At 44.6% G+C, this 72,089-nt stretch overlaps 1 protein-coding gene across 1 annotated transcript; it reads right to left on the bottom strand.

Moving 5' to 3' along the window:
• Window positions 1-23,883: 23,883 nt before the first annotated feature.
• DCLK3 (doublecortin like kinase 3) lies at window positions 23,884-42,254 on the bottom strand. Its single transcript, XM_063925186.1, has 5 exons — window positions 42,077-42,254; window positions 37,079-38,868; window positions 32,297-32,429; window positions 27,210-27,377; window positions 23,884-24,203 (listed from the first exon to the last, which is right to left on the bottom strand). Exons 1-5 carry the CDS (start codon window positions 42,252-42,254, stop codon window positions 24,007-24,009), a joined length of 2,466 nt encoding a protein of 821 aa, XP_063781256.1. The 3' UTR covers window positions 23,884-24,006.
• Window positions 42,255-72,089: the final 29,835 nt, after the last annotated feature.

Below are 72,089 nucleotides of genomic sequence, written 5' to 3'. Positions count from 1 at the left end.
AGTAGGGACCCTGCACTCACAGTAGCTGTCCGTGCTGTGCTGGACCTCCCCTGTGCCTGTGGCTCCCGCCCTCCCCGCCACTGGTGCACCCGTGGGACTCCTGTGTGCTGCTGCCAGGCTCCCGCGGTTAGCGGGCTGGGTGTGATTGTATAGGGGCTGCAGCTGCCACTGCTGTGAGGATGGGTGGGATCTGCACTCCCAGTACTTATAACTATCTCTGCTCACTGGCCTCTGATTGACTCACTCCTGTTCCTTCCATTCTCATTAGGACTGTTCTGGGAGCAGGGAACCCTGGCTCTCTGTGGATTTTACAGCCTCTGGTAATAGCCTTTACTTGTTTCCTACCTGCCTGTGGGAACACACAGGTTGTGCTGCACTGTACTCCCCATTGACTGCTTTTAGGCATCATTGGCCTTGGGACTTTCCCCTCGGATCATCTAACTGTGTAATATCAGCTGCTCTAAGTTATATTTACTGCTTGTGCCCGTCCGACGGTCCTATATATGGGGTACATCATGGTGCAGGGTGGTAGTGCTGCTGCGGCATCAAAACTTGAAAAAATTGCTAGAGGCTCCCAGTCCTCCTCCTAGTCCTCGCAGGGTGCTGGTCCCCAATCACCCCCTTCACCCTCGGGAGGCCCTCCCCAGCCTGACACAACAAATCCTGCTTGCCATATCGGCATCTGACAAAATAGGTCAGGTGCAGGTTGACATCACCCTGATTCGGCATGATATGTAGAAGATTCGTGAACGGGTGTGGGAAGCAGAGCATCGTATCTCTGATCTGGAAGATCTGACTAACCCTCTTAAAGATAGGGTCGCTGATTTAACCACTCAGGGGTCAAAGCCAAATTGTCCGATATTGAAGGTATACTTCGCCGGAATAATGTTAGCTTTGTTGGCCTTCCGGAGATGGCGGAGGGCTCTGCCCCCAAAAAAATTCTGGAACAATGGCTCCTTCAATTATTCCAATGTGATGACTTTAGTCTTCAATTTTCTGTGGAAAAGGCGTATCATCTATCTACCAGGGCTCCTCCCCTGGGTTCACCTGCACGTACTTTCATAGCTCGCTTTCTGCACTACAAAGACCATGACCATGACTATGGCTGGCTCGCACTCAGGTCCCTTTGAAATTTGACAACCAAATTATTGCAGTCTACCCGGATATTGCTGTGGATGTCCAGATATCCCGTGCACAGTTTCTCCAAGTTAAGAGGAGGCTCCGGGACCGCCAAATGCAGTACTCCATGCTTTTCCCGGCTCGTTTGCGGATTGTACATGATGGCTCCACACATTTCTTCAATACTCCTCAGAAAGCGGAGGCTTGACTGGATCATAGACCTCGGGACCCTAATTGAGGACGGTTGATTAAGTACTGTTTTTTCTTCTTCCAGGCAATGTACAGCCCTAATGGGGTTAATACTATTGATGTCTTATATTTCTTACTGTTCATCATTCAGGGTTGTTGTTTTTTTGTCCTAGGAGCTGAATGCTAGGATATAGTTCTTTATAGAGGTATTAGTTGCTGCTGTACCCCGGGGTTACTATTGGGTTCTTAGTTTCATTTTGTTAAGCCATTATAGGGATCCAAGTATATCTAGGTTGTAGTGGCTATACAGGGTGGTTGGGATGTTTTCTGTTTGTTTTTTTCTCGATTTTGTGTTCATGTCACTGTGTATTTTTGCCCTCTTTTTTTGCTGTGTGCTCATATTCTCTGATATGCTTTTCTTGTGGTCTTTATGTGATTTCTTGTTTGCTGGAGATCTGCGGTGGCAGTTTTTTCTTTTTACCTCTCCTATATTGCAGGCTTCTCTATAATACATGTCTCTATTGTACTTTATGCCTAGCTTATTCCGCCTCTGCATTGCTTTGCTCCTTCTCTCCTTCTGTCCCTTCTTTATCTCCTTTATGGCTACGGGACTTTCATACTTGGCTGGAATGTGAATGGCTTAAATGACCGCATTAAGCATGCCCTTGTTCTGTCGCAGGCGATAAAATATAGAGCTGACATCATATGTCTCTCCGAAACCCATCTGATCTGGTGTATCATTCTACTTTTTCTACTAATTCTAGAGGTGTTTCAATATTGATCCGGAGGTCAGTTAATTTCCATTTAGTCCACAGCCACATTGACCAATGCGGTAGATATGTTTTTCTTAGAGCATATGTTAACCGTATACTTCTTCATATACTTGCTGTCTATAGGGGTCATGCCAAGTTGATCGCTTGCTGCCGTTTTTCGCAACGCAGCGATCAGGGCAAAAAACTGCATTTCTGCGCATGCGCATGCCCTGCAATGTGCACGCGCAACGTACGGGTACAACGAACGATGTGATTTTGCATAGGCTCTAGCGAAGATTTAGGTCGCACTGATGGCCGCAGAGTGATTGACAGGAAGGGGGCGTTTCTGGGTGTCAACTGACCGCTTTCAGGGAGTGTTAGCAAAAATTTAGGCGTGCCAGGGAAAACGCAGGCTTGGCTGGGCGAACGCTGGGTGGGTGTGTGACGTCAAAAGCCAACCCTCCAACGTTAGAAGCAACGCACACGAAGAGTAAATACAGGGCTGGTCTTGTTTTGCACAAAAATATTTTGCAGGCGCTCTGCTGCACAAGCGTTCGCACTTCTGCTAAGTTAAAATACACTCCCCAGTGGGCGGCGGCATAGTGTTTGCACAGCTGCTAAAAACTGCTAGCAAGTGAACAGCTCGGAATGAGGGCCTATATTCCCCCTACCCACAATAACGAGGTGCTTCGACAAGCTTTGTCCTTTATTCAGGGGCGTAAGTTTAAACCAGACACCCAGAGGCGAATTAGACAATGGTGTGCCCCCCCCCCCCCCCCCCACTCACACAGCCTCATATGTGCACACACACAGCCACACAAAGAGACACATATACACATGCAAAGCTGCATACAAAGACAGCCACATATGCAGAGAGCCACATATACACACACACAGCCCCATATACATACATACGCACAGACATTGCCCCATATACATACATACGCACACACAGCCCCATATATGCACACTGCCCAAATACGCGCATGCACATAGCACATAGCACCATAGTATAAACACACAGCCCTATATACAGTATATAGATAGATAGAGTCTATACACACAGCCCCATATATATATATACACACACAAACAGTCCCATACGTACATATATTATAAATATATATATATATATATATATATACATACACACACACACGCATACACACACAGACCCATATATCTATATATATATATACACACAAACACACACAGACCCATATATCACACAGCCCATATATATATATATATATATATACACACATATACACCCCCCCCAAAGCCCCATATATACACATACACTACCCCATGTATATACACACACAGACCCATATAGACACACACACACAGCCCCAAATACTCTATATACACACACAAAGCCTCATATATACACACAAAGCCCCATATAGACACACACACAACCCCATGTATATACACATACAGCCTCCTGTATATACACACACAAAGCTCCATATAGGACACACATAACCTCATGTATATACACACACAGCCCCATACATACACATAGCTCCATATAGGACACACACAACCCTATGTATATACACACACAGTCCCATGTAGACACACATACAGCCTCTGTATATACTGTACACACACACAGCTCCATATAGGATACACACACACAACCCTATGTATATACACACACACACAGCACATGTCCCTAACACTACAGCCACTGCTGCTGCTCCTCTCCAATAGAAGATGCATCTTCTGGCAGCAGCTCATGATTCCCATCTTCAAGCTGACCCTCTGAGCCGAGGGTGGGGAAAGAGCGAGTGAGACGAGTGAGCAGGGCTGTGAGGAGGCGGGAGCATTGCCTGACACACTGCCGGCAAACCCCTCCTGCCCCTGCTGAAAGTATGGCGTGCGCCGCGCTGCTATGCACGGCAGCGCTGATCGGAGCGCTCTCCCGCTGCGCACGGAGGCTGGAGCTCAGCAGAGGCAATGGAGACGGTCGGGGCCGGGCCAGGTGCCCTCTTCAGAGCTGGAGCCCGGCGGCGACCGACTCCGTTGCCTCCGGAACTTCCGCCACTGCCTTTATTGCTACTTCCCCCAATTCTATGCATAGGTGATTTTAATAATGTTTTAGACAGAGTTTTGGACAGGTGGAATGAGCTTCCAACTCCTGTACCCTCTTCCGTTCCTTCCCCTACGCCATTTGCAAAGTAACTTAATGAAATTGGGCTTATAGATATTTGGAGATTGAGACACCCCCTGCAGATGCAATACACCTGTCACTCGGACAGCTTTCATACATTTTCAAGAATAGATTTGGCCTTGGTTTCCCCTGATCTAACCCCTAATATAATCGATGTCCAATATTTGCATGGGGGGATTTCGGACCACTCACCGTTATTAGTGGCTCTGGCAGTGTCGGACTAGGGCATGTAGGGCCCACCGGGGGAATACAGTAGTAGAGGCCCATGTTTATGGGTGTGGTCAGTCTCTAGAGGGGGTGTGCCCAGCCGCCACATTGATTTACCTAACCATTTTGCAAGTGTTGGTCCCCTAGATAAATATATACAGTAAATACTGTATTGCATGCATGATAATGTACTAGATTAGTAACAGCACAGCCTGGATCCTGATGCCTAGAGGAGGGGGTGGGCCCCCAGGCAGTATGGCCTACCGGTGGTTTCCCCTGTACCCCTGTGGGCTAGTCCAATCCTGGGCTCTGGATATTATACCTAAACAGAGGGCCAAAATGTGGAAGTTAAATCCCTTTTGGTTGACATTGATGAGTGATCCTGATGCCTTGGTCCATGAATGGAATGACTTTGAATTACATAATGCCACCTGTTTAGATCCATCACTTAAAGATGATACGTTTAAGGCTTTGTTACGGGGTTCTTCCATACAACGCATTGCCACTGTTAAAACATCTAGCAGAGAGGAGGAATTACGGCTTGAACTTGCTTGTTCTCAATGTGAATCTACCTATTTTTCTACCAAGACCATTAGTGATTGTTGTAAGTGGGACTTGGCGAGGAAGGCCTGGTCTGATCAATTACTTGATCAGTCCAAACTTAAATTACTTTTTTCTCAGCACTCTATTCACAGTCAGACTCGGGAGGCATTTATTTAGCTTGTCTTGCACGGGAAGAAGATTTGTGATCCTCACGGCACACAGTTTTATACTACTCCTGAGATAGCCCGCGTTTTCCAGTCCTTCTACTCCTCGTTGTATGCCTCTAAAACCACTTACACCACAAATCAATTGGAGAAGTATCTTTTTTACATTAATTTGCCCCAGTTGTCACAACCATCTACCGATTATTTAGACGTTAATATATCCACAGAAGGGGTTGAGGCAGCTATTGCCTCCTTCCCCAATAAGAAAGCCCCGGTTAGTGATGGAATACTAGTCGAAGTCTATATACATATAATGCTTATTTTGTGCCTTATCTTTGGAAATTATTTAACGCCTTGCTCGAAAGTGGTAGTTTGCCCCCCTCTATGTACGAGGCAGTCGTTGTAGTGATTTTTAAGCTGTGCAAGGACCCTACGATCCCAGACTCTTAGCGTCCAATCTCATTATTATCCACTGATTTACAAATGTTGGCTAAATTCTTGGCTTTCAGCCTTAATAATGTCATTACATCCATCATCCATGAGGATCAGACAGGGTTTATGCTGGACAAGTCTACTCTCAAAAACCTGAGATGGCCATTTACAGAGGGAGGAGCGCTTGAAGTCAGGGGCCGAGGTGGTTTCCTTGGATGCTGCCATGGCCTTTGACTCTTGGTTTTTGGCTCTAAATGGCCTTCAATTCGCTTTTGGCTCTACATTTATAAGTTGGTTACAATTGCGTTATTCCTCCCCTATGGCTCGAATATCTAGTAATGGCTTTGTTACGTCCCCCTTTGCTCTGTATTGTGGTATTAGGCAAGGCTGCCCGTTATCTCCAGCTATTTTTGCCCTGGCTATTGAGCCTTTGGCAAGTTTTTTTCGGGAGTGCCCCAATGTTAAGGGCATTACTATAGACGGACATGAGGATGTTGTCGCCTTATATGCTGATGACATGCTCCTGTTTCCCAATGATGGGGACACTTCACTGACCTCCCTTCTTAGTATCACTAACACCTTTGGCTTCTATTCAGGGCTGTCCATTAATTGGAATAAATCTCACGTACTTACCATATCTGGTGTTATCCCTGACCCGTTGCCTATTGCATGCCCATTACAGTGGACTCTTCGCTTCCGGTATCTTGGTGTCTTGGTCACTCCTAACGTTACCACTTTTGTACAACAAAATATAGACCAGGTCACAGAGGGCCTCAAACATCGGGTCCACGTATGGAAAAAGCTTCCCCTTACTGTCACAGGTCACATCAATCTTATCAAAATGGTGACGCAACCAAAATACCTCTATACCCCTGTTTATATCTCTAAAAAGGTTTTCAATAGGATTGATAGTGTACTCTCTTCATTTGTTTAGGGTAATAAGGCACCTAGGGTTGCCCTGAGAGCTCTGGTTAAGTGTGGTTAAGTCTAAAACTGATGGAGGATTGGGTTTTCCTAATCTGTGTGTCTGTGACCTGGCTGCTCAGCTAGTACATTTGTCCAATTGGATTCTGAAAAGGGATGCTCCCATGTTTGAGAGATTCTTTGCTAAGTGTGTGAGGTCCCACTTCTCCCCTGTCCAATTTCTTCTCTCTACTACCTCTGCTGTTGGTCTTCTTCCTATATTACGTCAATCACCACTTGTGTGGCGACAGACTCACTCTTACGGATATTGATATGCCACTTTGGTTCAACGCATAGTATGGAGAACTGGTTCATCTCTCACAGGACAATATATGGATTGGGGCGTGCCTTACAACAATTTCACAATTATTCATTAATGGTACTTTTAAACCTTTCACGTAGCAAGCGGCGTTTGACATATCCAATAGTTGCAGGTGCAATTTGGAGTCTCACCCCGTCTTTTTCCAGTTCTCCAGTAAAGGAACTGATCTTGGCACTGGCTACGAGACATCAAATATCTACTGTATATGCCAACCTAAATAAACATGTCTGCCCGAATCTTTTTGACCCGCTTAAACTTAAATGGGAATTAGATATTGGTCAATTTGATGATGACCAATGGCTCCAAGTGTCGGGCTCTATCAAATATACCACCCCATGTATCAAGTATCAACAGATAGTTACATAGTTACATAGTTGTTGAGGTTGAAAAAAGACAAATGTCCGTTGAATTCAACCTGTATTATAAAATTTGATATCATTTAAATATTGTATGCCTGGATATTTCTTTCAATTAGGAATTTATCTACAGTAGACAATTTTTTAATTTATTGATTGAGTCCACCATTACTATCTTCTCTGGCAGAGAATTCCAAATCCTTACTGCTCTAACTGTGAAGAACCCTTTTCTCCGTTATGTATTAAAAAAAAAATTCTAACCTCAGGGGGTGTCCCCGTGTCCTGTCTAGCCTTTTTTTGATAAACAGATCATCTGATAAATCCTTCTATTGTCCCTTTATGTATTTATAGATATTAATTATGTCTCCTCTCGGGCGCCTCTTTTCCAGTGTAAACAAATATAACTATTTACGTCTTTCCTCATAATTCAGTGCCTCTAACCCCTTAACCAGTTTGGTGGCTCGCCTCTGAACCCTTTCGAGTTCCAAGATATCTTTTTTATAGTGAGGTGCCCAGAGCTGTACACAATATTCCAGGTGTGGCCGCACCAATGATTTATACAGTGGTAAGATTATACTCTCATCCCTAGTCTCCATTCCCCGTTTTATGCATGCTAACACCTTATTAGCATTTGTTGCTGCATTTTGACATTGCATACTGCTACTAAGTCTATTATCGATGAGCACCCCCAAATCTTTTTCAACTACCGTTATCCCTACATTTTCCGCATTTAGTTTATAGGCTGGCCTATGGTTCTTAGCCCCAAAGTTCATAACTTTCCATTTGTCTTATTTGAACCTCATTCTCCATTTATCTGCCCAGATCTCCAGTCTAGATAAATAATTCCGTAGAGACTCAACATCTTTGTCTGAATTAATTACTCTACATAATTTAGTGTTGTGTGTGAAAATTAATACTGTGCTTTCTAGGCCCACAACTAGGTCATTAATGAATATGTTAAACAGCAATGGCCCTAGTACTGAACCCTGTGGTATTCCACTGAGCACTTAGGCCCATTCAGAGAAAATCCTATTAATCACCACTCGCTGTTACCTGTTGAATTGCCAATTATTCAACCAAATACAAATAGTGTCTCCTACCCCAAGCTCCCTTAATTTGAGAATTAGTCTCTTATGTGGAACTTTGTCAAAGGCCTTAGCAAAGTCCAAAAAGACCACATCCACTGCTTTACTCTGATCAATATTATCGCCCACCGTCTTGTAGAAGCTTATTAAGTTAGTTTTTACATGACCTGTCCTTCATAAAACCATACTGATTCCTAGTAATAACCTTGGAGGTATCCAAGTACTCTAGCATGCTATCCCTTAATATACCTTCCAGTATTTTCCCCACTATAGATGTCAAACTTTCCGATCTATAGTTACCGGGATGAGTTTTAATTCCCTTTTTAAATATTGGGACTACCTCTGCTATACGCCAGTCCTTTGGTATCATTCCTGATGTAATTGACTCACTGAAAATCAAATATAGGGGTCTCGATAGCTCTGAGTTAAATTCCATAAGAACCCTGGGGTGAAGTCTATCCAGCCCAGGAGATTTATTTATCTTAATTTTACTTAGTCTCTCCCAGACTACTTCCTCATTTAACCAGGTACTTAGCAGTGGGTTGTTATTATAGCTTATGTTGTGCTCTACTCTCGTCAACCGATCCTCTTTTCGTGAATACTGATGAAAAGAATTTATTCAATAACTGCTTTTTCCCTATCATCATTAATCAAGACATCCAACTCACCCTTTAATGGTCCAATATTTTCCTTTTTCAACCTTTTACCGTTTATTTACTTAAATAACTTTTTGGGGTTTGTTTTACTCTCCTTTGCAATTTGTTTTTCATTTTCTATTTTAGCTGCTCTGATTACATTTTTGCATTTTTTGTTACATTCCTCGTAGAACTGGAATTATTCCTCCTACCTGCCAGACTTAGATGCTTTGAAAGCATGCATTTTTTTTATCCATTTATTCCTTGATCTTCTTATTAAGCCACATTGGTTTGGGTTTACTACTCCTGTTTTTATATCCTCCATAGGTCATATAAAACCCCAGTTTCTCTATGTAAAGTGGGGTTGAGACCTGATGCAAATTGTCCATGCTATGGTGCCCCTGAAGCTAACTTCTGACACTTATTGTGGCTATGTCCAACTGTGTATGTTTTTGGGAGGCAGTATGGGCGGATATACAGTATTACTTAATGAATTATCATTGCCCCCTTCCTTCCTAAACTGTGTATTTTTGCTTTGGACTTAAAGGAAAGGTACTCCCTGGCAATTTATAAATATGTTCTATATTTGACCACCTTGGCAAAGGTGATTATAGCACGGAACGGGTTCGCAGCTTCCTCTCCTAACCTGTATAACTGGAGGGCCTTAGTTAATGAAGTATATGGGCATGAGCAGTTCACACACAGATCTAGAGGGACCCTGCCTCATTATCTTAATAAATGGGATAGATGGAATACCTCCCATCTTGCTACAGATATGGCGGCTCCAGCACAACTCTCAGCTTACTTGTCTGTAAGATGATATAGAGTGAGATATACTGTATCTTTTCATCCTTTTTCTTTCTGAATGGTGGGTACTTATTCTCTTGCTCTGCTTATCTACACCTTATGCGTCATATAAATGTGTTTTTTGTAGAGATGAGCGGGTTCGGTTTTACTCGGATTTACTCGGCTCTCAAAACGGCATCTTATTGGATCACAGATGTCACGTGTTTTGGATAGCCAATAAGAAAAATCCGGATAAAACCGAACAGGCGTTAATTCTGGCGTTACATCCGAACCCTCTCATCTCTAGTTTTTTCCGATGTATATATGATTACTGACCACAAATTGGTTGTACATGGTGTTCCTTATTGATATTACTGTGACATGTACATTGCATCTTTTTTCTCTGTGTTTTGTTCTTTTTCTTTGTTCTGTATGTTTTTTTCTTTCTGTGATAAAACCAATAAAAATTACACAAGTTAAAAAAAAACAGTAGGGGCGAAAGTGGACAGCCCTATCGGGTGCCCCGCATGATAGGGAGGTTATCCAAAAGCATGCCATTACAAATGATTTGATTTGAGAGGATGGGGCAGTGTAAAATGTATGAAGGGACAAAATTAATGCCTCAGAAATCCAAACCGTGCATGTGAATCATATAAATGGCTCTTGGTGTTTTTGACGGGTGTAGTACTGGTGACCGGCGGTCGCCACGGCTTCTATTCCCACTCTATGGGTGTCGTGGACACCCACGAGTGGAAATAGTCCCTGTTGGTCGGCATGCCGACCATCGAGATAGTGAGCCGTCGGGCTCACGGAGGAGGTCATGTGACTGTCGGTCAGCTGACCGGCGGTCACATGAATACCACCCGTTTTTGACACAGTGCACTGGGAGTCCTCCACTACCAGCAGAACGGGTGTAGTACGGTATGCCGGCGCTCGGTCTCCCGGCGACCAGCATACCGGCGCCGGGAGCCCGACCGCCGGCATACCAACAGCGTGGCGAGCGCAAAGGAGCCCCTTGTGGGCTCGCTGCGCTCGCCATGCTGCGAGCACGGTGGTGCGCTACGCGCGCCACACTATTTTATTCTCCCTCCAGGGGGGTTGTGGACCCCCACGAGGGAGAATAGTTGTCGGTATGCCGGGTGTCGGGATTCCGTCGCCGGTATACTGTGTGCCAGGATCCCGACATTCGGTATACAGAAGACCACCCAGCAGAACACGTCTAATGTTAACAACTGTGTTTCTACCCACGATGAAACCCGTTTGATCCTGGTGTATCACTGAAGGTAAGATAAATTTCAAATGGTCAACTAAAATTTCTGTTAACAGATTATAATCCAGGTTAAGAAGTGGAATTGGACGATAGAAACCGGGATCACGCAGATTCCTCCCTGGCATTGGAAGAACTCTCAGCACCGCAGAACAAAAATATGGTGGTACCTTTCCTGTGGAAAGAATAGTATTAAAAACTCTTTTAAGTATCGGGGATATTTTTGTGGAGAGAAGCTTGTAGTAATCAGGCGTAAAGCCTTCAGGGCCAGGGGCCTTACCTGATTTGAGGCCCGAGATAGTCCTCAGGACCTCCTGTTCTGTAATGGGGGTTACAAAAAATGGTGAACTGCTCAATCAGATAGTGATGTCACTCAGGTGCTAAAAGGGAGGGGTAATTCTGTGTAGGAAAAAACAATGGTTCCCTAATGCACACCGAGTGAAAAATATTACTACATAATAGTCAGATTATACAGAGATCTTGGTTGCGTATATCTGCAGATATAGGGTTAAGCCCCCAGGCCTTGTCGATCGGCCTGGGGGCTTAACCCTATATCTGCAGATATACGCAACCAAGATCTCCGTATAATCTGACTATTATGTAGTAATATTTTTCACTCGGTGTGCATTAGGGAACCATTGTTTTTTCCTACACTGTAATGGGGGTTGTCAGAGAATTACCGTGGTCACTAGATATTTGTGGAATCGGAAGGCCTACCCAAAATCCTGAGTTATCACCCAGGGGTGAAGGAGGGGGTGAATATAAAGCCATATAGTAATCTTTGAGAACAGCTGAAATTTGTGCATTAATAGTGGACAAAGGACATTAGGCATCTTTAACGGTTGTATGATGGCATGGGGGTGTTGACCTCTGAATAAGTTAGACAATATTTTACTGGCTTTATTTCCTAACTTGTGGAATCTATATTCTCTGTGAAAGTTATAAGATGCCTCCATTTTAGAAAAGAGCCCGTCAAATAGAGATTATGCTGAAATGTAAGCTTGTTTATTGGTGCGGCTGGGGGGTGCATTATAGAGGTGGACTGCATTAGTTAAAGATCGCTGAGCCTGTAGAGGCTTACCAATAAAGCAATGGGTCTGCAGAGTAAAATTCTGCGTTATGATGATGGAAATCTTCCCATGCGATGTGAATAGACTTTCAATATCGGGGAGCCTGCCACAGTAGAGGGGCAGCGCAAGAGATGACATTACCTTTTTCCCATGCTATGTATAGATCTATCCAGACTGCGCGGTCTGAAAAGGATATTGGTTCAATTTCAGCTTTGGGTATTTCGGGTAATAAGGAATGCAAAACCAGGATATAGTCGAAACAGGACATAGAGTCTCGTGCCGCCGAGAGACAGGTAAACTCTCTATCAACTGGGTGAAGTACTCTCCAAATATCTAAGAGTTGTAATTGTTTTGCTAACGCCGTGACTCCATTCTCTAAGGACTTGCTCATCAAGTTGAGCTAAGGAAATTATGCTCCTGAGGAAGGTGTGGGTGTACTTCCACACGGAAACACGTTGAGCTCCAATATAGATTCACATGCTTGGATCCACTGGCTCTATCTGGACATAATTAAAAAAGAGATGCAAAGGAGACACACCAATTGGAACCATCTTATTTATTTCCGGACCTGCCAATTAAGAGAGAGATAGATATTTGTCTTCAGTGCCCATCGCTTGTCCGTCCATGTAGCAGCACCTCTATCACAGGTTAAGAAGGACTACAAATACAGATTGGGTAATATAAACCTCTCATTCTAAACTGGGTAATCTACCGGATACATTATATATTAACTGTGTTCTCCCTACATTGCAATACTCTATGGCGGTCATTCTGAGTTGATCACTCGCTAGCAACCTTTTGCAGCGCTGCGATCAGGTTAAAACTCAGCAAAACTGCGCATGCGTATGCACCGCAATGCGCAGGCGCATCATAAGGGTACAAAGAGGATCGGTGCTGGGCGATGGATTTAACGAAGAATCCATTTGAACAGTCGATCGCAAGGTGATTGACAGAAAGAGGGCGTTTATGGGTGTCAACTGACCGTTTTCTAGGAGTGTTTGGGAAAACACAGGCGTGTCCAAGCATTTGCAGGGCGGGTGTCTGACGTCAATTTCCTGGACCAAAAAGACTGGAGTGGTCACAGCGGCTAAGTCCAGAGCTACTCAGAAACTGCACAAACTGTTTTTGTACCGCTCGGCTGCAAAGGCGTTCGCACACTTGCAAAGCAAAAATACACTCCCCCATAGGTGGCAACTATCTGATCGCAGTGCTGCAAAAAGTTGCTAGCAAGCAATCAACTCGGAATGACCCCCTATATTCTATATTGTTCCAGAGTCAGGAGCCAGCACTCCACCTTTTACAAATTGCCATTTAGAGCATATATATTCCCTTAAAGCACTTTATTTTATTTTACATGCATGAATTTTTAATATGATATTGATTGTATAAATAAATGTTTTTTTATTTATTTTTTCAAACCGCAGTATATCGTTTATTTTCTCAAAACCCTAGCGCTGCTTTTCATTTACATTTACTCTTTTTTTAAGGAGTCTTACACACTCCTCAGTAGCTGCTTAGCTGTACAATCAGTTTTCTTCCTTTTTTATATATATATATGAGCTGAGGAAATGAGGGTAAAATCTCCACATACAGTAGGAGAATCGGTATATGAGCATGAGAAGTCAGCCGTGCCAGCAAAGATTGGAAAAAAGCCTTATCATAAACATTGGGTGCGTAAACATTACAGTAAATACATTTTTGTTTCAATCATAACATGACAAAGGACAGAGCGGCCATTATGGTCAACAGTAATACCCCGTATTTCAATGGGTAAGTGTTGTTTTACTAAAATAATTACCCCATGGGCTTTAGATGAGAAGGACGCCAAAGCTAGAACCTTCCATCTTAGCATATTGAGCTTTAAGACCTCAACAGGGAGTAAGTTAGATTCTTGTAAAAAGGCCAGGTCTATATGTAATTTGGAAAGGTGCAGTAATTTTTTTTTTGCATTTTTGAGGGGAATTTATCCCACCCACATTCCAGCTGCCAACCATAATCATCGACACCAAGTAAAAAGGACAATAAACGTGAGATGCATACCCAGCTTACCCAACAGGGTGTCAATAAAATCGCAACATTAGCATACCTAGTTGTCAGAACAAATTCATCGAGTGCGTGGAGGGAAAAGGATACATAGGAAAAAAGGGTAACATATAGAAAAACAAAACAATAACATGAAAACACAAAAGTGGAGAATGAAATTTGAGCAATCAGCTCAAATAACCACTGTATACCAACTTCTCGGGATTAGTATACCAAAAGAAGGTACCAGAAAAGAGTACATGTAGAACTCCTAGGCAACCACCTGCCTAGCACATGGCAACCACTCGGGTATCCATCCAGTGCGTGGCCCATAAAACGGAGAAGATACAAACTAAAAACAAAATAAAAGTCCACTGTGGAACAATTAACTCAGTCAAAAACAGAAGATAATGAATAAGAAATTGCCAGCAAGTCCACCAAAAGGCGGATTAACTGCGTGGGGATCTAAATGAACCAACATTGTGGTCATGCGTATCAAGGTGCGTGTAAACAAACATAGCATTGGCATCATTCATACGTATGGCCGCTTGTGGTTTCCTCTTGTAGAAAAGTCTCAGTATCCTGAACTGACGTAAGGTCCTTAAAGGATCCTCCTCTGTATAGATGTAAACGAACAGGATACAAAATGGCAAACTTTTGGTTGGATTGCACCAGCTTGGAGCACACCAGAGAAAAAGCTTTGCATGCCCTCGAAAAGCTCTGCAGAGTAATCCTGAAATAAGAGTAGCTTATGCCCCTGCCAGGAGATATTTCTCTGTTTGCAAGACGCCATCAGATGGCCTCTTGAGTGCGAGTGGGGCCTATCCTATGTGCATGTTGAATGATTAAATCTGCACAAGAGTATTGATGTACAATAGGGCTTTTAAAGTATTGCGGATAAAATTATAAAGTTCTTGCCCTTTAAGAGATTCTGGAATTCCTATGATGTGGAGGTTATTTTGTATGGATCTATTTTCCAGATCATCAATCTTGTTTTGTATTTGGTAAACAGATTTAGTGTTGTGCAACTGCTGTTTTCACAGAAGCCACGTCAGCAAATGTCTCCCCCAATTTGTGTTCATTGTCTGTGACTCTCTGAGTGAGCTGAGAGAGCTGCCTATTAATGTCCTCAGATTGTGCTTTTAATAAAGGACCTATTCCAGCTCTCATTGCATGCACCATGTCATTGTAGGTGACAGGGGCATCGTGTGGAGGGGGGTACCTTATCCCTACATCCCGGGGAGTCAGGTGCCTATTCCCTGCTGCTATGGTTCGAGGAGGGCACTGGGGAAGAGACCCAATTCATGTCCGAGGAGGAGCCTGCTGGAAGGAGCTCCCACTGACCGGCGTCCTGTGCCATCTTGGGATCCGCCCCGACACAGCTCCTTCTGTTTACTGGAGGGCATTTGTGGCAATAGGAACTTGTCCATACAGCGGACAAGCTGCAGGGCACACTGGGGAGCTGGGAGGCTGAATAGTCTTGTAAGAGGTATGATGCAGGCGGGTGGCAGCAGAGCTCACTCTCCTAGCTGCTTCCCATACAGCAGCAGGAACCAGAAGTCAGAAAAATCAATTTGCTAATAAGGGTTTATCCATAAAAGTTGACTTGAGCAGCTCACTAATACTCAGCTTCTCTGTGATTTTTGTTGGCAGCTGTCAGGGGAGTCTTAGCACATCGCCAGACAGTTCTCTTGTGCATGTGGCACTGCAGATACTGTATAAAATATTTAAAAAATAATTAAAAATACTTTATGTGCATAATACAGATGGAGTCGCGCTAATCGTGGCTCCGTTTGCGACTAGGTGAGCGAGGCAAGGCAAACCGCCAGGAATGAATGGGAAGCATGTGTGTTGTACACAAGCACATGCCCCATTCAAAGTGAATAGGAGCGTCTCTGTACGCTCGGCAGCTCCATCTGTAGTTCTGATCCCCAGGGAGGTAATGGGGAGAGGCTAAGCTGACGTATGCATGTCGTAGAAAATGGTTGCATCCAAGAAGCTGAACCAGTCACATGGGAGGCCATAGTCAGAGAAGCTGCACCTTGTCATATGGATGGTGCAAGTTTCCATGATGCGACCGATAGTGCGTCTAAAGACACAGAGACGGAAATGCACTTTCACAAGATGCTGTAAGTGGGCATCTCAGTTTTCTGATAATTGTCTGACTCAGAATCAGCCCAATTAGTTGCTATTGCTTAATGGTTCCTAGTGTTAAAAAGCATCTATAATTAGGGCTAAAAGTAATTGAAACCTGCTTTTGTTTAGATGCCCCAAACTCAAACTGCTCAGGCAAGAGTAGGGGTTTAGTTAGAATTTTCTAAATGCTGATGTCCTGCTTTCCCCTATATATTTTCTTCCACTGAAAGTCCCTTTTGTAAGCCGTCATTAATATATACTAATCAGACAACTGATTATTTCTGCTGTAACCTGTCAGATTTCGTACCAAGTTTACATATCATTAAGGCCAGGATTTGGTACAGATAGCATATGGAATGCATGACAAATGTTTTACAGAACTACTCTAATTACTCTAACTCCTTTAGTCTGGAAGCCTCATTCCACATATTTCAGGTACCCTTCTTGTGAACTCTGGCCCCACCTCCTATGTACCTGTGCATCTCATCCTTTCATATAGCCTTTGCCATGCTGCCATTGCCCCATCCACCTTCTCCCTTTCATGTAAAAATAGTTTCAGTTTCCTGTTTAACAGTCTGACTTCTTAAGGTGGGTACACACTGGTCGATATATCGGCCGTTCTCGTGGGTCGGGCAGTGTGTACGGGCGATATGTCTGTGAACTCCGTCATTCACAGACATATCGCGTCGGCCCCGCAGCACAGTCGACGGTCAATATATCTACGTCACCAGTACACATGCTGCGGCAGCCGGCAGTGATTGACAGCTGAACAGGGCCGGCGTTCATGACATCAATCCCCGACGGATCGGGCAGTGTGTATGCTCAACACACTGCCCGATCCGTCCATAGATATATCTGCCGATCAACTGATCGGCAGATATATCTCTCAGTGTGTACCCACCTTTAATGTATTTTAGGCAACATTACATTGAACATACTAATAAGGAATACCATTGTATTCCATCAGAATGCATAATAATAAAATGCATATATTGTGAATAAGCAAAATGTTAAGTCTATGACAACTTTGATCACATTGAGGTTCAAAACACTATAACATGTGGGAATACGGCTCTGAAACACAGTAATACAATGTATTTATTGGATATTACTATACAGAGAATTAGATAAATATAATATAAAAATATATTAATACGAAATTTAGCAATTTCTGCATCTCCTGTTCATTTCCCATAGATCCCTGTGAGTTGTAGACATTATGGGGCTAACTTAGAGTTGGGTATATGCCAGTTCTTTGTGTAATTGACACATTCCCATACTGCACCTGAGCACCATGAGTGTGTACTCATATACGTCCATAGATTCCTGCATATAGTGACATATATGCCCTTATACCTCTGGGGCAGCAGAATGATGGTGGTTAGGGGCGGCATGCATAGGCGGAGTACAGTAAGGCCATATTCACATAATTGCAACGTGGACACCCTAACAGATACACCTGTTAGGAGTGTATTTTGCAGGTGCTTCGTATCATGAACGCAATTTGTATTTAATTATATCATAAATTCTAAATATGCCTTTAACATTTCTCACTTGTGAATATGACACTTCATTACATTGTATTGTGGAGAAATAGGGTAATACATTTACTACCATCATGCCAAGACCAATCTTTACACTACCTCTACGTTACCATGAGGTATAAATACACCAAACACTCCAACCATTCCAATATTAGTGGGACAGTCGCTCTTTTTGGGCGCTATCCTGCCATCCCACCCATAGGAAACAGTGCCCTGTGGTGTAGGGGAGGTTGGAAACGCCCCTCTCACCCGCTCACCCCATGGGCAGTAGTGTCCCATGGTGGGGGCGAGATTGGGAGGGACCCTCTCACCCACTGCTCTGCTTAACAATGCAAGCGGTGAATAGATGCCATGCAGATGAGTTTGGTGTCTGTTCACTGGCGAGGGGGACTGGGGATCTGCCCAGCAGCTCCCAGAGTGCAGAGCATGAACCCAGAATGTAGAAAATGGAGGCATGGCTCACAGGTTAGCATTCCCCGCACAGCCACAGCTAAAAATACACTCAAATTTATTCCTATGAGCAGCAAAAAAAGGAATAAAAATCATAAACCGATGTGGCTTAACAAAAAGATTAAGGAACTTATGGGCAAGAAAAGGCGAGCATTTAAAAAATACAAATCTGACGGGGAAGCAGAGTCATTTCAGCACTACAAGGAATGTAACAAAATTTGCAAAAAGGAAATAAGAGTGGCTAAAGTAGAAACTGAAAAACTAGTAGCAAAGGAAAGCAAAGTGAATCCCAAAAAATTATTTAAATACATTAATAGCAAGAGATTAAAGTAGGAGAGTATAGGCCCTTTAAAAGACAAGTTGGGAGTCTTAAGCAAAAATGATAATGACATAGCGGACACACTAAATGAGTTTTTTTCAACAGTATTCACTAGAGAGGACCCAATTCAGGGACTGACACACAATCTCAATAATGAGAATATCCCACTGATAGGTACTTATTTAAGCGAGGAAGTAGTCTGTGACCGATTAAAACATTTAAAGATTAATAAATTACCAGGGCCCGATGGTACTATTCACCCAAGGGTTCTAATGGAGCTTTACTCTGAACTGGCAAAACCGCTATCTTTGATCTTTAAGGATTCAGTTATATCAGGTATGGTTCCCAAAGACTGGCGTATAGCGGAAGTAGTGCCTATATTCAAAAAGGGAAGTAAAGCTGAACCAGGTAATTATAGACCAGTTAGTCTTACATCTATAGTGGGGAAAGTATTGGAAAGTATTCTAAGAGATAGTATTCAGAAGTTCCTTGAAGTCAATAAGGTCATTAAAAGGAATCAACATGGGTTTATGAAGGACAGATCCTGTCAAACCAACTTACTTGGCTTTTATGAAACAGTAAGCGCAAACCTAGATCAGGGTAAAGACGTGGATGTAATCTTTTTAGACTTTGCCAAAGCGTTCGATACTGTACCACACATGAGACTTATCTACAAGCTACAAGAATCAGGGCTAGGAAGCACAATATGCACTTGGGTCAAAAACTGGTTAGATAATAGGGAGCAGCGCGTTGTGGTTAATGGATCTTTTTCAACTTGGACTGAAGTACTAAGTGGTGTGCCGCAAGGCTCAGTATTAGGACCGCTATTGTTCAATATTTTCATTAACGACCTAACAGAAGGTCTAGAGAGCATGGTGTCAATTTTTGCAGATGATACCAAATTGTGTAAGGCTATAAATACAGAGGAGGATGCCGAGTCTCTTCAGAACGACTCAGTTAAATTAGAAGCATGGGCAGCCAAATGGAGAATGCGCTTCAACACAGACAAGTGTAAGGTAATGCACTGTGGTAACAAGAACAAAAATTACACCTACCTACTAAATGGGGTAAAATTAGGGGATTCTGTACTGGAAAAGGACTTAGGTGTCCTCATAGATAGCAAACTAAGCAGTAGTACCCAAAGTAGGACTGCAGCAAAGAAGGCTAATAAGATATTAGCATGCATAAAACGGGGTATTGATGCTATGGACGAGAGTATTATACTCCCGTTATATAAATCACTAGTGAGGCCACACCTTGAATACTGTGTACAATTCTGGGCACCGTACTACAAAAAGGATATCCTGGAGCTAGAAAAGGTTCAGAGGAGGGTGACCAAACTAATTAAGGGCATGGAGACGATGGAATACAAGGAAAGGCTTGAAAGACTAGGCATGTTTACATTGGAAAAGCGGAGACTAAGAGGGGATATGATCAACATCTACAAATATATAAGGGGACAATACACAGAGCTTGCGCGGGACCTGTTTTTTGTTAGATCAACACAGAGGACTCGTGGACACTCGCTCAGGTTAGAGGAGAGGAGATTCCGCACAATACGGCGTAAAGGCTTTTTCACGGTAAGGACAATACGTGTTTGGAATTCCCTGCCTGAGGGAGTTGTAATGGCGGAATCTGTCAACACCTTTAAGAATGGGTTAGATAAATTCCTAATGGATAAGGATATCCAGGGGTATGGTGCATAATCATGCATTATAGTTACTATAAATAGGGATAAAATACAACGGCTGACTGCAGCATCAGTCAGAAATTTTAGTCAAATCATCATGCATAGGAGACCACAAATAGGTTGAACTCGATGGACAATTGTCTTTTTTCAACCTCAGATACTATGTTACTATGTTACATCCCCCAAATTCTGGGTGCGTAAAGGTCCCAACCTGAAGAAACTGTTGAGTACATGGTTTACACACTGAGTGTGCCAGAAAGAAATGCTACTGTTTTTGAGCTGTGAACATCTTAAGATACATGCGACTCAATATGTGTGTGTAAATATACTTTTATGTTTTTCTTACTGTACATACGACTGGAGTGCAGAAGTGTCCATATCTAAAACTCTCACCTGTTTACTTCAGCCCACATTTGCAAGGACATTTTACATATTTTGCAAGTAGAATTTGAATTTAAGTGTAAACCAAGCCACACCATACAACCAGTTGTAAGGGCAGCCATCTTTACAGCAGTAGTCATACAATACAAATTCAGAAATATTTGAATTTATAAATACAATGTGTAATGGCCTTCTGGAATGAATTCACAGGAATTCTTGATAACAATTGTGCTCATTTCTAGAAATGCATATTTAAAACCTAATAGAACTGAACGGGATCTGGATGATAGGTCAACATTACTAAGGTCGACAGTCAGTAGGTTGACAACTATTGGTTGACATGCATTAGGTCGACATGGTTGAAAGGTCAACTTCGTCAAAAGGTTGACGTCGGAAAAGGTCGACATGAGTTATTTAACCTTTTTTTTTTCAACTTTTTCATACTTTACCATCCACGTAAACAAGATTGGGAATAGTAACCTACTCACTACTCGCATAGCAGTAGTGGATCGAGGCACCTTGTCGGCAGCCGTGAGCCATGTAACGGAACGTGATGCACTAATTAGGGGTCCCACCCATTTTATATAGTAAACGACACCAAAAAAAACATTTAAATTTTTTTTTTTTTTCTGTATTGACCTTTTCTGTGTCGACATTTTTTTCATGTTGACCTTCGCCCCATGTCGATCTAGTGCATGTCGACCTTTTGGGGTCTTCCTAGACACTGTTGACCTTTTTAAGGTCGACCCAATGATCCACACCCGCACTGAACAGCATTAAATAGAAGAGTTTCATTAAATAGAGGAGTTTATCCAAAATTTTTATACTATACTTTGGAATTTCCTGCCGTGATACCTCCTATTATACTTTCCACAGATGTTTCAGCAGCAGAGCGAGACATGGGTGAATACGCATATCTTGGCCAGATGGATTAGAATGATGATTAAACAAGCTTATGCGCAGGCTGGACTTCCAGCTCCTGCTGCTATCAAGGCCCATTCTACTCGGTCTGTTGGACCTTCTTGGGCAGCCCGCCGTGGCGTGTCCCTGGAACAATTGTGCAAGGTGGCTATGTGGTCCTCAGTGAACACGTTCATCAGGTTCTGTGCCTTTGATACTTCCGTCTCCCAGGATGCTTCCTTTGGTCGCCGGGTTCTTGTGCCCGCTACAGTGCATCCACTCCCATGAGGAACTGCTTTAGGACATCCCCGATGTTATTTCCTGTGGAATACCAGTGTACTCCGCTGCAGAAAAGGAGATTTATGGTAAGACTTACCATTGTTAAATCTCTTTCTGCGAGGTACACTGAATTCCATAGGGCGCCCACCCTGACGCCCATAGATTCTTTGGGTTTGTATGGTATTAGCCGCTGTTACCTTCTCCTGTCGTGAGAATGTGGTTATCTGTGGCTACTAACTACTATCGTCTCTTTTACCTGCTACTGCATTGGACTGGTTAACAAGCTCCACTGCCTGGAGGCGGGGATATAGAGGAGGCGGTGGAGTGCATCTTGGGAACAGTCACAGCTTTAGCCTGTTGGTGCCTTGGATCAAGATCCAACTCTACACCCCTGATGTTATTCCCTGTGGAATCCAGTGTACCTCGCAGAAAGAGATTTAACAATGGTAAGTCTTACCATAAATCTCCTTTTCACTATTTAAGCAATAGCTGGGAAACACACAGATAAAATCCTGCATACAATCTATGCAATTATCATTAAAATATCATTAAAACACATGAGTGCATATGTGTATTTACAACTTGTGCAGGGTGTATGGCGCACCCTGGCACCTGGGTCCGGGGGGCCTGCACTGCACACCCTAGAGAGTATACTTACCTTTGTGCCAGAAAGCTGGTCCCTCCTCCCCCAGGACGCCATCTTCCATATTTATATAAAGCAAATGTCTGCCCTAAAACAAAATCATCTGCTACCAGAATTCTATGTTTCTATACAACTGTTTACTGTAAGTTTACTTTTTATCTTTTATGTTCCTATTTATTGTAGGGAGAAAATCTATGTCTCCAGCAAAAATGTGTTTTCGTCAGGAATAGGTCTTCTCCTTATATAGAAAGCTACCTGGCCAGGGATAGCTTGTGGCAAATATCGCCAGCGATAGCTTTGCCATGTTTCTTTGAAGTAGCCTTCCCCATGCAAAGCCAAAACCAGCAAGGTGTTTGTCCTACAAATGATAGCAGAGGATTCTTACAGGGGAAAAAAGTTTTAGTAATTCAATTAAGTAAAAAAAAAAAGGAAGAAAATATTTTAGTTTTTTTTTATTACTTTTCTACAGTATTTTGTTTTTGTTTTATTTTTAGTGAAAGTGGAACTAGAAGCCTAAGTCCAGTCTTCCAGTCGATTGAGCATGTGTGAATCGGCAAAACCAGTTCATGAATGCACAGCAGATACATGCAGGACATGCAATAAAAGGCAATAGAAAATCTTTGTTATCGATGCATTATAGTAAATAGGTTCACAGTGTTTTTGAAAAAAATAAGTTGTGTATAGTTGTGTATAGAGAAAATTAGTTTATCATACCATCAACAGTTTTAGCAGGTGAACAGGGAGGGGGATCCGTTCAATTTGAGCCCCAGCAAAACAGTACTATTCCCACTCGTGGGTGTCTACGACACCCACAGTGGGAATAGATCCTGTGGTGAGCACAATGAGCCTCCGAGCCTGCAAGGGGACTCTTTGCGCTCGCCCTGCTGCCGGTCTTCTGGCAGGTGGGATGCAGCTGTCGGAATATGGACAGCTGGCATCCCGCCCATTGGTAAATCATATGTATTCCCAGAGAGGTTGTCCAACAATGTGAAGGAGATACTGTATACCATGGACAGTTAATGCACAAGGAGACAATGACTTCAATAGAAATGTATTACTTTTACTAGATATATGACTGTGGATAACCATGGTTTGTGTTTGACTTGTACACTTGAAAATGGACATCTTTCATATGTGGCAATAGTCAGGTGCACGGATCATCTTCTACTCTTTATAGAGTTTCCTAAACAAAATTCTGTGCAAGAATTTCTGAGTGTTTACTGATTGGTTTTCCCTAAACTTTCCATTGAACTTAATAACAAAGTGCATATTTAATTTATACTGTAGCAGATATCCCATAATCACTCTCTAATGAGACAAAGTAGCTTCCTCATAATTATGTAACAACTCCTCCTCTATTTGCGTTTTCAAATATTCGTGTATAATAAACTAATATAATTTGCTACCATTTTTACACATTGCACTAGAAGTAACACACCTCTTACCAATGTTACACAGGATGAAACTTTGTTTATTTCAAAGTTGAATTCAGTAATTGCTTCTTATGTGTGCTATGAATCAGTATATTTCACTGAAGTAAGTGTTGAAGAAAAGATCATATTACACAATAAAACTACAGGTTGCTGAATGAGTTCTCCTTCTGACGTCGGTTCCGGAAATGACGCTCAATATTCATGGTAACTTCTCTCTGCAGATTTCGATCATTCATTTGTCCTTGTGACCTCACCCAGTTGTGCTGCAAAACATACCTGGCAGTAAATCGTTTCCTGGGATTCAGCACCAACAATCTGCTGATCAAATCTTTAGCCTCTGCAATTGAAGAGAAAACCTGCTCTTAGCACTCTTGGAATATCCATTAGCCGACACTGTCATATGTACAGTAGCTATAGAGCAGTGATCAGGGAACTTTTTTACCTTTTACCCCAAAATATATTTAGATATGCCGACATTACCCCCTTGATTTGAAAGGAAGGAAATCATATATTATTGTGCATATATACTGGATATCTCTGTTTATATGGCATTTCTGAGATACTGTATATGTATATATATATATATAATTATTATTAGTATTATTATTATTATTATTAATAAAAAAATATTATTTTTGCCAATTATTTTTGGCAATGAATGGGTTAATCAACACTTTCTCCCCAAAACACCAGAATGAATGTAAGAAAGATGGATGGCGGGAGGACAGGACAGTGCAGGATGGGCGGGCATGAGGGAGCACGGTGTGATGTCAGTACGTCACACCACGGCCAGGAACACAGCACAGGGTGGCCAGGAGCACAGCGCAGGGCAGGCAGGAGGGAGCGCGGTGTGACATCAGCACGTCACATCACGAGCCGGCCAGTGCTGGATGGAGCTGTGTCTCGGCAGCGCGACCGTCCATTACCCCTAGGAATTTCATTTTTACCCCATTTGGGGTAATTTACCCCTGTTTCCTGACCACTGCTATAGAGACATAGAAGCAGAGTGACAGAATACTAACAGGCCAATACTCTACATGTAGGTAGTTACTATTTCTTCTACTATCGCATACTGTACCCTCCAACTCTACCTTTTTGGAAGGTACAGTACCTTTTTTTATGGTCTGTACCGATTTTTGGCTCTCCAAAATTCCATTAAAAGTATAGGAAAATCCCTTTTCGGATTTGTAATGATTTTTATGTGAAAACTGTTGGAGGGTAAGCTATCAATCTTTCTCTCCTATCCGATTTTCTATCTCTTTTGTGTCTAGTACTTTTGAATTCCCCTAACTTCCCTTGACAACACCTCGGAACTGCCACATGCACAAGTGCTCCCAATCACAGAGCGGCTGTAACCAGGACATACCTCGCAACATTCCGCCACATGTGACAAACCTCAATGTTGTTGGGATGTCAGAAGAGTCCCCTAGAATAAGAGTAGTCCCGGCTACATTGGGACAGTTGAGAGATAAGTTCTAAGCACTTCACACTTATTACAAGTTACTATAGCAATAAAAAGTCTCAGCAGGCCAGTGTCCAAATAGGTCAAACCTGCTTATTCCACTTATACACAAGTAGTTGTTATTTATCTATCACCAAGCTTGCTGACATTGCAGACACTGCTGCGGGGATCCCTTGAGGGAAGGTTGTGTAATAACAGCCTCACTCCCTACTGCACACAGTGATGGGTGTGCAGCTGATGTTGCCACCAGTGGCGGCTCCAGAGGAGGGGCTTCAGGTCAGTTCAAATTTAAGATAGGGGAACCAAACCAACTGTCACCAACTACCATTTCAAAATGACTCACTGACAGTTGGTGTGGATCCCCTATTTGAATTTTGAACTAAGCTCCAGCCTCACCTCTGGAGCTGCCCCTGGCCGCCACCTAAAACTAAAGGCAGTAGGAGTAGCACAGTGCACCCTTTTCTGCCTTGCAGGGTGTCTGGAAAGAGGCACAGAGTGCATCCTTAAGACATGTCCGAAACCCATCTTGTGGCTCCAGTGCTCCCCCAACACTTGTCCTGTGAAGTTATGCACACAGGGCCAGAGGGCACATCCCTGCTACAATGCCAAAGTTCTTGGCATCAAGCCCATGAAAAGGGTCTACACCTGTGTTTGTGCCAGTTTGGAGAGGTAGGGCATACTTATGTCCTACAACATCTATAGAAAATGTTATTTTCCCAGGGTGCGGGTAAAATTGTCAGCTAATCACAGGAAACTGAGTGCTAAGAGGTTCCATTATATGGGTGCCTCTGAATTTATGGAAGCCAGGCTTGTGGAGAGCTTCCCCTATCCCTAGACTGAGATTTCTTTCTGTAGTGTATGGATTATTGCCTGGTGTTTACCTCCTTCCTGGCTCCCCTCTCTTCTCACTAGTCATTAGGACCAGAAGGGAGAAGGCAATTTTTTGCGTTTTAAGGTATATACAGAGGATGAGCCTCACTCATTATCTGCATCAAAGCAGTTAGTATCAACATGGACACTATTTGTTTCCTTACACTGATTTAAATGGCTGGAGGAAAGAGATTGCGAAAAGACTGGAACTGAGAAAGGTGTTCTAAGGATATTTTGAAAAACAAATCCTGCAAATTATTGATTACAGATTGTGCTTAAGGTGATCTCTGTACTATGTGTTAATATTTTTTTATTTTCATTTTCACTTTTCTGCTGGCAATTCCTGCCTGATGTGTGCTACCTGTAGTGCCCTGTAGTTTAACAAATAAAGAAGACCATTGCTCTTTGGAAAAAGGCAAGAAAGAAAAAATTGATTATTTCAATTGACTTTAAGACAGTATGTTGTAGTAATGTGATCTAGAAAACATAATCAATACACAAAACCCCCTACAGTATCTTGGAGCAAAATCATCACTGTGTTCAGCTTCAAATGCTACAAGTCAATAACTACAGCTTCATCTTCCACTGCATTTACATTAAAGGATATAACAAAGAGAATGATATATAATCTAGCTATTGCTTTTGTTGTGAGTCAAGGATTTGCAATCTGAAAGTTGTTAAGATGGAAGCTCTAATATATTTATTCCTGTATATTTTTACAGTATATTAATATATTATGGGACATACTACGAACTAGTAATACGGACAGTGTTATAGAGTCAGTGCAAAATATTGCTGAAAACTAATTTTGAGACAGAACACGTTGTTACACATACTGTAGGTGAGGTGCTCCAGTAATACAGTCTTCATGTTCTAAGTTTGGATGCTTGCAATCCATAGCAAATACATTGTACAATCGCAGGTGCGACTATATCGCTGCCACGATGTATGTGCATGTGTGAATGCATTGTGGCAGTGATGACAGTGGCTACATCTGTATTATCCTTTTACCATCAGAGATGTTATCCCAATAGGGTGATGTGAATTCATATTCTCCACACTGTATGGTCTGGAACAGTTCTTCATGACTGCGTTCTGCACTTCGGAAAGGTGGAAATCCACAAAGTAATATATACAAGATAACTCCAGTTGCCCACATATCAACCTCTAGACCGTAGCCTGTAGATTGATAAGAATAATTGGTTATGAAAGAAACTTGTTGTTGTTGTGAAAAGTAACTCTAGTGTGATTGTGTTAATGGTAGGGAATATAGATTGTAAGTTCCACTGTGGCAGGGACTTATGTATATGGCCAAATATTTTCTGTAAAGTGCTGCGGAATATGTGTGTGCTATATAAATTACTGGTAATAATGTATCTGACATTCATACCCAAAAGGTGCACTGACTGCTACCAAAGAATGTCACAATTTAATGGATATGCTGACTCATCAGGTATCCGGATGATAGGTCAACCTACAACATATGGTCGACATGAGGTATTGGGAATTTTTTTCAGCTGTTTCATACTTTGCCATCCACGTGGGCTACAATTGGGAACAGAGACCTGTGCCGAGCGCAGCGGTGCAAGTAAACACGGTACACTAATTGGGGTTCCATGTACTGGAAGCTAAAATTTTACACCAAAAAACCAAGAAAAACTCATGTCGACATTATCAGGTATCAAGCATTTCCATGTCGACCTTTTCATTGTGTTGACCTTTTTCAAATGTCGACCATTTGGTGTCAACCTAGACACTGTTGACCTTTTTCCTGTTGACCTATTATACCATAACCCAGAGGTTCTCAAACTAGGTCCTCGGGGGCCCACACAGTGCATGTTTTGCAGGTCTCCTCACAGAATCGCAAGTGAAATAATTAGCTCCACCTGTGGACCTTTTAAAATGTGTCAGTGAGTAATTAATACACCTGTGCACCTGCTGGGTTACCTACAAAACATGCACTGTGTGGGCTCCCGAGGACCGAGTTTGAGAACCTCTGCCATAACGACTTACTAGACCTCACACAAAAAGTGCAGCATTTGGCAAGCAAGAAAGTTGGATGCTGGCGTTGCCTAACTACTCCCAGTAACTTTGAAATAACCTATTCCCGCATGCACTGGCAGAAATTGACTGGAGGGGCAAACCAGTACTTGTTTAACCTCAGTCATCATCATGCCCTTCCAAACAATGGCCACCAGTGCATGCTGGAAGGTACTTCCACTACAGCCAAAAAAAAAAAAAAAGACCCTCAACAACACTTTTTTAAATAAAGATCCATCAAAATCAGTTTACTGTAGTACAGAAGGTAATTATTATGATGCTGTAGTCTGAAGAGAGAAGAAAACCCCATTCAAGTCAACCTACAGTATCATAAAATATCAAAGCCGACCATTTATTAGTTAGCCACCAGCCAAGTGTACTATTCTAGTTGTAAAATATGTGCCCTGGTCCATTATACTAGAACCAGTGATGCACTCTAGGGGTCCCACACTTTTCAATTACCCTGGTTTCCACAGTGTAGGGTGAGGTGGGAAGAGCGGCAGCACTTTATAGTACAGGGCTGGTGGTCTCTGACAGGGGGTGCATACTGTGTTATTTGTGCCCATTCCGTCCCATAACATACTTTGCTGGCAGCCCTGGAAATGTTTTCCACTGTGACAGAAACATTTTTTGTTATGTTTTAACACTGACACACAGACAATACTGTTTAATAAAGTGAGAATATTTTTTATGTAGTCATCAATACTATTCAATAAGAGTATAGTTATTAGTCTTCATGAATTGAATAGCTTTTCTCACAGTGCTCATAATTTGTTTTGCAATACTGATCAGTTTGACAGAGTTGCAATGAAATCAGTACAATAACTGTCTTCAATAACGCTGTTTTGTTCTAACCTTTACAAACACAATAAACAAATGTATGTTTTAGAATTTTAACATTATTTATTTTAACATGATGAGATAAGATCGTGAGATGAAGCTAAAAATGTACCACATTTTCATATGTGTGAAATTATAATGAACAGAAATTGGATACAGTGAAAAGTATAGGCCGCTTAGAGTTCAACATTTAACTCTGAGCGGGGATGGACTGAGGTTCTTATGCAGCCCTGGCACATGTCAAGGGGGCGCGGTCAAGACATAAGGGGGCATGCCACAATTCAACTGCGACACCCCCCGTCTCTCTGTATGCCGGACAGCTGAAAAGAGCGCTAGGTGGCGGAACTGCTTGAGCAGCCCCGGTCTCTAAGTGTGCCGTGTGTCCAGCCCGGCTCATCAGCACTTCTGGCAATTGACAGAAGTGCCAGATGGCGAGTCCAGCCCTGCCTCCGAGAGTGTACTATTGTGACCAATTTGTATATCCAAAACATACATTATTTATTTTAAATCAATAGAGATGCAGTAATTATTATTACATATTAAAACCTACCAGAGTAATATTTTTCATATATTCCTTGCATCTAGCAGTTCTCAACAGGGGAACAACAAGGGGATATATTTTTATTCAACAACAATGTATTCCTGAGAAAAGCTTGAGGCAAAGAAAAGAGACGTAAAATTGAAATACATTTTTAGAAACTCTATGTACCACCTTTCTCTCAATTTTACTCCTCTTTTCTTTGCGTCACGCTTGTGGGTGGGACTGTTAGAACAATGGTTACACACACTGACAAAGTCACGTTTGACGAAACGCGTTTCAGCGGGACCTACGTAGACACGAACACGGTGACAGGATCCGGAACAGATAACGCTGAGTGCTGCATGGGCGCTGATGGTAACGGGGAATCTAGTGACTACTTAGTGCTGTTTAGCACACAACAGGCCCGGCTCCAGGCCTACTAGCACCCTGGGCAAGAAAATGTCAAAGCGCCCCCCCTCCCCTCAACCCCTATGTGCTCCCAGAAAGGTGGGCGTGGCCTCGCAACTTCATATTATCAAACTATAAATAAATAAATATATTTTCACACCCCCTCTACTCACACAATTAGCAGCCTTACACAGAACAGCCACAGTAGTGTTCCTTACACATAATGTCTCCAGTATAGTGCCAGATACACATAATGTATACAGTAGTGCAGTACCAGATAGACATGACATGCCCCCCAGCAGTGCCAGATACACATGACATGCCCCGCAGCAGTGCCAGTTATACATGACATGCACCCCAGCAGTGCCAGCTACACATGACATGCCCCCCAGCAGTGCCAGCTTCACATGATATGCCCCCCCAGCAGTGCCAGCTACACATGATATGCCCCCCAGCAGTGCCAGCTACACATGATATGCCCCCCAGCAGTGCCAGCTACACATGATAGTGTTCACACTACATTGTGTTCGCATTACACCACACAGTAGTGCAGCTAATACACATTGCACCAGGTAGAACCTCCTATACACACTGCGACAGGTAGAGCACATTATACACATTGCGCCAGGCAGAGCATGTTATACACTTTGCGCCAGGCAGAGCACGTTATACACTTTGCGCCAGGCAGAGCACGTTATACACTTTGCGCCAGGCAGAGCATGTTATACACTTTGCGCCAGGTAGAACACTGAGACACATTGCATAGCCACAGGCGCATAGCGGGAACACTACATGATATGCCCCGCAGCAGTGCCAGCTACACATGATATGCTCCCCAGCAGTGCCAGCTACACATGATATGCCCCCCAGCAGTGTCAGACACACATTATATGCCCCCCAGCAGTGTCAGATACACATGTCCCCACAGTGCCAGATACATATATGCCCCCATAGTGCCAGATACATATATGCCCCCACAGTGTCAGATACATAAATGCCCCCACAATGCCACATACATATATGCCCCCACAGTGCCACATACATAAATGCCCCCACAGTGCCACATACATAAATGTTCCCACAGTGCCACATACATAAATGCCCCCACAGTGCCACATACATAAATGTTCCCACAGTGCCACATACATAAATGTTCCCACAGTGCCAGATATGCCCCCAGAGTACCTGCTCTGCCGGCGATGAGGGAGGGTTAGTGCTGCTGTAGGTGGTCCTATGTTAAAGTGATCTGTGAGCACTGTGCAGCGCCGGCGTCTGATGCGCACAGATCACTTTAGCATAGGACCGCCTACAGCACTCCCCCTAACAGACAGGAGGCGGGCCGGGATGGACAGCTGCTGCATGCTACAGGACAGGGCCGGCTCCAGGCTCCAACATGACGGTGCCAGCATGCGGCACCCATTAAGGGTGGCGCCCTGCGCGGGAGCTCGAGTCGAACATACCTAGAGACAGCCCTGGCACACAACATGCGCTTTATGTTTTATTGCATAATATCACAATTACTTTTGTGAGTTTTTTTCAATTCTTGGAAGTAAAACATTTGAATATGTTGACTGTCGGGATCCCAGCAGCCAAAATACTGATGCCAAAAACCCGACACCCATTGGAATCCCGACGCCGGAGCTCCAAACGGAGCAGTAGATGACGCCAGAATCCCGACAGCCGGCATCCTGACCATTAGACCAGCCGGCGGGTTAGGGCGCCGCCCTGGCGTTAGGGTTAGGCTGCACTGAGGGTTTAGAGTTATGCTGCAGGGAGGGAGGGTTAGGCACCCACGGGGGAGGTTAGGGTTAGGCTGCAGGGGAGTGGGGGGGAATTAGGTTTAGGCAGTGGGGGGTGGTTAGGTTCAGGCACTAAAGGGGGAGATTAGGCTTGGGCTACAGGACCAGAGGGTTAGGGATAGGGGGTAAAGGAGAGGGAGAAATACCAGTCGGAATTTTGAGCATCGAGATCACGGCATCAGTATGATGAACGCTGGGATCCCGTGCGCCGGTCATCCATACTGAATCCCCCCAGACATTCTGGGAGAGTAATCAAGTTAGATGAAAGTGTTTTTAAAGCATAATTTAAAAATTGTAAAAAACATTATGGGGTTTATTTACCAAACAGCGATTTTACAAAATGCCAATTTTGCTGTGTTTTAACACAAGTGCACCATTACTGTATGTCCAGAGGAAACAAGTTTATATGCAAATTAGAATCGCTTATTTATTTTTTTATAGTATTAGTAATAATGAAAATACAGAAGAAAACAGTTAAGAGGCAAAAGTACCTTTTTCTGATAGTATCTCAGGGGCCACATATGTTGGAGTTCCACAAACGGTGAACATTGGTTCTGTGGCATACACCGCAAGTCCAAAGTCAGCTAGCTTCAAAATGGAAGATCTATCAGCATTTTGTTGCACCTAAAAATAAAGAAAAGAAAAATGTCTGAAAATTTTCAGAAAAGGCCTTCAAAGAATTTATGATGTAGGGTGGATGAATATGATAAAGAGCGTCATACTGACAATAATCTTACAATGATTCTTTAATAAATACATAACTGTTTAAGGGGCCCATTTATCAAACAGTATTTGTGGCTATTTCCCTGAAAACACCTGTTTTTGTGGGCTATCCGCAAATATTAAGCATCCCTGGAATGTATGAAGGAGGGATGGCAGCAGCTATCTCCAATACCTGCTGCAAGCCCTCCACTGCCTCCTGCAGCCGCATCCCCCATAGGTTTCTATGGGGGATGCAATGCTGCCAGATTTCCCAATATCGGGAATGCGAAGCATTCCTGACATTGACCCCCGCAGCTACCGCAATCTTTTCATTGCGGTAGCCCATTGTAGCCAATAAGCTACACTTCAGGGGATGTAGTTCCGGCAGAGTTCCCGAGGAACCCTCCGCCGTAAATGGCCATTGTGTATGGCGGTTACCCTGACTGCGCACGTGCAGCAGCTCCGGCACCACACTCGGCGCATCGCAGGGATGCATCCCAGTCTGCACTAGGCAATACATACACACAGTATGATCGCATTCTGCAATGCGATCTGGGTGTGATATTAGCACCCAGGATTGCTTTGCAAATGTGATCATTGATAAATGGGCCCCTATAAGTGGTGCGTGCACTGGTGTAATTATGGTTTATCCCACTATTTAACTTATAGACTCAAAGATAAAGGTTTTCAGAGTTTTAATTTATGGTATCCCAGAGGAAACCTCACATTATTGGTGCATTGTCTTCCCGATGATATGTGTACATCTCAGATTGGATGAGATATGGCATGGCGTATGTACAGATCTCATTCTGTGACCATTTGAGGGCGTTGAAGGGGGCAACGATGGGGACAGTTTTGTAGGAGCATAGCTGTTTGTAGATAATTTGACTCCAGTCCGAACACTAAAAAAATGCTCCCCCCCATATAGATACTGTATTAAAAAAAAAATAACATTTAACAAAATTAACAAAAGGGGGCATGGTCTTGTTGTAATGGGTGTGGCTTTGCTGCAATGAGTGTGGCCTTGCCTGAAAAGGCTACCTTTCATTGACATACAGTAGTGTCCCTCACACCATATTATGTCCCACACAGTAATGCCCCTTGCACCATATTAATCCACCACAGTAATTCCCCTGACACCATATTATGCCCCACACAGTTATGCCCTTGTTACCATATTGAGCACCCACAGTTATGCTTCTGTCACTATATTATGCCACATCACCATATTATGCCCCTACTGTAATATAGTATGTCACAGCACCTGCTCATTGTCAACAGGCTCTGCTTGTTGTCAGGGGATCCCCCCAGCCCTTGGCGCCAGTCTCTGCAGTCCCAGTGGGGACCGCTGTTCGCGCCTGCCTCCAGTTCAAGATATAGAAAATTACTTTCTCAAAACGGCTGCCACCTCCTATAGCATCCTTAATAACTGTCTCGTATGAGGAGGTGGCCATTTTGGAAGGGACATTTTTAATAGTATTCCAGACAGAATACTGTAACATGCAGTTGCTGTGGCACCCCATGCGTTCGCATGGCTTGTTCGGCTCTAGAAACGGCACTATGTAGGAGTGCTGAGGCCAGGGTCATCTTCTTTTGATGCAGATTCACTGGCTTCAGCAGTGGAGATGAGGCAGCCATTCTGAGTAACTTTAGCGTTACTCAGATGAATGATGTTTGGGCTTCATCTTCAGACCCTGAACTAGGCTCTGAAATGCTGACAGTGGGTCTCTTTTGCCTTCATGTGCATCCTGCAGCATTAGCATATTTACGCACAGCTGCTGCGTCTGAAGACACAGCTGTTGTGCTTTTAGTGTACAACTCTAAATCAGATCCAAAAAGGAGCATGATAACAACACAGTGGAAACAGTGACACATGCTTCGGTGGTAAACCCAGCACTATGAAACACTAGGCTTCCCCCAGGTCCCCTCCCCTATAACACAATTAAAAGGCACCATGATGATTTACCTTCAGCTGGTCTAATGTGCCAACTGGTGATAGGACAGTGTCCTCAGATTGGTAATGTCCTATCTACAGGGGCAGGATGCCATACATTTCTCCTGGAGTTTGGAACCCTGCAGGCTTTTTTTAACACACTTTTTTTCTTATCTATTTATATTTTAATGAAGTAACCTGAAGCTAAATGGGGCAGGTCCTGATCTTTTAGTTTCCCCCGGCTCCAACACAAGTTTAATTCCTTCTACCTGGATAATTCCAGTACTGACCCATCATTCCTCCTCCTGCAGTGTTGATGTGACATACTGGAATGTTAACAGATATTGGAAAGTTCCAAAAGTCATATGATTCTTATCAGTGAGTGGGGGAGATAATGGCCCCAAAACCAGTTAAACCAGTTCTGGCAGACCCTGCCACATGGAGTGGGGTTTTAGGACAAGGAACAAAAGACAGGCTACAGTGGAGTGTGAGCTGAGAACTGGGATGGAAGGCACAGTCTAAGTGACCAGGGATGAGAGCCCATGCTAGTGCTGTGGGACAGGCATGGCATCCCACAGCCCATGGCATTATGGAGAGAAGAGCAGCGTGTGGGTTTTGCTATGAAGAGAGGGAGAGCCCATATCTGCAGTGTAACAGGAGAGCCAGCAGCTTCAGTGAGAGATGAAGAGTGCAGTGTGAGAGCCACAGTATGCAGAGTACAGTGGAAGGAACTAGGTACAAAGGGGATCCCTACCTTCAGGGGTACCCAAGATGAAGGACGGTAGGTGTGAGTCTTCGGGAGAGGACTACCTGGGTGAGTGATAGGAAACCATGTGTGGCAGAAGACCCCCAGTGATGAGTCCATGAGAGATCCCATTTATATAGACGGCAGATACCCCCAAGCAAATCGGGGGAGAACGCACCAAAATGAATCTCAGTTTGCGGCTGCCGCACTACTGATTCCCGGAGACTGCGCTGGTATGTAATGTAATGCTGTCCCATCATTGTTTATGCTGTTATTGCCATTGAAGCAAATGGAAGGAACTGCTAACCTGATGTAACCCATATGAATATTGTGCTGGAGAGAGGAGAACAAGAAATGACATGTGATTGTCATGATAACCCGGTCTGAACTGTGAATAAACTGTGATGAGATGGCCTGGCGTCCAAGGCTTTAAAATCACTGACGAAGCCTGCAGGCTTTTTTTAACACACATTTTTTCTTATCTATTTATATTTTAATGAAGTAACCTGACGCTAGATGGGGCAGGTCCTTATCTTTTTGTTTCCCCTGGCTCCAACACAAGTCTAATTCCTGCTACCTGGATAATTCCAGTACTGATCCATCATTCCTCCTCCTGCAGTGTTGAGGTACTCCTGTAGTTGTCCCTAAAGAGAGATAGCTTCGATAGGCTTTGCCTCAAAGTGGCTAATGTCTGTCTGCAGCTCTGGCCAACACAGTCATTTTGATAGGTAAGTATAATTATTTGGTTGCAGGGTGTTAACTGCATACCCTGCAACCATTATATATAACCAATGGACCTAACACCCGGAAAGTCTAAATAGGTTGATTTGGACTTTAACAAGTCCCCTCAAAGTAATATATGACCCTCTGTGATCTTAGTCCTACCTTTACCATCTCCACTTCCCACTCGTCCAATGTGATATATGATCAATACATTTACACAGCCTGTTGCTCCCTAAACAGATGATCTGGGCACTCAGGGGCAGATTTATTAAGCCTGGTGAAGTGATAAAGTGGAAGGTGATAATGCACCAGCCAGTCAGCTCCTAACTATCATTTTTCAAACCCAGCCTGTAACATGGAAGTTAGCAGCTGATTGGCTAGTGCGTTATCACCTTCCACTTTATCACTTCACCAGGATTTATAAATCTGCCTCTCAGCTCCTTCCTGATATTGGCAGCCCTGCCCCGCTAGAATATTATCCTGCCATAGACACCTATGGCAGCGCTAAGTGACCCAGTAGTTACTAAGGACAGAGGTCACATCCTATTGGGTGTCTACTCCAGAGCCAGCCTCCTTACCTGTAGCTGCCCTCACCTGCCTTTCCACAGTGTAGAACAGGAAGTGAATTCTGCCTCTTTCACTGGTTGTCAATAAAGTCTGTTTAAAAAAAATAAATCTCTTCTGCAGCTGCACGGGACGGTAGAGAGGGTGAGTCCACACTCTCTGAAGTCATCACGGGGGGGACACACACTTAATGCTCACTCTCCTCGGTGGGAGATATTTTAGTTACCATAATGAAAATTGGAAGAGGAGTCTATTTTAGTACCTGGACCCCTTTTAGTGTGTCTACACAGATGAACTAGAAAACATGAACTGTTTGGGCTCCTGATGAACGGGTTTGAGAACCACCTCTATACTGTAGGTCAATGCTGAATACTGACATTAACTTCGCCACCCCTGATGTGCAACCTGATGATGAGAACATGCAAAGAATCCAGCTTATGATGGCTATGTCAACCGTCATGGGTGTAGTCACATCAAGTCTACATATACCATCTGCCAACATGTACCAAATAGTACTATGTTTCAGAGAACATTGCTACATTCGTTTATACAAAATACTTTTTCTGCTCTTACACAAAACATAACACTCATAATAACAGCACTCACCAGCAGATTCTCAGGCTTAATGTCCCTGTGGACAATATTCTTTTTGTGGATATATTCCAGAGCCTCACACAGGTTTGTCAACATATGGGCAGCATTGTGTTCAGTAAATTTAACTCTTTCAGTGATGGCATCAAACAGGTCCCCACCTTTTATGTATTCCAATATTAAGTAAATCTCATTGTCAGTCTCAAAATCATCAAAAAGTTTTACTATATTAGGATGTGAGAGCATTTTAATTATCCTAACTTCATTTTCAATAATATCTTCTTTTCCTATTAGCTTGGCCTTATCAATAATCTTCATGGCATATTCTTCATTCGATGTCCGGAGTCTACATGCCTTCACAACTGCAAAGTTTCCATCTCCAATAGTTTGACCAATCTCATAATACTTTTCTATATCCATTGTGTTTTTAATATAATATGGCCTATTAATGCTGAAAATTTCCTTTGCGTCGCCCATTCTTGGTGGCTGCTCTTCAACTTTTTGTGCTCGTGAGTCAATAATTTGCATGACATCTTTTTTACTGTTGGAATCATTGTCAAAGACAGTTTTGTCTCCTTTTATTTGCACATTTTCTTTTGTGTCTTCCAGGAAATTCTCAATGAGCCTACTACGGAGCTTTCTAGCTGAGTAATTGGTATGCTCATCACTGCATTGTTTTCTCTCGTTGTGACATTTACTGTTAACAAGCGCTTTCCTTTGGTTGCTGTCACTCTGACTTTGTAGTCTGGAATGTGACCATTGTGAGTTCTCACACAGATCCAAGCTGCTGTCTGCTTTTTCCTCTACCTCACTGCAATCCCTACTGAATTCCTTACACCTACTATGGCAGGTTATACATTTCGGTTTGGAGTTCTCTGGCTTACACTTATTCATTGGTAGCTTCCTACACCTCCCAATCAAAGCAGCATCTTCTAATAATGTATCATTTTCAAGGTCCCTGTTATGTCTGTGCTTAAATTTATATTCCCTACAGTGCTCACATTTCATAGCATAATCCAAGCTTGTGGTCAACATTTTACTTGGTTTGCTATGGCAAATTTCAAGTTTCTTCATTATTCCAGGTAACTGTTTTTGTTCGCTCTTAAATTTTTCATGTTTTTTTGTTCTCCTGGTCTCTTCAGTCCTATTTTTGGTATAACTTTTACCATCACTTTTGTTTTCTAATCTTTGAGACATGGTCTCGTCATAATTGTTGGTTATGTCTGTGTCTTTATAGCCAATATCTATATTTAGCCCCTTATTGTTCAGTTTGTACTTGAGTTTTTCATAATGATCCTTGTTCTGTCTCAGAGGTCTATCAGGATAGAGTTCATTTAACACAATTTCAATGTTCTTCAGTGTCAGTTGTTCTCTACCCAGTGCTATGAAAACATCGTCCCCACGGAAGAAATCAGACATGCTACGTATTTCCTTGCCTTTGAGGTTATACAGCTTCCTCACACGATCATTTTTCCACCTTGGAAATCCCAGTGCTTCCGATATATCTGCAACAAGCTGTTCAAAGGTCTGGACAGCCCTCCGGTTAAGAAGTAAAGTGATTTTTTTTACAGGGTGGCTTCCGGGCTTAACCACAGTCAGAATTCTTGGTTTTACCGGGCTGTTCTCAGAATGTATTGTGTGAAACCCATTTCTTGATTGGAAATATGGAGAAGTATAGCTGTTTATGCCTTGAAAAGGTTTGCCAAATCCTCTGGGGGCTATAGGTGGACATGTCACCTGGTGTCTCATGTCTGTGGACCGTACATGTATATTGTTACTTAGTTGACCATAAAGTGATTGTTGCCCTGAAACAATAGAACAAATTGTTAAAATTAATTCATAGCATTTTTCCACTACCAAACTAACTATTGCATATCTACTGATGATGCCTTCCAAAGATGCTTAGTTTAAGATTGATCTGATTTTGTACTACTATAAAGCACAGATCATTACATTTACAGATTAACCTCTGATTGATATATTACATTATTAGAATGTTTTCATTTTAGTAAACTTTTTTAGCTTGAACAGTAACCCCCTCTACAATATTGACACTTTAAAAGTACAGTTGAGAAAACTAAGGGAGAATTTAATTGTTTTGTGGGTGCCCAAACGTAATAAGTGCCCACTTGAGCAATTTAATTGTGACCCCCACCACCACCACCAACCCCCCCACCCCCACCCTGTCTGACGCGAGTGTGCGGCCATTAGTACCGCTAAACCCGTCTAAAGTGCTGTTTGGGTGTCCAAAGTGACAATTTATCACACATTTTGGCTCAAAACTCAGGAAGCTGTGAGCTGTAATGTGTCCCTTTACAGCTATTCGTGTCTGAATGGAGCAAGAATTGAATTTCTCCATTCACCTCCAAAGAATTTTGAGCACAGCAATGAAAGTGTTTTTTAGATATCTTATAGTAGCTACTTACAATCATTCCCTAAATATCGTTACCGACCCTCGCTGTTGAGCAGGCAGCACAATCTGGACTGTCGTCCAAGAGCAGCCTGTATGGCTCGGCCGCTGCGTGACGTCACTGAATGATATGAACTTCATATCACTCAATGTGTATGGCCGGCCGCCTGCCGCCTGGCCGGGAGAGGGAAACACTAGGCAACGTCGCTCATAGAGCACATCGCCTTGTGTGTACCCACCTTTACACTGAAAGGTATTTTGTGCAGAGCCATCTTTACCTTCTGCTTTATGTTTGCTAGGGAGGGGCCTTAGACTGCACACCTATAGCTGCCAGTAATGTGAGGTGCTACCTACTGAGACTTGTAGTTCTACAGAAGAAAAGGGGGGGGGGGTTGTAGGTGCACTGTCTCTAGCATTACTGATATCATACAGCTTAGCATATAATAAATAGTGGAGTTTAGTTATGAATTGATCAATGCATGAAGCTGCAGCCCCGCGGCAAGGGACTCCACTCTGCTGCAGTACCTAACACTATAGGGGTTCAAACCTAGGGTCCCGTGCCCTAGGTTTGAACCCCTATAGTGTTAGGTACTGCAGCAGAGTGGAGTCCCTTGCCGCGGGGCTGCAGCTTCATGTATTGATCAATTCATAACTAAACTCCACTATTTATTATATGCTAAGCTGTATGATATCAGTAATGCTAGAGACAGTGCACCTACAACACCCCCCCTTTTCTTCTGTAGAACTACAAGTCTCAGTAGGTAGCACCTCACATTACTGGCAGCTATAGGTGTGCAGTCTAAGGCCCCTCCCTAGCAAACTAAAAGTGTTTTGTATAGACACACCTGAAGGAGTGAGACACCTTCATTCTTAGACTTGCACCCACCCGCACCTGACCCTCATTTATTTTAACTAGGGTACCTAGCATGACTGCACTTGTGAATATGGCAAAATTCTAGATAAGTCCAATTATTCAGAACAATAGGTCAGAAATGGGGTGGCTCCTGGGGTACGGGGCCTCCTGGACTGCCGTGGCTGGGCGACAACAGGGCATCGCAGCATTACATTTAATTTGGCACTTTCACCGTTTGTTTATTATACATGTTACACATTTTTTTCACTTATATTAATTCACCCCATAACACCCTTTTTTTTTTCTCACCTATCCCTTAATCCTTCTCACTACACATAATTATTCCCTGCGATGCCCTGGGGTTGCTTGGCTGTGGTTTTTTGTGGGGTCCCGTGCCCTAGGTTTGAACCCCTATAGTGTTAGGTACTGCAGCAGAGTGGAGTCCCTTGCCGCGGGGCTGCACTTTCTGCTTTATGTCATTGCATGTCATAAACTTGATTTACTGTACATCATTACAGAATTATTACCAGTTATTTATATTTATTTATTACCAGTTATTTATATAGCGCACACATATTCCGCAGCGCTTTTACATAAAATATTTTGGCCATTCACATCAGTCCCTGCCCCAGTGGAGCTATTCCCTCCCACATGTACACACACATTCATGTTAGGGTTAATTTTGTTGCAAGCCAATTGACATACCAGTATATTTTTGGATTGTGGGAGGAAACCGGAGTACCCAGAGGAAACCCACGCAAGCACGGGGAAAATATACAAACTCCACACAGTTATGGACATGGTGGGAATCGAACCCATGACCAAAGTGTTGCAAGGCAGTAATGCTAACCATTACACCGTCCGTGCTGCCCAAGTCTTAAGCATAAAAATGATAAATTGCTATTGATTCCCTCAAAGTGCAGCACATAATATGGTGGCATTTTAACACATCATAATAATAATAATAATAATAATAATAATAATGATACTGGGAGAAACCAAAGAAACGCTAATCTTTTCCGAATTCAGCCCACTGGTCTTATGTTACACCTGTAAAAAAAAAATACATTAATTCTTATATACGACAACAACAAAAAAAGCCCTACATGTACTTGGGGAAAAAAACTTTCTAGTTTAGGTCAATTTACACATAAAACAAGTTATTTTACATAAAACTGTCAGATTATCAAATTGTGGAAATTAGTCAGGGAGCAAACCCTCAGGATTTGGAGTGATATAGGAGGTATTTATTTATCTATCCATGCATGTTTGTTCTCTTGAGTAACAGGTTTTTATTAAGCAAATGATTATTTAGCAACTGCATACAAGTAAAAATATCTTAGTCCAGACTATAGAAACAGGTCACACAGTAGCTAACAATAACTACCTGGTGAGCATGTAATTCAATTGAGAAAGCTATCATTAAAGATGCATCTATCTGGAAAGCGGATATTCTACAGTTGTCTCAAGGTGACTGGGAAGAGGCAGCTAGGACTTAATAAAGCATAGTCTTAGTTCACAAACAAACTATTATAGTCTATGGATTATAAATATCTCTGTGGCATTCAAAAGGTTTTTGTGTGTTTTCATGAAGAAAAAAATTAGTTACTGCCACATTTTATCAAGAAAATAGTGCCAGTGTAGCTGAGCAATACTGGCTGAGTAATACAACTTCTCCAGGGTATGTAGCCTGCTGCATGTATACGCTGGAACAGTAATTCAAATCATTTATGCTGGCCGTATACTATACAATTATCTGGCAGATCATCTGCCAGATCTGGTTGGTTGTAATGAAAACCTGGTAATGGATGAAAGCAAATTACTTTCAACCATTTGCTTCCAAACACTGGAAATGGACAAAACCTGTCGTTCAGACTAGTTTTCGATTGCAAAAGTGGGGCTGCTTCAATGCTGATGGCAGCAGTCATTGTAGCCTGTAGGTTACACTCTGCAGCAATGGGCTTCACGCATGTGCAGTCATCAGACCATGCATGCATAATAGTGCTGCCGGCTCCCGAAGAAATGAGAACATTAGCGATGACTTCACTTTGAGCGATATAGTTTAAAGTATCACCCAGTGCGAACTCTACTACCGATTAACAATGTGTGCCACTGCGCATCGTTATCAGCCCGCTCCGTTGTCTGTGTATGCAGGTCAATTTGGAATTATCGTCCAAAACTGGATGTTCAGGCCAGCTGCATTGAATGATATCAGTCGCGATATCATTCAGTGTGTACTCACTATATTGGCTGCCCGGGAGGGTAGGGGAAACACTAGGCGATATCGTTCATGGAACAAATCATCTTGTGTGTATCCACCATTACCAAGCGACCTCAACGATAAACATTATGTAATTGAGTAGAGCGTCGCAGGAGCATGCAAGCTGAAAATGCCTCACGTAGTGACTGGTAATGTAGACCATAGTAAATCTTGCCATAACTGCTAATTGAATTGGCCCCTGTGTGTTTATCAGCTATATCCCTTCCATTTATAGGGTGAGATTAAGGGCAAAATGGAGTGACACTGTTAAAGGTGGAGAGAGAGATAGACGTACATCAGTACATCAGTACAGTACAGACGTACATCAGTGATGCAAGTAAAAAAAAAAATCTTAGTGGTACAGTGTGCCAAACATGGGTGTGGCCACATGCCATATGGGGCTTGATCAATAAAAATTGGGGCTTGACCAATGTGTATCTGGGGGGCCAGATACACATATGACCCCAATAGCACAGTGCCAGATACACACATGCTCCCAACAGTGGCAGATACACATATGCCCCCAATAGTGGAGTGCCAGATACACATATGCACCCCCCCAGTGCAAGGTAGACATATGGCCCCAGTGCCACATATGCCCCCATAGTGCCAGATATGTCCCCACAGTGCCAGATACACATATGCCTCCCAAGCAAGGTACTCCTATGCTCCCAGTGCCACATATGCCCCCACAGTGCCAGATATGTCCCCACATTGCCAGATACACATATGCCCCACCCAGTGGAAGGTACACATATGCCCCCAGTGCCACATATGCCCCCATAGTGCCAGATATGCCCCCACAATACCAGATACCCATATGCCCCCCCCCCAGTGCAAGGTACACATATGCCCCCAGTGCCACATATGCCCCCATAGTACCAGATATATGTCCCCACATTGCCAGATATAGCCCCCAACCCCTGCTGCTCACTGCTGTGTGAGGGGAGGAGAGCACAGACCGTGCCTCTCCTGCCCGTCAGTGCTCATCAAGCCTCTAGCAGCGGCGTGTCTCTCAAATGAGGCACCGGTTCATGAGTCAATCAGAGCTCGCAGACCAGCAGCCAATCAGGAGCCGCAGCTGCCGGTCTGCGAGCTCTGTTTGGCTCATAAACTGGCGCCTCATTTGAGAGACACGCCGCAGCCGTATACCAGATTAGCACTAAGGGACACAGAAGAGGTGTGCGCTGGCCGCTCTCCTTCCCACATATACAGCACGGCAGCGGCTGCAAGCATGGCGGTCTGGCCGGCCGTACTGCATCCAGGCTGGCAATTTCTTACCGGTACACAGTACCGCCCCGCACAGCCATACTTGCAATACTGACTATTATGTAAGTTACTGCAGGGATAGAAAATCAGTTATTACTAGTGATGTGCACCGGAAATTTTTCGGGTTTTGTGTTTTGGTTTTGGATTCGGTTCCGTGGCCGTGTTTTGGATTCGGACGCGTTTTGCCAAAACCTCCCTGAAATTTTTTGTCGGATTCGGGTGTGTTTTGGATTCGAGTGTTTTTTTTACAAAAAACCCTCAAAAACAGCTTAAATCATAGAATGTGGGGGTCATTTTGATCCCATAGTATTATTAACCTCAATAACCATAATTTCCACTCATTTTCAGTCTATTCTGAACACCTCACACCTCACAATATTATTTTTAGTCCTAAAATTTGCACCAAGGTCGCTGGATGACTAAGCTAAGCGACCCAAGTGGCCGACACAAACACCTGGCCCATCTAGGAGTGGCACTGCAGTGTCAGACAGGATGGCACTTAAAAAAAATAGTCCCCAAACAACACATGATGCAAAGAAAAAAAGAGGCGCAAAGAGGTAGCTGTGTGACTAAGCTAAGCGACACAAGTGGCCGACACAAACACCTGGCCCATCTAGGAGTGGCACTGCAGTGTCAGACAGGATGGCACTTCAAAAAAATAGTCCCCAAACAGCACATGATGCAAAGAAAAAAAGAGGAGTAATGAGGTAGCTGTGTGACTAAGCTAAGCGACATAAGTGGCCGACACAAACACTTGGTGGCTTGCTGTGCTTGCCGCAGGTTCTGTTTCCATCCTATGGGTGTCGTAGATACCCACGAATTGGAATAGTCCCTGTCAGTCAGCATGCCGACTATCGGGCTGTTAATTGGTCGGGATCCCATTCCATCTGCCCAATTGGCTTGCTATTGCGGGTTGCCCAGATATTGCGCATATTGTATTTGCGCATCCAATCCAAAAATATCAATCAGACATGCCGGATCATTCAGTATAACCATCCGATGTGATATTTTGAAATGTAAAGTCGGCCACATCCTGCAGTGTATGCACTGCTGTGGTCGACCAACCGGCTGACTTTTCCCTGTTCCTTTATGGGGAGGAACGGGAAAATGTCTTTTCCCCGGGGAAGAAACACAGATATTGTATGGCCATACCCTGTGAGAGTGTGTCAGGCTGTCAGATAAAATGTCTGACAGGCATTTTTTTCTGATTGTGTATGCCCAGTTTAACAGTACTTTTTCCACTTTGTCATCCAGTCTTGATATAGTAAACACACTAATACATTTAATTTGCAGGTAATTTAGGGTGAAATAAGTCTGCTTCACCGGTTTGAACTACACCTGTATGGTTCCAGGGACCTGAGGGCTGTCCAGCAATTTCGTTATGTATTATTAAAGAAATATCCTTTTACTTATTGGTTATTTCCTCTCTTTTCCTCCCCTCTTTTCCCTTTCTCACGTTTTGTTTTTTTGTGGATTTGGGCACTTTATGATCACTTACACCATTTTTTTCAGTGTCAGAACACAACCATACACACTAATCAATCCTCCAACGTAGATTTATGATTAATGTAATATTCATAATTATTAATATTTCACTAGCAATTTTTTAAGAGTCATTAAGTATATCCACAAGTGTTCTACAAGATTTCCAATGCACTTATCACCAGTTATTATTTACTTTTTCACTAAGTCATTACCAAGATTAATCTCACTATTTCTTTTAAAAAAACTTCTTATATCTATTCAATGGAATAATTACAATATACATATATTTTTTTATTATTATATTTTTTTGCTTAATGAAACTATTATAAATACTAATAGGACTATAATGATTAGTGGTAATTATACAGTACAAGAACAGTATAATGATGTCCATAGGATTAAAGAATTATACATTTAGAATTATGTCCATCATTAGTGTTTATTTCTTATAACTCTCTTTAGTTATAATTATACTGACAGAGATATTTCAGCAAGCGGATCGGTAATCTTTAGGAATGCCTGAGATAAATGTATATACTGAATGGGAGCCGTGGTCATGTGACCCAGAGCTCGGATTTTAGACCCGTACCTTTTGCCTAGTTAAACTACAGATTAGGGGAATATATTAAAAGAGGGGACATTTGGAGGGAGATTCTTTAGGAGCAACCCCTCTGCATAGCTGAACATTGCTCGAATAGCTGAGTTAATTCGTCGTGCATCGGCACTCGATTACCCCGGACTAGCAGTAATAGGCTCAGTGACGCATATTACTTGCTCTGCGCATGCGCCACTGAGTCCCCAGCCCCATGAAACTCCCGTCAATCAAGGGAGTGAGGCGGGACAAACATGACGCGATGGCGGCGGATAGGCAGTCCCGCACGAGTAGCGGATGTGATTGGCCACCGCGCTATTAGAGTGGGCTTAAAAAGCGGACCCGGAAGGCAATCGGCTTGCCTGTGACGAAGCTAAATAGCAAAACGCTGCGTTAGCTTGTCACAGCATATGTGAAAATTATGCACTCCATGTTGTTATAATTTTGTTATAATCATGTCAAAATACTTTATTATCAATCATCTATAGGTGGATTAATTCATAATTAATACATCTAAATTATCACTTGTGTATGTATTTGGATATATCCACAAGAGGCTCGGCAGTGGGCGTTAGCACCTATTAATGTATTATATACATAAAACTGATGTGTCCAGCTGATTTGTCTAACTGTGAGGCCTAGAGACAGAGGCAGAACTCTGGGAGGCAACGGAGTCATCTGCCGCCGGGCTCCTGCTCTGAAGGGGGCACCTCTTCTCCCATTCTGTGACACCAGTGAATTAAGTTAATTGATAGCTGCTCAGTGGCGTAACTACTGCCCCCGCAGTCCTCGAGGTGGCTTGGGGGCGAGGGGCTGCGGTGGCGCCACTGACTTTGCACAGATTGACATGCGGACGAGCGTCCGCATGTCAATCTGCGGTCTCCTCTTCCTCCTTCCCTCCGCTGCTGCCTCCTGTGTTGGAGGGACACGGAGCGCACATCACGCGCCCCCCTGTGTCCCTCCTGGCTCTCCCCCGGCCGGTCTAATAAGGAAGTGCCGTTCGTGAGCTCTGATTAGCTCACGAACCGGCACTTCCTTTATTAGACCGGCCGGGGGAGAGCCAGGAGGGACACTGGAGAGGCGCGCTATGCGCTCCGTGTCCCTCCAACACAAGGGAGGGGGGGAAGCAGGCACTGGGGGGGCATATACCTGGCACTGGGGGGGCATATACCTGGCACTGGGGGCATATACCTGGCACTGGGGGGCATATACCTGGCACTGGGGGGAATATCTGGCACTGGGGGGGAAGCAGGCACTGTGGGGGAATATCTGGCACTGGGGGCATATACCTGGCACTGGGGGGGAATATCTGGCACTGGGGGGGAAGCAGGCACTGTGGGGGAATATCTGGCACTGGGGAGGGGCATATACCTGGCACTGGGGGCATATACCTGGCACTGTGGGGGAAGATCTGGCACTGGGGGTATATACCTGGCACTGGGGGGGAATATCTGGCACTGGGGGCATATACCTGGCACTGGGGGGAATATCTGGCACTGGGGGCATATACCTGGCACTGTGGGGGAAGATCTGGCACTGGGGGCATATACCTGGCACTGTGGGGGAAGATCTGGCACTGGGGGCATATACCTGGCACTGTGGGGGGAGATCTGGCACTGCGGGCATATACCTGGCACTGTGGGGGAAGATCTGGCACTGGGGGCATATACCTGGCACTGTGGGGGAATATCTGGCACTGGGGGCATATACCTGGCACTGTGGGGGAATATCTGGCACTGGGGGCATATACCTGGCACTGTGGGGGAATATTTGGCACTGGGGGGAGCAGGCACTGAGGGGGCATATGTGGCACTGTGGGGGAATATCTTGCACTGGGGGCATATACCTGGCACTGTGGGGGAATATCTGGCACTGGGTGCATATACCTGGCACTGTGGGGGAATATCTGGCACTGGGGGCATATGTGGCACTGGGAGCACGGCCCTAGCAACAAGCACTACCCCCTAGCAACGAGCATGACACCCAGTGCATGAAACCCCTGGCAACGAGCATGACACCCTGAGCATGAAAACCCCTGGCACCGTGCATGGAACCAAGAGCATGAGACCCCTGGCAACGAGCAGGTAATTTAAAAGTAATTGGAAGCCTTACTGCAGAACTTAATGTGTAATGGGCATTACGGTGTGTGGTATACTATATCACGGGCATTGTGTGGTATGTGGTATAATGTCTCAGGGTCACTGCAGTGTTTGGCATAATGTATCACGGACATTGCGGTGTGTGTCATAATGTGTCAGGCATTACGGTGTGTTGTATACTATATCACGGGCATTGTGGTATGTGGTATAATGTCTCAGGATCATTGTGGTGTGTGTCATACTGTGTCACAGACATTGTATGTGCTATAATGTATCAGGGGCATTGCAGTGTGTAGCATAATGTATAACGGGCATTGCGATTCCTGTCATAATGTGTCACAGGCATTACGGTGTGTGGCATAATGTGTCGGGGGCATTACGGTATGTGCATATTGTGTCATGTGCATTATTGTGTGTGGAATAATGTCTAAGGGCCATTGCAGTATGTGGCATAATGTATACTGGGCATTACTATAAGGAGGAAAAATGACAAATAATGTAAGGGGCATGAATCAGGATTATTTTTCTTTCCTGTGGTGGCTAACGTCTGGGGTATAAGGTAGTCTGCAAAACTGGGGTATAAGGTAGTCTTTTCCTGCAATACCACACCCCTTTACGCGAAGCCACGCCCATTTCAACGAAGCCACACACCCTTTTTGGCGGCGCGCGCATATTTGTCCCTTTACTAGTGCCAATTATGGGGGGTATGGGGGGGGGGGGGGGGGGGCGGCGCCGAAGGATTTTTTGGCTTGGGGGAGAAAAATTTCTAGTTACGCCACTGTAGCTGCTGCTATCTTTTCAGTAGCCGACTTCCTCACTGGTCCCTGCACCTTACAAATCACACCCTCTTTATTATACTGAATATACACATTTTACAAGTATCACACCCAGGATTAGAAACCACAACCTATTACACTGGAAGCAGACACCTTACTGATGAAGATGTTTGTGCCTGTATAGGAAATATGAGAATTTTAACTATATGAAGATACTTCTCTGACAATTACACGTAACTTCATATAGTTAGCATTCTCATGCTTCCTCTACAGGAGCAAATAGCTCCATCAGTAAAGTGTCTGCTGTCACACACACACACACACACACACACACACACACACACACACACACTTATCTTGATATAGGAAATAGGGGGGCACCAATATTTATCTTGCCTCTGGGCAACTGGGACGAACTTACGCCACTGCCTAGAGACCTAGGTGTATGACACCCTTTGAGGACATTGGGAACTCTACCTATTAGGGCATACTTTAAGATGTAAAGTTATATGAAAAATGAGCCCATAAGGTCCCATAGATTCAATAGTGATTGATATTTTTTGGAGATCATACTGTACCATGATACATTAATATACTGGGCACGGCACAGATACTTTTCTCTCCTTCCATTTCCTGAATTTTTTCAGAAAAATATTTCATGGAGTCTTTTCACATATAGTGATTTTTTAATACACATTTTCATCTCTTTTGACACTTCTAAACTTTTTCTTTTAAATTAATTTTTCGCTTTTTATGAACATCTTTTACTCAGAATACTAATAAAAGTTATATTTTAGCTACTATGTAATATTTTGTGCACCACACTCTGGACATTTTCTTCTTCTTCTTGAATCATGTGATTGTAGTCTTTGTGTCCGTGGTAGCACCTCCCACTTTTTCTGATAACTTTAGAATGAAATTAATCAATAAATCTTTCTGGGGGCCTCTACTTAAACATACCTACCTGTACTTTGGCTTGTGCGCCCTTATCTCTAGCAGGCTGTCCAGCACTCTCAGGGTGAGATCGGTGGTTCCCTAAAGCAGGATTTCTCCATTTGTTCACCTATAGGTAATATATGCCTTGTTTTTTATATGAAATGTGATTGCTTTGTGTGCAAATAAAAATAGGATTTTAATTACCTACCGGTAAATCCTTTTCTCGTAGTCCGTAGAGGATACTGGGGTCCACATTAGTACTATGGGGTATAGACGGGTCCACTAGGAGCCTTGGGCACTTTAAGAAATCAATAGTGTGCGCTGGCTCCTCCCTCTATGCCCCTCCAACCAGACTCGAGGAGACGGACATACTTTGACTTTGAGAGAAGGATTTAAAAGAACAGTGGTGAGATTCGAACCAGCACACACAAACAAGAGGAAAGCCATGCTAACCAAACTTGAACAGGAACAGCAACAGCTGAACCAACAACAATACAGAACCAAGTAACAGTGCAGGAAAACACGAAGCACTGGGCAGGCGCCCAGTATCCTCTACGGACTATGAGAAAAGGATTTACCTGTAGTTAATTAAGATCCTATTTTCTCTTACATCCTATAGGATACTGGGGTCCACATTAGTACCATGGGGATGTACCAAAACTCCCCCAAACTGGGTGGGAGAGTGCTGAGGTTCCTGTAGAACAGATTTACCAAACTGAAGGTCCTCAGAGGCCAAAGTATCGAACTTGTAGAACTTAGCAAACGTGTTCGAACCTGACCAAGTAGTAGCTCGGCAGAGCTGTAAAGCCGAGACACCCCGGGCAGCTGCCCAGGAAGAACCCACTGACCTAGTAGAGTGGGCCTGTACAGATATTGGACACGGCAAACCTGCCGAGGAATAAGCATGCTGGACAGTAAGTCTGATCCAGCGAACAATAGACTGCTTTGAAGCAGGATACCCAATTTTATTGGGATCATAGAGAACAAACAGCGAGTCTGATTTTCTGTGATGAGCTGTCTGCTTCACATAGATCTTCAAAGCCCTCACAACATCCAAGGACTTTGAAGTAGCAGAGGGGTCGGTAAACACCGGAACCACAATAGGTTGGTTGAAATGAAACGCAGACACCACCTTTGGAAGAAATTGCTGACGAGTTCTGAGTTCAGCTCTATCTTCATGAAAAATCAAATAGGGGCTTTTGTGAGACAACGCCCCTCAGCTCCGACATACACCTTGCTGAAGCCAAGGCCAACAGTGTGACGGCCTTCCACGTAAGAAACTTGACGTCAACGTCCTGTAAAGGCTCAAACCATTCTGATTGCAGGAACTGCAACGCCACGTTGAGATCCCAAGGTGCCGTAGGAGGCACAAAGGGCGGTTGGATGTGCAGAACACCCTTCAAAAATGTCTGAACCTCTGGGAGAGAAGCCAATTGTTTCTTTAAGAAAATGGATAAGACCGAAATCTGGACTTTTAAGGAGCCCAAACGTAGGCCCACATCCACTCCTGACTGCAGAAAAAGGAGAAAACGTCCCAGTTGAAATTCCACCGCAGGAAATTTCCTGTTCTCACACCAATAGACGTATTTTTTTCAAATACAGTGGCAATGTTTAGACGTTATCCCCTTTCTGGCTTGGATCAAGGTTGGAATAACCCTGTCCGGGATCCCTTTCCGGGCTAGAATTTGATGCTCGACTTCCATGCCTTCAAACATAGCCATGGTAAATCAAGAACGGCCCATGTTGTAGAAGATCCTCGCAAAGAGACATGGGTCCTCTAGGAGCATCTCCAGTAGATCAGCATACCAGGCCCTTCTTGGCCAGTCCGGAGTAGGGAGGCCAATCCCGGGCCGTTTTTTCAATCCCGGGATTCGGGATTGAAAAACGGTCAATCCCGGGATTCCCGGGATCCCGGGATTGCAGTAGGGATTAGAGAAAATTGTAGGGAGCAGCGCTGGAGGGAGGGTGTAGGTAGCGGTGCGGGAGGTTGGGAGTGTGTAGGTAGTGGTGCGGGAGGTAGGGAGGGTGTAGGTAGCGGTGCGGGACTCAGGACAGAGGGTGTAGGTCGCGGCAGGGAGGGAGGAAGGCGAGGGAGAGAGGATCATGTGTGTAAGTACTAGTACTTACTATTAGACGGGCTGCAACCATTAACACACTGAACACGGCGGCATTTCAAATGAAGCGCCGGCCGCCAGCCAACCAGAGCTGGCGGACCGGCAGCCAATCAGGGAAGCGGCCACAGCAGTCGCTCCTGATTGGCTGCCGCTGCAGCTTCCCTGATTGGCTGCCGGTCCGCCAGCTCTGATTGGCTGGCGGCCGGCGCTACATGTGAAGTGCCGCGCGCGTTCAACTTGTTCATGGCTGCTGCCCGCCTAAATGAGTAAGTACTATTACTTACACACCCACCCTCCCGCCGCCGCGCATGCGCAGTATAATCCTGTGAATCCCGGGATTGGATGCTCCAATCCCGGGATTCAAATCCCGGCATTTTTGGGCCCAAATCCCGGGATCCCGCCGATCCCGATCCCGGGATTGGCCTCCCTAGTCCGGAGCAATGAGAATAGCTTGAATCTTTTCTCTTCTTATTCTTTTGAGAATTCTTGGGATCGATGGAAGTGGTGGAAACACATACACCACCTGGTAGTCCCATGGAGTCACCAGAGCATCCACCGCCACTGCTTGTGGGTCTCTCGACCTGGAACAATACCACTTGAGCTTCTTGTTGAAATGAGAAACCATCATGACGATTTGTGGAATTCCCAGCCGACGTGTCAAGCACCCGAACACCTCCGGGTGAAGGCCCCACTCCCCTGGGTGGATTTCGTGTCTGCTGAGGAAGTCTGCTTCCCAGTTCTCCACTCCCGGAATGAAGACTGCCGACAATGCCAAAGCGTGCCGTTCTGCCCAGAGTAGAATCCTTGTTACCTCTGACATTGCTGCTCTGCTCTTCGTTCCGCCCTGTTGGTTTATGTACGTTACCGCTGTCACATTGTCCGACTGAACTTGACGGGCGTGACCCTGAAGAAGATGTGATGCCTGTAGAAGGGCGTTGTATATGGCTCTTAGTTCCAGAATGTTGATCAGAAGAATGGTTTCCTGACTTGACCTTTTTTCTTGGAACTGTTCCCCTTGGGTGACTGCTCCCCAACCTCTGAGGCTTGCGTCTGTGGTTAGCAGAATCCAAATATGAATCCCGAACCTTCGGCCCTCGGTCAGGTGAGAAGTCTGAAGCCACCACAGAAGAGAAATCCTGGCTTTTAGCAACAGACGTATCCTCTGGTGCATGTGAAAATGCAATCCGGACCATTTGTCCAACAGATCCAGCTGGAAGGGCCTTGCGTGAAATCTTCCTTACTTCAGTGCCTCGTAAGAGGTAACCATTTTCCCCAGGAGGTGAATGCATAGATACACCGATATCCGGGTCGGTCTTAGAATGTCCCGCACCATCGACTGAATTACCAATGTCTTTTCCAATGGAAGGAATACCTTCTGTGCCTCCATATCCAATATCATCCCCAGGAACGGAAGCCTCCATGTTGGTTCCAGGTGAGATTTTGGTAGGTTCAGAATCCACCCGTGATCCAGGAGTAGTCGTGTTGAGAGGGCAATGTTGTCTAACAACCTCTCCCTGTATGGTGCTTTTATCAGCAGATCGTCCAGGTACAGTATTATGTTCACTCCTTGCTTGCAGAAGAGAAACATCATCTCTGCCATTACCTTGGTGAACACCCTCGGTGCCGTGGAGAGGCCAAATGGCAGGGCCTTGAACTGGTAGTGACAGTCCTGTAATGCAAACGTTAGATAAGCCTGATGAGGCGGCCAGATCAGAATGTGAAGGTACGCATCCTTGATATCCAGAGACACCAGGAATTCCCCCTCATTCAGACCTGAGAGCACCACTCTCCGAGACTCCATCTTGAATTTGAACACCCGTAAGTATGGGTTCAGTGACTTCAGGTTTAAAATGGGGCTTACCGAACCGTCCGGTTTCGGTACCACAAACAGGTTGGAATAATAACCCTTGTTTTGCAGTTGAAGTGGAACTGGAACAATGACCTGAGTCTGTACCAGTTTTTGAATTGCTGCCTGTAAAGTCATGCTTGCTTCTGGAGAAGTTGGTAAGCCTGATGTGAAGAATCTGTGAGGTGGGAGTTCCTGAAACTCCAGTCTGTAGCCCTGGGCGATAAGATCTTTGACCCATGGATCCAAGCATGATGTTGCCCATATGTGACTGAAATATCTTAATCGGGCTCCCACCTGCCTGTCTTCCAGGCAGTGTAGTCCACCGTCATGCTGAAGGCTTTGAGGAAACAGGGCCGGAGGTCTATTTCTGTGAAACTGCAGTTGCAGGTTTTCTGGGTTTACCTCTATTGCCTTTGAAGGCTGTAGAAGAACCTTTGGATTTACTTTTAAATTTTGCTGTCCGAAAGGACTGCAGAGTTGGTGTTGATTAGGTTTTCCTAGCTGGGGGTGCTGGGGAAGGAAGGTATGTAGACTTACCCACCATAGCCTTGGATATCCACTTATCCAGTTCATCTCCAAAAAGGGCTTCACCTGTGAATGGTAGGCTTTCCACGCCTTTCCTGGAATCTGCATCCGCAGTCCACTGGCGTAGCCACAAGCCCCTGCATGCTGACACTGCCATGGCAGTGGTGCGTGCATTGAGCAAACCAATTTCCTTTATGGCCTCCACCATAAAATTAGCAGAGTCCTGTATATGCTGTAGGAGTAAAATTATCTCCCCCTGGATAAGGAATCTAACCCGTCAATAAGATTACCTGACCATTTTGCAGTGGTCCTAGTGATCCATGCGCAAGCAATAGTGGGTTTCTGGGCAACCCCAACAGCTGTGTACAGGGATTTGAGAGTGGTGTAAATTTTGCGGTCAGCCGTGTCCTTTAAGGAGGCTGCCCCAGGGACAGGTAAGACTATCTTACGTGACAACCTAGATACCGATGCATCAACAATTGGTGGATTTTCCCACTTTTTCCTATCATCCTGAGGAAACGGGAATGATGTGAGTAACCTTTTAGGGATCTGAAACTTCTTGTCCGGATTAACCCACATTTCTTCAAACAGAGAATTTTACTCCTTTGAAGCAGGGAAAGTAGCAGACGATTTCTTTTTTACATTAAAATAAGATTCCTCATCAACCTCCGCCACCTTGTCAGGAATGTGCAGGAATTGTCTAATAGCTTCTATCAGGGCCTGTATTCCTTGTGACAGGGCTGCACCCCCCCCCCGCCCCACACACACACACACACACACACACACACACACACACACACACACACATGAGTTCACTTCACCCTCCTCCGCGTCTGATACGTCATCATCACCCTGCAGGATTTGGGCCAGAGTACACTTTTGTGGACAAATGGCAGGGGTCTGAGACGCTGGTATGGGAACAGAATCTCTAGTCATCAGGTCTTGCACAGACTGTTTTCAGTATTGCGTCTCTCTTTCTCATTATGGGATAATTTATTAGAAATATGCGAGATCATTCCTTTAAGGGAATCCAACCATGCGGGTTCAGATCCACTAGCCTGAGAATGTGTACTATCCTGGGTACACTGTAGTGAATCCCCCAGGGAAGACACTCCCTTGACATGGTAATGTGAAGGGACACACGCACTCACACACAGTAAAGGTGAAAGCACAGTTAACCCACACAGAGCCCGCAGGGAGACACAGAGAAGATTGAGCCAGCCACACTGTGCCCTTTATGCTAAAGTAAAGCTCAGCTGGGTCGCAAACTAAGCTCCTTAATAGGGCTTAGTATTCTAACACTGCTCCCCCCACTTACTATGACCCCAAGGTACCGCTGAGGAAATGTGAAGTCTTTGTGGAGGAGTTGCGCTTCCCTGCAAGTCCTATCAGTGTGAGCTGCAGAGGGAAAATGGCACTGGTGAACTGCTGGATCCGCTCATAGTGAAGCCCCAACCCCATAATGGCGCGCGGTCTTCCCAGTTTTATTATACCGGCTGAGGTGTCCGAAAAGCTTAACAGCAGGTTAGAACCCCTGTAAGCTGTTTGTCAGTGTAGGGTAATGTCAAAAAGCTCAGCTCACCCCTCACAGAGGAAACACACACACCTACAGCATGTTGTACCAAGCCTGGAAACGCAGCCTGCATGTCAGTGCTGCGCTCCATACCCTGATGCCTCCATTACAGCCGGCGACCCACTAACCGGGACGCCGGCCACCTACTCACCACTCTTCTTACTTCTGGCTCTGTTAGGGGTGGCAGCATGCTGCGGGATTGTACGCTCGCCGTGGTGGGGCTTACAAATAGAACCCTCAGGAGCTCAGTGTCCTGCCAGCGGGGAACGGGACCATTAACCCTATAGGAGGTTGGACCGTTCCCCCCCTAAGTCCCACGAAGCAGACAGGCTGGTGCCAACCAGCCCTGTCTGAAAACAACAAACAGAAAATGTAGATGTGTAACAACAAACTCAGGACGACACTTGCAGCATCAGTGTACTACAGGTCTTTACTCAGCATGAGCCAGACACCAAGTGGAAGTTACAGGAGACAAACAGGAAGTGTGTTACCTCAGCATGACATCATCTCCCATGATGCACAGCATGCATTTACATCCCCCCTTTCAAACTGGAAGGATGCAGAACATATATGAAATGAATGCAACAATGTGACAATGTTAGACATGAACAAAAGAAAAAACATTATACAATAAAGTCTTGGAACTTTGGGTTGGGTTTGGACACATGGCCGATCTGGTAATGGTACACTGGGAACCCATGGGCATGTCCACTGTGGCACCAGGGGGCTCTATTACTTAAGAAGTGGTCTCTGAGGAAGGACTGTCCATGCAATGCGATTTATCACTGACATTGGTTGCAGCTGTGATAGAAACTGATGAGTCAGGCTGTGTAGAGCTTTCTTCAGGTACACTTAACAGATGGCGGCGGTTGCATTCATAGAGGGCATTATCAGACTGTACCACGTAGATATTTGGATGACCTGCAGGATGCTGAACCACCGCCATTCTGTCAAATCCTTGCTCGGTTTGCATGCGGACAGGCTGGCCTGGAGACAGTGGTAGCAAGCGGTATGCTGATCTGTCATAAGAAGCTTTGGCAGCCATTCTGCGCTTGCTGATGTTCTAATGTACCGGTGGCTCTACTCTGGGTTTCAGGAGCTGCTGTGCCATTGGGATGCCTGTGCAGGTGCGCCATGCTAATAGGCACTGTGAAGGATGGGCGTGTTTCTCAAGTTTAACAGTGCCAAGTATATGTCCGATCCATCTCGTGTACACTTTTCCATTAGGCGCTTTGCAGATCGGTCTGTACGCTCTGCCAATCCATTTGACTGTGGGTAGTGTGGACTACTAGTGATGTGCTGGAAGTCCCATATATTCGCAAAGACCTTGATCTCTCTACTCTTGAATTGCATGGCATTATCAGTGATCAGCTGCTGTGGGGTGCCATGTGCGGCAAAGTGTCTCTTCAACTTTGCAATGATCATTTGACTTGTGGTGCTGGGCAAGTAGTTTATCTCGAACCATCCTGAATAGGAGTCAACTAGTACCAGGTACTCCTTCCCCCTCCATTCGAATAAATCAGCTGCAAGAATGGACCAGAGAAGATCAGGAATGTCATGGAGCAGCATGGGCCCCCGTGGCAGGTGTGGACCCAAGGCATTGCAGGGTGCACAAAATGAGACAGCATGGTCAATGTCACCGTACATGGATGGGCCAAAACGCGGTTTCACGGGCCCTACCCTTGGTAGCCTCCAGGCCGGCATGGCCCTGGTGCATCTGCTGGGTGTAGAAAGTCTGAAGGGCAGCCAGAATCACGAAGCGATGACCCCGCAGGATGACACCATGAGACACGTTGAGCTCATCTCTCTTATAGTAGAAGGGACGAAGGCAGGTGGCAGTTCCTTGGAAGAGGATGGCCAGCCGTTGATAATCACAGCAGAGAGACGCTGGCAAAGATCATCTGCAAGTGTAGCAGCATGCAGCTCTTCCAGCCACTTGGTAGGGAGCACCTCCACAGCCATGACCTCATAGTCATCCTCAGCAGCGTTCATGTCAGTAGTCGGAAGGAAGGCTCGAGACAGAGCATCAGCAACGTACATTTCTTTGCCTCGCTTATATAAGACATCCAGGTTGTACCACTGCAGCTTGTGCATCATGCCCTGTGGCAAACTGTGGCACCTCGCATGTCAGCAATCACTTGGTGCGGAGTGGGTGATATGGACGCAGCAGTGCTTTGTTCAAGTGTACTGGATCAATGCAAAGACGTACAGTCTCATCTTTTTTTGATGCGCCCACCATGGCGTACACCCACTGTGTTGCATCCTCTATGGGGGCAATGACACCCAATTGAGTCATTCTGTGGATCTCTTTAATGATTTTGACTTTTATTGCGACAAGAACCCACCGGGGGGCACAGACAGTAGGTACAATAGAGTCATCCAGCCTCATATGGTACACAACAGGGAGCTTGCCAAGTGAACTGCAATCAAATAAATCCAGAAAGTCTTTTATTTCTGGGACGGTCATCTGTATTGCGTGTACCTCAGGCCCCAATTTGAGAAGGCCTAGCTTCATACTGTCAGGGAGGCCTAGCAATGGTTTGACCTTTTGATCCACAATGTGGAATAGCAAATCAGCACGGGTAAACTTTAGCTTTGTGGTACCCAGTGTAGTGATGATCTGGTCACCATAAGCTATCAAGTTGATCTTGTCTCGTGGGTTTATCTGTGCAGTTGGATCTATTTCACGTAGTTGTTTGTAAGATATGACATTGCACTTCGCTCCTGAGTCTATTTTGACTATGGCCACCTTGTTCGTATGCTTTGTTATCAGTTTGCTAAATATTTTGCCCTTCTCATCCAAGTGGTCTACACTATCACAAACTGTCATGCCAACTGATTCACATCCTGGCTCCGTTTCAACCTGGTTGATCCGCCCGGGTGAGCGGCTATAGCGCGACTCAGACTGTCGCTTTATGGAAGTTTGATCTTTGGAGCTTCAGCACCTTGCAAAATGATTCCATTTGCCACATGCATTACATCGTTTATCATATGCAGGGCAGCGTTGTTTGTCTAGAGGGTACTGTACCTCGCAATTCCCACACATGGAGGATTGGCGCGGAATGGCCGCCATGATACACACCTCAGCGTCCTTTCTTAGTTCCCTTGTGCCCTTTTCAGACTGCTTGTTTAACATACAGATATTTATGGCAGTTTCTAATGTGAGGCCCTTCTCCCGCAGCAGCAGCTGTGCATGTACCTTGTCGCTGCGTATGCCGCATACGATTCTGTCACGGATCAGCTCCTCTGTGAGGATACCAAAATTGCACTTCTTTGCCAGCAGCTTTAGCGTGGAGACGTAGGACTGTATAGTGTCATCACCCTTTTGGTTTGTGCTGGTGAAAACATGCCTGTCCATAATTACATTCTTTACTGGCATGCAGATCTCTTCAAACTTTGCAATTAGGATGTCAGGATCCTCTCTGTCTTCTCCGTCAGCGCATACAAAAGCATCTGATTTGTCCACAGCATCGTTGCCTGCGAGGTTCAGCAGCGTGTATGCCTGGACTTTTTTGATTTGTCTGAAAGGCCTGCTATGGATTATACGGGCCATTCCCTTTTAAACCTTAGCCAGTTGTCAGACACATTTTCATCAAATATCAGCGGATCTATTCTCCTGAGACCTTGTGCCATGGCATCCCAGTTCTGACACCATGTAGATGTGTAACAACAAACTCAGGACGACACTTGCAGCATCATTGTAATACAGGTCTTTACTCAACATGAGCCAGACACCAAGTGGAAGTAACAGGAAACAAACAGGAAGTGAGTCACCTCGGCATGACATCATCTCCCATGATGCACAGCATGCATTTACAGAAAATAAATTCAGAAAACTCTTCAGGAGCTTCCCTAAGCGTGACCGGCTCCTCCGGGCACATTTTCTAAACTGAGTCTGGTAGGAGGGGCATAGAGGGAGGAGCCAGTGCACACTATTGGTTTCTTAAAGTGCTCAAGGCTCCTAGTGGACCCGTCTATACCCCATGGTACTAATGTGGACCCCAGTATCCTCTAGGGCATAAGAGAAAATACTTTCTTGATTATAGAAGGTGTTGCACTATTGAATCTCTTCTCTTTTACATTAATTACCGTGGATCATAACTGAGATATGGATTCTTGGGATATATGATTATGTATAAGGATTGCTTAATATAACTGATAAAATTTACAGTATGAGTGGATCTCTTATTTGCTGAATATTCATCCTGATCCTTCATTTTGCACTTAGAGTGTGGACTAATTTTTCTCCCATTGTGTGGACTGATTAAGCACTGAATTGTACACATTCAATTTATCTGTATCTATTGGGGATTTTGGTGGAAATCCCAAGTGTACGCATTAGCTGCAATTTCAGATTTTTGTATCAGTGTTTCTTTGTATTTGTAATTATATGCATCACCGGGGGCCAATGGAGGATCTCTCTGTAAAATATTGCAAAATAGTAGCCCAAAGACGTCTATAAGAAAACGCCACATGGAAATGGCATTACCTATCGGGGCCAAGTTTCACATTCTGGAGCTTAGTAAATCCAGCAGCACAGCAGACCCCATAGGGGACTGTAGCAGGGACGTGCGGTGAGCTAAATAGCTCAGGAGGCACTGGCTAGTACCAGAGCCAGATTTACATGCAATATATGAGCCAAAGCATACATCTGGGCATTATACACAGGTACAGCAGTATAAATTCCTGGAAATTGGGTGAGAGATGTGCGGAAAAGTTAGCCAAGTGAGGCAGCCATAGACTTTTTACTCTAGCGTTTTGGCTATAAAAATTATTAGAATAATGCAAAAAGATTTTTCAAACATAGTCTTTGTATTTTTCATATACTTTATACGTTAGTGTGACAGGAAAGGCTCTGCCTCACCTGCCTCACCCCACCGTACTTCACTGGACTGTAGCATATATCGGAGATATCTGCTGCTACCCCGCCATAGCACATCTGTGGGATCCTTAATCTTTTGCAGTTGTTTTATGGAATACTATACAAATATTTAATAATAAGCCCCTAAATAAGAATACCATTTGATTTATGATGGGACTAAGTTCAGCGGAAGAGGTTGTTATTGATTTACCTCAGGATTGGTTGGTGCAGAGCCGTCTTAACAGCAGTGTAGGCCCCTGGGCACAGCAATGCACTGGGCCCCCTACCCATCCTCCAGTGGTAGGGGTGGGGGAGCTATCAGCGGCAGCTTTGATGTCCTGCGGGCGGTAGGGGGTGTTCTATCTTCCACTCAGCATGTAGGACCTGGAGCAGTAATTTCTCTTATTACTCCTTTACTGCACAGATGGGGCTAACCTGTAGAAGGGGGCATTGGGCTGAATGAAGAAGCCCTGGTACATGACTCCCAGGGTGGTAGGGGGTGCATAATACATAGGGGAGGGGTGGCTAGTGGAGTGGGCTTAATATTTATCATTTTCTGGTGGGAGGGCAGCTTGCTTGACTGCAGATATCTCAAGTTCCTGAAAATATATTTCTTAGCTTTGAATGGGATAACAAACTAGAGAGGCTCACCTTTCAGATGGTTCTGGGGACTTGGGGATCAGAGTTCAGGAGCTAGAGCAATCCACCAATGAAAATATAAAACTGCATACCAGGCGTGTGGAGCTGGAGCAGGGACCAGCTGCTTGAAGGCTGATATCTCTGGTTCTGGGCATAGTAGAGACAAGCTGCCAGTGTCCACCAAAAGAGGAGAGCCACAGATTTTGTTTTATATCCTCAGAAATACTCTAGGGCAGACAGAACCCGAGATATCAGGCTGGAAAGAGCAATTAATAGGCTTGGATGGGGACCACTGCTTTCAAGTCGGATATCTCCGGTTCCCCAGGGCCGATTTTCAAAAATCTGGTACCCCTGGAAAGAGGAGACCCTCAGCTATCAGCCTAGGGCCCTTATTCTCTTGGGGCCCTTGGGCAAGAGCCCATTGAGCCCATACGAAAAGACGGCCCTGGGTTGGTGGAGGCCAGGGCTGTCTTTTCGTATGGGCTCAATGGGTAGTTGCCCAAGGGCAAGAGTGACCCACACACACTCTCTCCTAACACGGCTTCCTGGACATTCAGTGAACACACAGGGCACAGGTGGAGCATAGCGCTGCAGCGCTATAGAAGAACTGCAGCGCCCTCCCACTGCCCCGGCCGTGAGCAGCATTCATACACTACAAACGGAGGAGACAGCTTAAACGGCTGCTAATGTTCATTTACAATTCTATGCCCTACCTCCACAATATTACTGCATTAAAAGACATGATCAAAGGAGTTGAGTATAATTTGGGTTCACTACTACTCTGGACATCATTTTTAACTGTTACTGTGCACCTGCTAAAGTTTTCATAACCTTTAAGTCACCACAAAGGATGATTCAAGGCAGTTTTAACTAAAGTGCAATATAACAGGTCACCCAGACACATTTACGTGTGTGCTATAATATTGCATGGTATATGTGTCAACTTTTATATTGTACTACTATATGTTGTGTTTATTTTACTGATTATATCCTTTTAGGTGTAACTAATAAATTATTCACTTAACCATTACTAGCGCTCCTTTTGATATTTTCAATATCTTATATTTTTTGTTTTAATTTCTTGACACTACAGTCAGAGCCGGCCCTAACCAATATGATGCCCTAGGCAAGATTTTGGCTGGTGCCCCCTAGCACCACAGCTGGTTCCGCCTCTGACCTTGCACCTCTTTTCCAGCACCATCACCCCTCACCCATAGCAGTCCTTATTTTGGTGTTTGTACCCCCTATATTTTAAATAGGAACAGTTTGCACATTTGGCGCACAGCCCAAAAAGGGGTGTGTTTTTGCTGGCAAGGGGCATGGCCACACAGTAGTAGCCCCAATTCCAATTACGCCACCCAGTACTGCAACTTCATTCACATTTGATCATGCAATAGTGTTCATAATTCATATTACATCCCACAGTAGTATCACTTTACCTTATAAACGTTACTACTCACAGTAGAGCCCCTTATTCACATTACATCACACCCTATTGCTCTTTATTCACATTAGACGACACAGTAGTGCTCTTTCTATACTCAACGCCACATAGTAGAGCACCTTATACACATAATGCTTCACATTAGTAATGCATTTATACACATAATTCCACACATTAATGCCCCTTACACATATGAGACACATTATTAATGTCCTTATAAACATAATGCGCCTTACACATTATGACAACCTTTATTAATGCCCTTTTACACATAATGTCCCTTACACATAAGCCGCACATTATTAATGCCCTTATACACATAATGACACACATAGTGCCCACTACACATTTGCTGCACATTATTAGTGCCCCTATACACATAATGACACACATACAGTAGTACCCTTTTACACATATGCGACACATTATTAATGCCCTTATACACATAATGACACATATAATGTCCCTTTCACATATGCCGCACATTATAAGTGCCCTTATACACATAATGACCCTTACACATATGTTACACATTATTAATGCATTCTTACATGACACACATAATGTTCCTTACACATATTCTGAACACTACTGCACAACCAACCCACTCACATGCACACAGCACTCACACTTCCACTAACACTGTGACCTCTGCCTCTGCTTGGATACAGATGTGTCCTCATAAATCTTGCCTCAATGCTAACATCTGGCACGTTTTTTTATGACAATGCATCTTATTTGTATTGCTATGTGGCTAGGATGCACAAGCAGCTTCTACTGATTAAAATGATATGCAGCATGCCTATATACTGTGTGAGACTGTGGCTGTATCTGCATATGAAATGCTACACACAGAATATAGGCATGCCGCATATCATTTTAATCAGCAGAAGCTGCTGATGCCCCTAGGCATATCAAATGCCCTAGGCAATTGCCTAGTTTGCCTATGCCTATGGCCGGCTCTGACTACAGTGGTGTCACTAGGAGCTGCTTAACAAATTAGAGGATTGTAATTAGCCGAGCATAATAGGTGATTATAATTGTGTTTGTTTTCCTAGTTTAACGCCCGAGGCTATTCAGTTACTTGCCAATTACCACATGCTGTAAGCCCGCAGCTAACGCATGTATTGTTAACTCATTGCTCCTGGGTTAAGTGCCAAGAGCTATGGAATTACTCTGTGTCTGGAGCTTACTGCATGGGGTAGCTTCAGTAATTGAATAGCTCATGGCAGTTCCATGGCTCATAGAATCTGCCCCTCTGCTTAATATATATCCCTAGGGCTGTAACAATGAATACTAAGCAGCAGCCTTCTCTGCCTCCTGGATAGAGAGAAATGAAAGAGAGGTAAGGGAAAGAGAGGGGAGGGAGAAGGGAAAGATGGGAGAGAGATGGGTGGAAGAGGAGTATGGAGAGAGAGAGAGAGGGGGGAGGAGGAAGAGAGATAGAGATGAGGGGAGGGAGAAGAAAGAGCGGGGGAGAACAGAGTGGGGGAGAAGAAAGCGAGAGGGGAGGGGGAAAAAAGAGATGGGGAGAGATAGAGAGGCGGAAGAAGAGAGGTGGGAGAGAGAAGAGAGAGAGGGGGGAGGCGGGAGATAGACAGGGGGTGAGAAAGAGAGGGGGAGGAGAGAGAGAAGAGAGAGTGAGCTGCTGTGCATGCTGAGGCTGTCTCAGGCGTGGGAAGGCTGTCTGCACTGAAGAGGATGGTGGTACTTGCTGTTGAGCCGCCTCTTCCTGCTCCTCTTCAGTGGCTTTGGCAGCACTAAATGTTGCATGTGCTGCTGCATTACCTAAGTAGGCATGTGGTCTATGCTGGGATAGCAGTGCAGTTATAGTGCACTGTCTACCCTACTGCCATGATACAGAGATGGACCGTAAGCCTGACGCAGAGCGCTACTGCCGTGCATGCACATATTCCGCAGATGCTTGGTATTGCACCGGCCGGCACTATCTATAATTCAAACTCAGGTGGTTGGCGCCGGGGTCCTTCTAACTCGGGAAGCTTCTGAGTCCCGGACCCGGCACAGGTGTACCCTTTGTACCCCCTGTCGCCGGGCCTGAATATAGTACATATAAAATTAATTAGTGAGCTTTGTGTGACACCTATACAAATCTGGGAATATAAGGAATCCCAAACTCTGACATATGCAAGCTTGGTCTGCATGATCCTAATGAAAGACTTTTAAATACTGTTATACTGTTGCTGCTTGCTTAGTTGCACACATTCTCCCATTGTATGGGAGGTGTAATCTACATCATGTAATATAAGATCAGTAATGACACTGGTAGATAATGTAAATAATTAAGAATACTAGCATAGTGCTAGAGAGTGGTATGGCTTGGAAACTTAACTGAGTAAGAAAATGATCTGTACTGTAACTAAACTCTCCTTGTAACACAGAGGGATGGAAATAAATCTTATCACAGGCATTCCCTTTCAGACAGTAAATTTTACATAGGGAAAGTTTATACTATTACACTCCTGGGAATTTGTTAGACCAAACATTTGAAAACAAAGTTTACGATATTGGTTTCAAACATATTTTCTCTATCACCATAATAGCCTTGTTAATCTGTCACTTCAGTTCCCTCAGTCAGTCCTGGTAAAGCATTACTTGCCTTCTTTTGAAAAAGCCTTTCAGGGAGATTTCATAAGCAACACCTACTGTATGAGCATGATGTTAAAGTGGACATGTGCTGCAGCATCTGAGAAGTGTGCCAGAAAACAGACACTGTACATACAAGTGTAATTGAAACTCAAAGCAGTTACATACGTAGTTTGGCACATATATTGGCCATGAGAACTCTTATTTTAAAAAGCATGTAGCCATAGTGATCATTGTACATTATAATCAATGCAAACAATGGCACGGATGACCCCATTTGAATTTATTCTTTGATTTATTTTCTTTATTTTGTCAAGTAACAACTACATAATGGGGGTATGATGCAGTCAGGGAAATTGCTGCCCTTTTTAAGGAGTCAAGGAGATTGCTACTATTTCTGGGACCCTCCCAGACATTCAGGGAGAGTTGGCAAGTATGTGCTAAAGAGTCCTGTAATATAGAAGTTAAGAATAGCCAGTACCATCTGGCTAATAAACAGGGGCACCAGAATGTATTCATGTTGTGGGGGGGGAAGGGGGGGGGGGGGGCAAATATAAAATTTTGGCGCCCCTTTATATATATTCCTGTAATGCACAGGAAAACCCTTCCTGCTGTGCAGTGGTGCCGCTGCTATCCTCACCCTATATGGTGCTGTGGGTCCAGTCAGCCCCTCCCCTCCCCCAGTGCAGGTGAGTGTTTGCCTTCAGATCCCGGTGTGCGGCTTCACCATTCCAAGCACTCTGCTACAGCAAGGTGCTATCCCATCTGCTGTCCTCCTAGTCGGTTCGGTCTCTCTGAGTCTTCACCGATGCATTACTGGGAGGAGGTGTGGCCATGCTGAGCCTGCTGGGACATCCCGGGACCACAGCCATGCCTCCTCCCAGTAATTCATCAGTGAATACTCAGAGACACAGCCAGCTAGGATAGCAGACAAGACAGCACCCTGCGGCAGCAGAGTGCTTGGAAAGGTAAAGCTGCCCACGGGAATCAAGATTAACCACTTCCCCGCACTGGGCATCAACGCCTTTGTCATGTTTGGGGGGGGGAGGGCATGTTGCCCCCTTACCCCTCCCCCCCTTCCAGCACCTCATTTGGTCCTTTCTGTTTCCTACATGTTGCATACCTCCCAATATTCAGGACCAGTAAATCAGGACTCCTGCATCCAGAGAAGCCACACGTGCCCAAAAAGGGGCCTGCCCTTGGCCAGAGAGGCATGGCTTTGCGGGAATTCTGCAGTTGCAAGCCATTCCTCTTTACTCTTGTTTTCATCAATGTGTGGACATGCCCAGTGCTCCTGTGACAGTGCCTCTGTCTCCTGTGAATAGACACTGTGCATAGCGAGTGACAGGAAGCCTCCCAACTCCCCCACCGCAGGACAATGCCCACAAGACGGGACTGTCCCGTGGAAATTGGGACAGTTGGGAGGTATGATGTTGCACAATAAATAAGAAAACATACTGTTATGGGATCTATTACCAGTATATTTGAGACTTGGGAGTTTTACAGAAAATGTTTTTGTTTTTCCTTACCTAATAGAGAGAGAGAGGGGGGGAGGGGGGGAAAGAAAATGGAGAGGGAGAGAGGAGGAGATAGGGAACGGAAGGGTGGAGCAAGATAGAGAGGGCGAGAGAGAAAGGGTTAGGGATAGAGGGAAAGGGACTGAGAGAGAGAAGGGGGGGGGGAGAAAGAGAGAGAGAGATTAATTAAAGAAGCCCACTGTAAAAGGGAAAGGTTCTGTTTTGGGGAAATCATGGTGGATTCATGGTCTGGCACCAGTTTAAAGAGTTGCTAAGAGATCTATTTCAGGGAACTACACAGGGAAGTTGTTTTGAAGAAAGAGACTAAATAAATAAACATTATTATTATTTATAACTAGCAGTGCCTACCCGTTGTTACTAAGTCATTATAAATATTATTCAATTATATATTTTTTTCCTTCCCATTTTGTTTTGTTCACTCGTCTGTATTAATATCTTCTGCAGTAAAAAAGGAAATTTATGGTAACACTTACCATTGTTAAATCTCTTTCTGCGAGGTACACTGGATTCCACAAGGAATAAAATCGGGGTGTAGAGTTGGATCTTGATCTGAGGCACCAACAGGCTAAAGCTTTGACTGTTCCCAGGATGCACTGCACCGCCTCCTCTATATCCCTGCCTCCAGGCACTGGAGCTCAGTTTTGTTAACCAGTCCAATGCAGTAGCAGGCAAAAGAGACGATAGTAGTTAGTCACATAGAACCACGTTATCACAACAGGAGACGGTACCAGAGGCTAATGCCATACCAACCCAAAGAAGCTAAGTGCATCAGGGTGGGCGCCCTGTGGAATCCAGTGTATCTCGCAGAAAGAGATTTAACAATGGTAAGTTTTACCATAAATCTCCTTTTCTGCAGCGGGGTACACTGGTATTCCACAGGGAATAACATCGGGGATGTCCTAAAGCAGTTCCTCATGGGAGGGGACGCACTGTAGCAGGCACAAGAACCCGGCGTCCAATGGAAGCATCCCGGGACGTAGAGGTATCAAAGGCATAGAACCTGATGAACGTGTTCACTGAGAACCACGTAGCCGCCTTGAGCAATTGTTCTAGGGACATGCCACGGCGAGCCGCCCAAGACGGTCCAACAGACCGAGTAGAATGGGCCTTGATAGCAGCAGAAGCTGGAAGTCCAGCCTGCGCATGAGCTTGTGCAATCACCATTCTAATCCATCAGTCCAAAGTTTGCTTATTCGCAGGCCAGCCACGTTTGTGAAAACCAAAAAGGACAAAGAGAGAATTAGATCTCCTAAGAGAGGTGGTTCTCTTCACATAGATATGAAGAGCCCGTACCACATCCAAAGACCGCTCTTTGGAGGACAAACCAGGAGAGATAAAGGCCGAAACCACAATCTGTTGGTTAAGGTGGAAAGACGACACCACCTTAGGTAAATAACCAGGGCGAGTTCTAAGAACTGCACGGTCACGGTGAAAAATCAGAAAGGGTGACCGACATGAAAAGGCACCCAAGTCTGAAGACCTACGAGCAGAGGCAATAGCCAGCAAAAATAAGACCTTAAGTGTAAGCCATTTAAGGTCCACAGACTCAAGAGGTTCAAATGGAGACTCATGCAGGGCATTCAGAACAACAGACAAATCCCATGGAGACACAGAAGATACATAGGGAGGATGAATCCGTAAAACACCCTGAGTGAAAGTGTGAACGTCAGGAAGAGACGCAATCTTTCTCTGAAACCACACCAACAAGGCAGATATATGAACCTTGAGGGAGGACAGACGAAGGCCTAAGTCCAGGCCCTGTTGCAGAAAAGCCAAAAGTTTGACAGTACTGAACTTGTATGCATCATAATTCTTAGCCGCACACCAGGGGAAGTAAGAATTCCAGACCCTATAATAAATCCGAGCCGAAGCTGGTTTACGGGCTTTCAACATAGTTTGAATGACCGCCTCAGAAAACACTTTGGGCCTCAGGGGTGAAGCTTCAAGAGCCACACTGTCAAAGCCAGAGGGGCTAGATCCTGGTAGACACAAGGGCCCTGAATGAGGAGGTCTGGGCGCTGTGGAAGCAGAAGAGGACACTATCGAGAGACCCTGCAGGTCTGAGAACCAATGCCGTCTGGGCCACGCTGGAGCGATCACAAGTAGTCGAGTTTTTGCTTTTAACGGATCTGAAGGGATAACCGTCAAGCAAAACCTGTGAGGGGGACGTGTCTTGAAAGAGATGGCGTATCCGCGAGTGACGACTTCCCTCACCCAGGCATCCAAAGTGGTCTGTAATGATACCTGAGCAAACCGCAGAAGTCGGCCTCCCGCCCTGGGGTCCCCCAGGGGGAGGCCCGCCCCATCATACAGCAGGCTTGTCTGGTTTGGAAGCAGGCTGCCGAGCAGCCCAAGAACGTTTAGGCTTGGGCTTAGAGGTTTTGGAAGTGCGAGCCTGTTTCGGGTACGCATGACCCTTTGCTTTACTTGGAGGTTGAAAGGAATGAAAGGAAGTACTTTTAGCCTTCGGAGCCGAAGGATTAGTACTTGGTAGACATGCAGTTTTAGTAGACGCTAAGCCAGCAACAATCTTTCTCAAATCTTCCCCGTATAGGATGTCTCCCTTAAAAGTGATCACCTCCAAGGTCTTTTTAAAGTCCAGGTCTACCGACCAGGACCGCAACCACAGAATCTGATGAGCCAGAATGGACATAGTAGATGCTTTGGCTGCCAGAACACCGGCATCAAAGGCTGCCTCCTGAATGTAATGACGGGCTGTGGTAATATATTTGCGCAAATATATGTAACGAAGATCTCTGAATTCTATTATTATGTGGGATTTACATCTGGTTACTGTTATCATTCAGTGTGCTGGGGGAAACAAAATGCCTTTTTTCTTGCTCAGAAATACCCCTCCCTTTCAAGCACCTGAATGATATCACTAAGCTAATTGAGCATCTGCCAAAATATATATGTCTGTGGTAATATATGAAAGACACTGTCCGGCATTATCAGAAAAATTCAGAGGTAGCTCTGCCTCAATAGCTTTAACCCAGGCTTCAATACCTTTTGCAGCCCAAGAAGCTGCTATAGTGGGTATATATACAGCACCCGCAAGAGTGTAAATAGACTTCAAGCAACCCTCCACGCGCTTATCCGTCGGTTCCTACAGAGAGGTGACGGTAGTGACAGGCAGAGTAGAAGACACCACTAGACGCGCGACATGTGAGTCCACCGGCGGTGGTGTTTCCCAATTCTTACTTAACTCTGCAGAGAGGGGAAAACAAGCTAGCATCTTTTTAGACAGGGAGAATTTCTTCCCTGGAGACTCCCAGGATTCCTGACGTATGTCAACTAAATGGTCAGAATGTGGCAAAACTATTTTAGTAACCTTCTGACGTTTAAACTTATCAGGTTTCTTAGACGTATCTGAAGGGTCAGTTTCATCTTCAATCTGACAAATCAGTTTGATAGCCTCCAATAGGTCAGGAACATCAACCTGCATTGTAGATTCCTCATCAGAAGCATCTGCATCAGTGTCTGATGGGTCATTACATACCCCATCTTCATCGGATGAAGTATCCGAAACATGAGTGCATAGGCGGATCCAGGGGGGGCACTCAGGCCTGTGCCCCCCCCCTGCCCCCCCCCCCCCCACCACCTGTCGTTTCTGACTTCTTTTTTTTCAAAAGGAGAACAGCAGCAGCACTACTGCTATTTCCATCAGTCATATTTGATAAAAGAGCCGACAGGCACTAGCACCCGCTGCTGCTCTAACAGCAAGTCCATGTGGTAACCAATGGGGATGCTGGAGCTGCAGCTACAGCCTCCCTCTGCTCACACTGCAACCTACCTCCCCCACTGCCAGCCAGCCAGAGTCCAGCCCAGGCATGGGATTAAAATGCCAGCATCGAATAAGACTGTTACTTATGACTGCGCAGAAGGCTTCATTAGCCCTCACTGCACCACACAGTTTCCCAGCACTTCCTCCTCCACTTCCTTTACCACCATGCTAGGTGTAGTCAAACTCAGCTCAGCTTTGAGAAGGCGGCCCGTGTGATTGTGACAGGGCTGTCCTGCTAATGTCTTATGCTGCTTGTTGGAGATCCATCTGACTGCTTCTGCTAATCAAATATGGGCAGTTCGTGTCCTGCAGTATGAGTCTCAGTGCAGTGCCCAAAACAAGGTATGCTGCACCTGCCACCACCAACTAAAAACTATAATAATTATATTGTGCTGGGGTGCCTTCCAGGCTCCCATAACTAATGGAACAGGTGACCAACACTGCAAGACCCAATCAGCCTTTTCATCAGGGTGAAACATTGGCAATAAACCAGGATGCGCTCCTACAGCCGATCATTAACCGATGGCGTATTCTGTGAAGCCACGCCCCGTGTGATACCACTCCTCTTATCTGGGAGCACGCGTGCCTTAGGTGCATGTAAATATAACTATTACTGTTCCCCTATCATGGTGCCCCCCCTTTCATTTTCTCCTGGATCCGCCCCTGCATGAGTGAATTGTGAGGAAGAAATTGCCCGCTTAGATGACCCTTTGGTCCTAGGAGGGCGAGGGTTAGGTGTTTGTTTAACCAAGGACTGATTTAATTGCTGTAACAGAGTTGAGAGAGTATCCGCCCATGGCGGATTAACTACAGGGACAATGGGGTTAATTCCAAGTTGATCGCAGCAGGATTTTTGATAGCAATTGGGCAAAACCATGTGCACTGCAGGGGGGGCAGATATAACATGTGCAGAAAGAGTTAGATTTGGGTGGGTTATCTTATTTCTGTGCAGGGTAAATACTGGCTGCTTTATTTTTACACTGCAAATTAGATTGCAGATTGAACACACCACACCCAAATCTAACTCTCTCTGCACATGTTATATCTGCCTCCCCTGCAGTGCACATGGTTTTGCCCAATTGCTAACAAAAATCCTGCTGCGATCAACTTGGAATTACCCCCAGAATACGGTGTAATGACACAGGAGGTCCCACAGGGGGCGTAAGTCTTGTTACCAGCATAGTCAGCATATTAGAGAAAGCAGCCCAAGGTGGGTTTTGGTATGCCACTGGTGCTGCAGGCTAACTAGGGGGTGTAGAACACCCAGTACCTGGACCCTCAGCTGAAATATTTTCCTCAGGTAAAACCGTGGTGTCAGCACTGCATGAGGCAGGAGCGTCCACGGAATTCCCGCCCTGTGTAGCAGACATTACTTGGAAACATAGCCTTAGGGCGTAGTAGTACAATATAGCCAG

This window comes from Pseudophryne corroboree, chromosome 5 (assembly GCF_028390025.1).
Source record: "Pseudophryne corroboree isolate aPseCor3 chromosome 5, aPseCor3.hap2, whole genome shotgun sequence".
Classification (NCBI taxonomy): Eukaryota; Metazoa; Chordata; class Amphibia; order Anura; family Myobatrachidae; genus Pseudophryne; species Pseudophryne corroboree.
This window is presented reverse-complemented; position numbering and strand designations above follow the sequence as displayed.

Excerpts from the sequence above, each read along its gene's own strand:
- DCLK3 (XM_063925186.1), bottom strand. The coding sequence starts at position 42,254 with ATGACTGCTGCCATCAGCATTGAAGCAGCCCCACTTTTGCAATCGAAA. Across the intron at positions 32,430-37,078 it reads TTAAGCCTGAGAATCTGCTG|GTGCAACAAAATGCTGATAG; the intron begins GTGAGTGCTGTT and ends CTTTATTTTTAG. Across the intron at positions 27,378-32,296 it reads TGAGATACTATCAGAAAAAG|GCTACGGTCTAGAGGTTGAT; the intron begins GTACTTTTGCCT and ends ATCAATCTACAG.